Source organism: Mesoplodon bidens, assembly GCF_964165515.1.
Source record: "Mesoplodon bidens genome assembly, chromosome: 5".
NCBI lineage: Eukaryota > Metazoa > Chordata > Mammalia > Artiodactyla > Ziphiidae > Mesoplodon > Mesoplodon bidens.
Window position 1 is genome coordinate 1,248,602 of NC_138161.1, and position 56,020 is coordinate 1,304,621.

Genomic DNA, 56,020 nt, shown 5'->3' on the forward strand with positions numbered 1-56,020 from the left:
AGGGTTTTTTTTTTTTGGGTAGATATATATGCAACTTTTTTCTAATTTTACCTTGGGTGGACTTGTTAATTCATAGGGAGATGCATATATAGCTTTAGCAGAAACTGCCAGTTTTGCCAAGTAATGGACCATTTTACACTCCAGCAGTGTATGAGAGTTCCGGTTGTTTTAAAGCCTGACCAACATTTGGTATTATCAGTCTTTTTAGATTTCTGCCATTTGGTTGGGTGTACAGTAGAGCCTCATTAATTTTTAACTTGTACTTCCATGATTGTGTCCCATTCTTTTTAACGGCTGCATGATATTCTCCACTATGAATGTTCCGGAACTTATTTAGCCATTTCCTTATTGATGGACATTATCTTTAAAGTTTTAATTTTTGAAAACACTGTGGCATTACACACCCTTGACCCACACCTTAGAGCCCACATGCAAGTATTTCTGGTCTCAGGCCACTTGCACTGCAGTATAAAGCTCAAGGGAGCAAGCCTGTCATGCAAAGCTCTTACAGCTTGTCTACAAGTCACCTGTCCAGAATTACGCTGCCTTGTCTCATGGGACACAGCCACCCTGAACCCAAACATCATAGAAACACGAAGCCTTTCCCATGCTGCGCCCAGCCTTCTCAAGCTGCGTTTTCATCCTTCCTTTTCTTTTTATTTTATTCAAGCATAGTTGATTTACAATGTTGTGTTAATTTCTACTGTACAGCAAAGCGATTCAGTTATACACATATATGTATTCTTTTTCATCTTCTTTTCCATTACAATTTATCACAGGATATTGAATATATTTCCCCGTGCCATACAGTAAGACCTTGTTTATCCATTCTGTATGTAATAGTTTGCAACTTCTAATCCCAAACTCCCAATACATCCCTCTCCCACCCCCCTACCCCTTGGCAGCCACAAGTCTCTTCTCCATGTCTGTGAGTCTGTTTCTCAGATAAGTTCAGTTGTGTCATATTTTAGATTACACATATATCATCTTCTCTTCCCTGAAATGCTCTTTCCTGGGGTCCCCATTTCCTCTGATATCAGCATGAGTAGGATACATTTTCCTGAGTGCTCTTTTAAGCAAGGCATTTTAAAGAAAACAGTTTTGCTCCCTGTCACCACAGCAAAGCAGACCAGCAACAGCAGAAGCCAATCAGAGGAAGCTGTACAGCTAAGAAGTCCTCCTGTAGACGTTAGGTCTTGTAGTCAGTCCCAGTCATCCACCCACCCCACGTGATTCATGCTGCTCAGATGGAAATTAGAAACCTCCGTCATGGGGATTCCTTTTCTCTGCTCATGTCAGGGACATCTCCTACATTTAGACTTGGAGGGACACTTTCCTTTTTAAGTTCCTGATATCGAGAGAGCTTTGAGTCCATCCAAACACTGGAAGGTTAGGAAAGATTTGATTTGGTCACCAGTGAATGATACACGCAGCCCAGAAACCATTCTGAAACCCACCCTAGACTGTGGTGAAGTGCCCCGAATTCAGTCATCCTGGATTCAGATCTTGGGTCCCCAATTTTTTTTTTTTTTTTTGCGGTACACGGGCCTCTCACTGTTGTGGCCTCTCCCATCGCGGAGCACAGGCTCCGGACGCGCAGGCTCAGCGGCCATGGCTCACGGGCCCAGCCGCTCCGCGGCACGTGGGATCCTCCCGGACCGGGGCACGAACCCTTGTCCCCTGCATCGGCAGGCGGACTCCCAGCCACCGCGCCACCAGGGAAGCCCTGGGTCCCCAATTTTTTAACCATGTCAGTTTGGGTAAGTACCTTTAACCTGTCCAGGACTCGTTTTTCTCATCTGCTAAATATGGAAAGGAACGGGAGTCATTTTATAAGATGGCTGTATCAGAGCACTTAGAACAGTGTCCAGCAATAGCCCGCAGTAATGTTGACACAATTATATGATTGTGGTTTTCATCCCTAACTGAATCTCCAGTGAGGAGCAAGGTGCAGACATGTGAGAGATGCTGACCATGTGACCGACCACAGGGCGCTATCAGTGGAGTCATCAACACCACAGGCTTGGGATCAGGCAGCCTGGGCTTCAAATCTGGGCTCTGCCCTCAGTTTTCTCATCTGTCCAACGAGCACGTTCAAGCCTGTCACACGGGGTGCTGTGAGGGTCACACCACCTAGTGGACAGTAAACTGCTAGGGCTGCGTCCGTCCCGCACATTGTGAGGCCTCAAATAAAGGTTATCGGTGCTGGACCAACCACCAGGAAATGCAAGCGCTTCAAGGCCACAGGCTTGGGGTCCGAGGCCGAGGGTTTCCTGTTCCTTCTGAGAGTCCCACCTTGTCCAGGCAGTGACCCCTGTGGCCGCAGGCCTAGGCTCAGGACAATTCACCTCAGGCTGGGCTCTCAACTCCAGCACAACCTCAACTTCGCGCGAGAAGCTTCAGCGCGCATCAGCCAGGGTCCCTGAGGCGGGGAGTCCCCAGCAGAGCCGGGGCTGATTGGCTTAGACACACACACACACACACACACACACACGATGCCTCTCTGGCCAGTGAGATGTGAGGACGAGGCCCCTGGGGGATTCTGGGAAGGGCTCTCCTTTTGACGGAGCCGGAGGAATGGCTCCCGGGCTGCGCTGGCGCGTGTGCGTGCTGTGGTCCCGAGTGGGGTCCCGTGAGTGGTCTCTGGAGGGGACCCCGTGAGGTGGGGTCGCGTGAGCTGCGCTGTCCGGTCAGGACTCGGTGACACGGGCGGGGTCCTGCGGGACCCGTCAGCGTCTGCGGGGCAGCCGGAGCCTCACTCCTGCGGCTCCTGTTCGGCACGCTCCGGCCCCACGGTGTCCGAGGGATTTTCGTCTGGGAAGCTGGTTCCAGCAGCGTTGCCAGCCTGAGTTCCCCAGAAAGCCGGTGGGGAGCTCATCCCCCATGGCAGGAATGCTGGGGCAGCGGGAGCGGCTCTCATCTTCCTCCAAGTGGCGTTCGGACAAAGTGTTTTGTTTGGTTTCCGTAGCTTCCAGAGCATGTGAGGAATGCTAAGGCCTCTTCCAAGTCAGAGGCTGCTAGTTAAAGTCACCTGTGCTCCTTCCAAGGCTCCAGCCCAAGGACAGGGCGGAGCCTGGCATCGCAGATTTTAAGGGACCCCTCCCCACGCGGCCACTCTGCCTTGAAGCCAGCGGAAAACCTCTGCTCTGAGGGCTTGGAAGACAGGGCAGCCCGTGGAGTCCACGTGCTGCTCCAGTTCTCTGCAAACTTCTGCTCTGGGTCTACGTGGTTACCCCGTCGGTGGGGTGTGGCCCGACACATGGAGAGTCAGTCATATGTCTTGCCCTCGGTCTCCTGGAGCAGTTCAAGCCTTGCCATCCTCAGCGCAGACATCCCGCGTGTGCTCTGCCAGGGAGGGAAGTCTGAATAACACTATCACAGCCACGCCCACGGCCTCTCCTGCCACATCTGGGGACCATATGGGAGAAGCGGAGATCAAACGCAAGCCTGAGAGGAAACCTCTTTAGAGCCAACTGGCAAAAGATGAACAAATATGCACAGCACAGGGACAGAACCCACAGAAAAGCAACACTAAGGCAAAAGTAGTGGGGATCTGACCTAGGAATGGCCTTGCAAAAGGCAAGATGGTAGACGGTGGTGGCTTGTATGTTCTGAGTGCTTCTGGAGGGTAATGTGCGGTTACAATCCCCTTGTCCCTTCATCTCACAGCCATGGGATAGACACTTTAATTGGATTTGCATATTTAAATGCTTTCCGTTACACTTACCATGCCCAGGTACTGCCTAGCTGCTTTACAGAGATCACAGTAACCTTCAGGACGGCAGTCCACCATGGCTGCTATTATTGCTCCCACTTCAGAGATGAGCAAATGGAGGCACCAACGACCAAGATCTGAATCCAAGGGGTCAGCTCTTGATCCCGTGCTCTCAAGTGTAAAGCTTAGTGCCTCTGGCACAACAGTCAAGGGCTAAAGTCTGGAAGCTAGCAAGTTTGAGTTTGAATTCTGCAAGGATCCAGATACAATTGGCTTGACCTCAGCTAGGTGAAAACCCAAAGCTCTCTGCTGGGCATTCCTGCTAATTCATGGGCACTTTCATTTCCTGACCTCTGTGCCACAGCACACAGGTCTGTGCACTGTCCCCAGCCCTACTCTACATCCACCAGGTCCACCAGGAGCAGGAGTCCTTACATCTTGGTGCCCATCAGAAGTTCTCAGTGGACGTTGTGGACCATACCAAGTGCTACATGGGTGCTGGGGGAGGGGATTCATGTAAAACACTGAGACGTGCCTGACCTTCTGAAGTCCACTCTGCTCTCCCCCACGCTCACTCCCTCCACAGCCCCTGCATTTTTCCTTCCCTCCCATATTTCCCCAGTGACTTTAAACTCCTCTCTACTGTGGTGTACTTCCACATCACCTCCTTTCTTTTCTGAAGCCTTGTTGCCCTCCTTGGTCACAGCGGGAGGAGAGGGGACCAACCCCTTTGCCCTTCTACCCTAGTGCTTGTCAAGGAAGGAGTTCTTTACAAGAAAGTGAGTGTGCTTTCTGCCGAGACATCTCCTACTGAATATATCACTCTACATTTTTGGTCAGAAAATGTTGGTTCTGTCCCTCCCATATTGAAGAAATAAAAGTATAAGATGTGAGTGAGAAGGCTCCATGCATAGCCCTGTCACTCACTGCCTGTGGCTCTGGAGGAAGTCCCCAGTTTCCTCATCCATAAGCTAGGGATCAAAGCAACTACTCTACATCTTTGAAGAGTTGTCAGCCACATCTGGCTTAGGAGGATTGATGAAGCCAGTTTTTTTTTTTTTTTTTTTTTTTTTTTGCAGTACGCGGGCCTCTCACTGTTGTGGCCTCTCCCGTTACGGAGCACAGGCTCCGGACGCGCAGGCTCAGTGGCCATGGCTCACGGGCCCAGCTGCTCCACAGCATGTGGGATCTTCCCAGACCAGGGCACGAACCCGTGTCCCCTGCATCGGCAGGCGGACTCTCAACCACTGTGCCACCAGAGAAGCCCCAAGCCAGTTCTTTTTCTTGCTACCCTCAAACCCAAAGAATATGAAGAACAAGGGGGTTTGAACAAGTGAAGCAAATAACAGCAAAAGCCTTCACTATTGAAAGGGAAGGAGAGATCAGCTCCCTATGACAAAGCAGCACCAGCTTCCACCCTGACTGGAAGCTGTGGAGAGAGAGGACAGAAGTCAGAGTATTGGGGAAATGCCCACTGATCCTGCCGGCAGTAGGGGCTGAAGGAGATGGGAGTCAGCAGCCCTGGGAAAGGTGGTGAGAGTTCAGAGAGGATAGAGCTTTTCTCGCCCTTTCCCTCCTGCCCCGACCCCAGTGGGGGCAATGCCTCCTGGGGCGGAATGGGGTGGCCAGCAGAGGGGAAGACTGAGAGACAGAACACCTAGAGTGGCTTATCACCCACAACAGACAGAAATGAGACCAAAGATAAAGGAGAAGACAAATGGGAGAAGACCTGAGACAGCAGGATGGGGGCGCTGGCATACTTCATTGACCAGCAGTAATGAGGTATGTCTCCCCGTCCTCACTAGAGTGGTGTCATAGGAGCCTGTTGAGGAGTTAGGACTTCCACATGGCTCAGCAGCAATGAGGCCACCTCCAGTGTGGTATCAGTGGAGACCACAAGGAGAGCTGGAACTCCCCGTCACCAAGAAGTAACAAGGAGCTCCCCTCCCTTTGGGTATCAATGGAAGTCTTCGTGGGGAACCTGGACCTCTACCTCCATGTGGCAATAACAAGGTAGTGTGTCCCTTCCCCTTGTGAGAGCACTGTCAAAGAAAGCCAACTAAAACAAGATTTAAGTGAGATCCAGAGTCTCATAACATAACACAAAAATGTCCAGATTTCAGTCAAACATCACTATTTATACCAAGAACTAGGAAGATCTCGAATGAAAAAGACAAACAATATATACCAATACTGAGATGACAGAGATGTTGTTAGAATTATCTGTGAAAGTTTAAATCAGACATGACGAAAATGCTAGAAACAAATGAAAAATAAAAGGCCTCAGCAAAGAAATTGAATGCATAGTCTCACCCAATAAACAAAAGATGTAAATAAGAACCAAATGGAAAATTTAGAACTGAAAACTACAGTAATCAAAATAAAAGCTCAGTGATGGGTTCAACAGTAGAATGGAGGGAACAGGGGAAAGGTAAAACAATAGAAATTACCCAATATGAACAACAGAGATAATATTCCAAAACAAAACCCCCAAATCACAAAAAACAGAACCTTAGGGACCTGTGAGACTGTGACAAAAGATTTGATACTTATGTCATCAGGACCCCAGAGAGAGAGAAACAAGAGGGCAGGGCTGAAAAAGTACTCAAATATTTTTTTCCAGAAAGGTGCAAAAGCAGTTCAATGGAGAAAAGCTTGCCATTTCAACAAATAGTCCTAGAGCAATTGGATGCTTGTAAGTTAAAAAATGAACCTCCACCTAAGTCTCACACTTTATACAAATAATAATTCAAAATGGATTGAAAAATAAACATAAAACATAGAAATACAAAACTTTTAGAAAAAAATAGAAAAATTTTAGGATCTAGCACTAGGCAAAGAGTTCTTATATTTGACACCAAAAGCATGATATATAATAGGAAAAATTTATAAATTGGACTTTGTAAAAATTGAGGGCTTTTTCTCTGTGAAAGCTCCTGTTAAGAGGATGAAAAGGTAAGCTATAGAGTTAAAGAAGATGTTTGCAAACCGCATATCTAACAAAGGACTGGTAGCTAGAATATATGAAGAACTCCCAAAGCTCAACAGGAAAAAAAAAAAAATCAAACAATCCCATTAGGAAATAGGCAAAAGACATGAAGAGACATTTCACTGAAGAGGTTATTGATGGCAAATAAGCATGTGAAAATATGTTCAACATCATTATCCATCAGAGAAATACTAATTAAAACCACAGTGAGATATCATTACACATCTATCAGAATGGCTAAAATGAAGGGTGGTGTCAGCACCAAATGGTTTTTGGATGAGGAGAAACTGGATTACTTATCCAATGCTGGAAGGACTGTAAATGGTATAGGAAAGCAGTTTGGCAATTAAAAACAACAACAACAACAACAACAACAACTAAATATGAAACTACTACCCAGTAATAACACTTCTGGGCATTTTCCCCAGAGAAATGAAGACTAATGCTCACACAAGAACCTGTTTACAAATATATATAGCAGCTTTGTTTGTAATAACCCCAAACTGGAAACAACCTGGATGTCCTTCAGTGGGTGAATGGTTAAACAAACTGTGGTACATATATACCATGGGATACTACTCAGTAGTTAAAAGGAATACGTATATTAATGCATATATGTGGAACCTAGAAAAATGGTACAGATGAACCAGTTTGCAGGACAGAAATAGAGACACAGATGTAGAGAACAAATGTATGGACAGCAAGGGGGGAAAGTGCTGGGGTGGTGGTGGTGGTGTGATGAATTGGGAGAGTGGGATTGACATATATACACTAACATGTATAAAATGGATAACTAATAACCTGCTATATAAAAAAATAAAATTCAAAAATTCAAAAAAAAGTAAATAAAAGGAATGAACCACTGATATATACAACACCTAGATGAATCTCTAGAGAATTATGCTGAGTGAAAAAACACCAGTCTCAAAAGATCACATGCTGGAAGTCCTAGCCACCACAATCAGATAAGAGAAAGAGAGAAAAAGAATCCAAACTGGAAAAGGGAAAATTAACTCCGTCACTGTTTGCAGATGACATGATAACTATACATAGAAAAATCCTCAAGACACCACCAAAAACTACTAGAGCTCATCAATGAATTTGATAAATTTGCAGGATACAAAATTAATATACAGAAATCTGTTGCATTTCCATATGCTAACAATGGACTATCAGAAAGACAAATTAAGAAAACAATCCCATTTACAGTCTCATCAAAAAGAATAAAATATCTAGGAATAAATCTAAGGAGGTAAAACACCTGTATTCAGAAAACTGTAAGATACTAATGAAAGAAATTGAAGACGATAGAAACAGATGGAAAAATATACTGTGTTCATGGAGTAGAAGAATTACTATTGTTAAAAAGACCATATTACCCAAGGCAATCTACAGATTCAATGCAATCCCTATCAAAATACCAATGGCATTTTTTCACAGAGCTAGAACAAATAATTCTAAAATTTGTATGGAAACAAAAAAGACCTTGAATAACCAAAAACACGTTGAGAAAGAAGAACAAAGCTGGAGGTATCTCGCCCCCAGGTTTCAAACCTTACTACAAAGCTACAGTCATCAACATTATGGTACTGCCACAAAAAAAGGCACATAGATCAATGCAAAAGAATAGAGAGCCCATAAATGTACCCATGCTTATATGAACAATTAATCTATAACAAAGGAGGCAAGAGTATATAATGGGGAAAAGACAGCCTCTTCAATAAATGGTGTTGGGAAAACTGGACAACTACATGTAAAAGAATCAAACTGGACTACTCTCTCACACCATGCACAAAAACAAATTCAAAATAGATTAGAGGCTTAAATGTAGCACCCGAAACCATAAAACTTCTAGAAGAAAACGTAAGCAGTAGTCCCTTTGCTATCAGTATCAGTAATTATATATATATATGTGTGTGCGTGTGTGTGTGTGTGTATTTGGCTATGTCTCCTCAAGCAAGGGAACCAAAAGCAAAAAGAAACAAATGGGACTACATCAAGCTAAAAAGCTTTTGCACAGTGAAGGAAGCGATCAACAAAATGAAAAAGCCACTTAATAAATGGGAGAAGACATTTGCAAATGATATATCTGATAAGGGGTTAATATCCAAAATATACAAAGAACTCATACAACACAACATCTAACAAACAAACACAAACAACCTAATAAAAAACTGGGCAGAGGATTGGAATAAAATTTTTTTCCAAAGAAGCTATTCAGATGGTCAACAGGCACATGAAAAGGTGCTCAACATCACTAATCATCATCAGGGGAATGCAAATGAAAATCACAATGAGATGTCACCTCACACCTCTCAGAATGGCTATTATCAAAAAGACAACAAATAAGAAGTGTTGGTGAGGGTGTTGAGAAAAGGGAACTCTCCTACACTGTTGGTGGGAATGTAAATAGGTGCAGCCACTATGGAAAACAGTATGGAGAGTCCTCAGAAAATTACAATAGAACTACCATAAGATCCAGCAATTTATCAAAAGAAAACAAAAGCACTAATTAGAAAAGACACATGTACCCTTATGTTCACTGCAGCATTATTCACAATAGCCAAGATATGGAAGCAACTCAAGTGCCCACCAGTAGATGAATGGATAAAGAAGATGTGGTATATATAATGGAATATTACTCAGCCATAAAAAGAAGGAACTCTTTCCACTTGTAGCAACATGGATGGACCTAGAGGGTATTATTCTAAGTAATATGTCAGACAGAGAAAGACAAATACTGTATGACTTTGCTTATATGTAGAATCTAAAAAACAAAACAAATGAAAAAACATAAATGGAAACAGAGTTACAGGCACATAGAACAAAGAGGTGGTTGCTAGAGGAGAGGAGGGTGAGGGAGGGAAGAAATAGTGAGGGAGGTTAAGAGGTACAAACTTCCAGTTGCAAAATAGATGAGTTGCAGATATGAAATGTACAGTGTGGGGATTATAGTCAATTACTAGGTAATATCTTTGTGTGGTAACATATCATAACTAGACTTATGGTGATCATTTTGAAATGTATAGGAAAAAAATACTATGTTTTGTAACAGGAACTAACATAGTGTTGTAGGTCAATTATACTTCAAAAACAAACAAACATACAAACAAACTGAAAGAAAAAGGATCAGGTTTGTGGTTACCAGAGGTGGGGAGTTGAAGGAGGGGAAATCGGTTAAAGACAGTCAAAAGGTACAAACTTCCAGTTATAAGATAAGCAAATACTAGTGATGTAATGTAAATACAATGTAATAAATATAATTAATACTGCTGCAGGTTATATATGAAAGTTGTTGAGAGAGTAACTCCTAAGAGTTCTCCTTACACACATAAAATTTTATTCTGTTTCTTTAATTTGGTATCTATATGAGATGGATGTTCACTAGACTTGTGATAATCATTTCATGATGTATGTAAGTCAAATCATTATGCTGTACACCCTAAACTTATACAATGCTGTATGTCAATCATGTCTCAGTCAAACTGAAAGGGAAAAAAAAAAACCATTAATTAAAAAAAAAATCCCTCAAACCAAAACCAAACCAAACCAAACAAACACCCAAAAGATCTCATACTCTATGATTCCATTTGTATAACATTTTTGCAGTTACAAAATTAAAGAAATGAAGACCACATTAGCGACTGCCAGTAGTTAAGGATGGGCTGGATGTTGGAGGGAGGTGGCTTTGATTATAAAAGGGACATAGGGGAAATTCTTGTGTCTATGGATCTGTTTTGTATTATGACTCTGTCAATGCCAATATCCTGGCTGCATCATTGTACTATAGTTTGCAAGATGTAACCATTGGGGAAAACTGGGTAAACGGTACACAGTATCTTTGTGTATTGTTTCTTACAACTGCATGTGAATCTACAATTATCTCAAACTAAAATGTTTTTAAAAATTTAAATACATGAAGCATTATGAGGTTGATTTTGAAAATCAATTAATGTAATTCATCACAGAAACAAACTGAAAAAGAAAAAAATGATCATCTCAAAAGATGCAGAAAAAAACATTTGATAAAATTCAACTTCTTGATTTAAAAAAACAATGAATGGAGAGATATACTATATTCATGGTATTGTTAAGATGTTAATTATCTCCAAATTAATCTATTGATTCAAACAAAATTTCAACAGCTATTTTGTAGATACTGACAAGCTGATTTTAAAATTCAGGTGAGAATGCAAAGGATCTAGAATAACCAAAACAGCTTTGAAAAAGAAGACTGGAGGACTAACTCTGATTTCAAGACTTACAAAGCCATAGTAATTGGGACTGTGTAGTACTGATGTGAAATAGACAAATAGATCATGGAACAGAATAGAGTCCAGAAATAGACCTATACAAATATTCAGGAAACTTTTACAAAAGTGCAAATGTAATTCAGTGAAGAAAGGATAGTCTTTTCAACAAATGGTACTGGAACAATTGGATACCCACATGCCAAATAAAATGAGCCTTGATCCATATCTTGCACCACATACAAATATTAACTCAAAACAGATTATTTAAAACATAAAACTATAAAACTTATTTTAAAAATATTGGGTTGAGCAGAGTTTTTACATATGATACCAAAATCATGATCCATTTTTTAAAAGATTAAATAGACTTCCTCAAAATTAAAATGTCGGGGGCTTCCCTGGTGGCGCAGTGGTTGAGAGTCCGCCTGCCGATGCAGGGGACACGGGTTCGTGCCCTGGTCTGGGAATATCCCACATGCCGCGGAGCGGCTGGGCCCGTGAGCCATGGCCGCTGAGCCTGCGCGTGCGGAGCCTGTGCTCTGCAGTGGGAGAGGCCACAACAGTGAGAGGCCCGCGTACCACAAAAAAAAAAAAAAAAAAAAAATTAAAATGTCGGCTCTTTGAAAGACATTGCTATGGGAATGAAAAGACAAGCCGCATACAAACTGGGACAAAATAATTGCAAATCATACATCTGATAAAGGTTTTTTTATCCAGCTTATATAAAGAACCCTCAAAACTCAATAATAAGAAAACTAACAACTCAGTTTAAAAAATAGGCAAATGATTTGAAGAGACACTTCACCAAAGAAGATACATGTATAACAAATAAGCATATGAAAAATCCTCAGCATCATTAGTCGTTAGGGAAATACCAGAATGAGATACCACTACACATTAGAAAGACTACGATTTAAAAGATTGATCATAACAAATGTTGATGAGTATGTGAAGCAACTGGAACTCATACACTGCTGGTGGGAGCATAAATGTTACAACCGCTTTGGAAACAGTGTGTCTGTTTCTTAAAAAGTTAACCATGTCTATTATATGAACCAGTCATTCTACTCCTAGGAATTTACCCAAAAGAAATGAAAGTGTATGTCCACACAAAGACTTATATACAAATGTTCATAGCTGATGAATGTGTGGAGAAATGGTTATGGCTGTGTACTGTCAGTAGGACTCCATTTTTGCAAACATTTTGGGGGACAGTTTAGCACCATCTACCTTTTTTTCCCCAAGAGAAATGTAGTTCTTAGCTTGTGTGAGGCTGGCTCTGTGTTCACCTCTTTCATTTGGAACATTTTGGGTTACTCTGGATATTCAGAAAACAATAGAAATTGAACTGCTACAGAAATACACACTAAAATATGTTAGTTACTTGTTTGTTGGGGTTTTCCTTTACATGCCCTCTTTTCCTTGCATGATTAAGTGGTATTAGTAAATTTATTCCAGATGGAAACTTTGTTGAAAACATTTGAATTGTGTGGCCATTAGTACATTTGCAAAAGTTGCTTATTAAAACTTCTAAACAAAAGTAAACTTCATTACTGAATATAGATGGTATTATTTTTATCCTTAAATACTTCAGTGTGTTTCCTAAGAACAAAACAACCTCTTACATATCCAGAGTGCAATGACCACAATTAGGACATTTAATATTGACAACAATGCCGTCATCTAATCCACAGACCATATGCAAACTTTGATGATTATCCCAATAATATCCTTTATAGTTTTTTTTTCCTGGCACACGATCCAATCCCAGATCACATGTTGCGTTTAGTTGTCATATCTTTAGTCTGTTTTAATATGAAGCAGTTCCTTAGCCCTCCCCAATGTTTTATGACTGCGACATCTTTGAATAATATAGGCCAGTTATTCTGTAGAACGTTCCTCAACTTGGGGTAGTTAGATGTTTCCCTTTGATTAGATTCCAGTTATGTATTTATATCATTATGTTTTGGCAAGAAGTATCACAGAAGGGATGTTGGGTCCTTTTTGCTGTATCATCACAGGAAATCCATGATGTGTATACGTTTGAGGGTTTTTTTTTTTTTTAATATATGGATGTTTGGTTTTTCCTGCACCATGAGTTGAAAAGAGTTTTCATTCCCCACCAACTTAAATCTTTGCTTTCTTTCCCTCTTTAGCTTCTGCTTTTCTTTGGGTCTTTTGCACTCTCCCCTGAACACATGAAGTTCAGTGGTCAGCAAAAGATTTGGAGTTGATATGCAGATTTGTGGATTGACACCCTGCCCCATCTGTGGCTCTCCTTTCACAGACCCTCTACACAGACACACACACATCAAACACACAAAGAGTAATTTGAGGTGGATCAGAGGCCTAAGTGTAAATGCTAAAACTGTAAATGATAGAAGAGATTATCCTCATGACTTGGGGTTAGGCAAAGATTTTTTTAGGACACAGAAAGCAATAACTATAAGATAAAATTGGATATCAGATGTTATAAAAATTGAAATTTTCTGCTTATAAAAAGACAGTATTGAGAAAATGATGAGGAGACAAGTCATGGAGTGGAAGAAAATATTTGCAAAGTATGTCTAACAAAGGACTTGTATTCAGACTATTAAAAGAACTCATGCACAACTACATAAACAGAACTACAAACCTGTACAACCCAATAAAATTGGGCAAAAGATCGCCACAGGCACTTCACAATGCAGTGACTAGTCAGTAAGTACATGAAAAGTATTCAGCTTCATTAGTCATCAGGCAAAAGGAAATGAAAATCACAACGAGATACCACTACACTCCCACAGAAATGGCTAAAGTTAATAAGGCTGACAATATTAAGGGTTGGCAAAGATGCAGCAGCTGTGACACATACACTTCTGATGGAAATGTGAAATGGTACAAACACTTTGGAGAATGGTTAATTAAAAAGTTAAACAGATACTTCCCATACAATCCAGCAAGTCTTCTCTTAGGTATTTATCCAAGAAAAATGAAAATACTGGTCTAAACCAAGGCTTGAACAGAAAAGTTTATAGCAGTTTCATTCATGAGTCCAAACCTGGAAACAATTACCATCAGTGTGTCAAGGGTAATCAGAACACCATAGAGTGGAAACTGACTATGCTCAGCAATAGAAGGAACAGACTCCTGACACACGTGACAACATGGATGGACCTCAAAAACACTCTGACGTGGAGTGAAAGAAGCCAGACACAAAAGAGTACGTACTGTATTATTCCACAATATATACCTGTAAAGAGACAAGTCTAATTTACAGTGTCAGAAAAAAATTAGTGGCTACCTGGGGTGTCGACGGTTGCCTGGGATTGGGGGTGTTTCAAATGTTCTTGATTGTGGTGGGTGCCATGCAGGAGTACTCACTTGTTAAAACTTATCTAACTTTACACTTAAAATGGGCTCATTTTACTGTGTGTAAATAGTTTCAAAAAAGGCGATTTAAGTAAAAGAATACAGGGGTCATGATTTTGATTTGTACAAGATAGATTTGGGGCCAAGAAGCATTAAATAAGAACAAGAGGACATCAGAGTGTGGTCCACTCTTCAAGATGACTGCCTTATAGCTATGCTATTTATGCTGCAAATGACAGCAACAATTGTCACAAAGCAGAAACTGCAGGAGATAATAGGAGAAACAGAAAGAAATCCTGCTATTAGGAGATTTAATACTCCTCTGTAGTCCAAGACAGATCAAGGGGACAAAAGTGAGGAAGCATGTAGAAGTACTGACTGCACGGCATGGCGAGCTTTATGGAAAGTATTGAAATCTGTGCTCTGACCAGGAAGAAACTACATTGTCTTTTCCAGGGCACATAGGATAGTCATGGAAATGGACCATAAATTAGGCAACAATAAAAATCTCAGTTCCAGATAGAAGTAGTGTAAACAACATGATAAACCTAGAAATCAAAACAGAAATATTAAATGTTCATCTTCCTGTACATTTTAAAACTTTGTTTAAAAACTCTTGTGTCAAGAGTCAAAGGGTAAATGCAAACCAATTTCAGAAATGCTAGGAAATGGTGATAATGGAAACATATCGGAATCTAAGGAGTGTAGCTCAGGCAGTGCTCAGAGACAAACTTATAGCTTTATATTTATAACAAGAAAAACAAAAGAAAGAAAAATAAATGAATTGTGTTCAACTCAAAAATCTAAATGAAGAACTACTGAGTAAACTGAAAGTAGGCATTAATAAGGCAAAGTCAGAAATTGAGTTGGAAAACAGAAAAACAGTAGAATTAACAAATAAAAACCCAGTTCTCTGAAAATTACCAACAAAATAGATAAATCACTAGCTAACCTAATCCAGAGAAAAAAGTAAAGCCATAAATACACATAACAAAAACTCTAAAAAGAGGAGGAATGACCATCAAGACGGAGAAAATTAAATCTTAAGAGATTACTTATAACTCTAGGCAAAAGCACTTGAAAACCTGGATGAAAAGATAATTTTCTATGACTTACCAACACTGAGTAAGTAATTACAGCATGTCTAAGCAGACAAATTCACATAGAATAATTATCTTTTATTAACTAACTGCTCCTCTCCACTGTCCATCCTTGAAGCACCAGGTTTCAAAGGGAGTTAAGTATTGATAGAAGATTACATGACCATCTTCATATATGCAAAAGAAGATTTATTTCATAATCTTTTATGGTCAAATAGAAAAAAGCCAGTATCTTAATGGGGTGCACTGAGGCATTCCCACCAAAGTCAGGAACGTGACCAACCACTACCACACCCTGCATCATCAAATGCAGTTGCACACACACACATAAACACACACACACACACACGCATAGGAATTGGAAAGGAAGAAGTAAAATGACCTCCGTTCTCCAGTGCAGATTGTAGTTCTAGTAAAATCAAGGCTGAGAAACTACTAAAACAATAAGAGAATTCACTAACGTAGCAGGGTATAACATTAACATAGAGAAATCAGTTGTCCTCATAGAAACAATGACCAAACAATAGTAAAAACAGATAAAATAGTCAGGAATTAACAATAAATATGCAAAACTTACGTGAAGTAAGCTTTACTTTGAAACGCCCTGAAGTAGACAAAGATGAAAATACAGGGCATGTCTTTGAGCAAGAGCACTCGTTATCATGAAGAAGTCAAGTTGTCTTAAGTTAATTTATAACTAAAAATACCAAAGGGTTCTTCCTCTCCTCCAGGCCTAGAAAAGTTGACTCTAAAGCCCCTATGAAAAAATAAACAAAAAGAGTGAGGAAAATGCTGGAAACGATTAGCAATGGAGGGAGGAATGGGGCTTTCCCTACAGATGTTTAAAATACTGTAAAGTGTCCATAATTGAAAGTGTGGTACTGGTACATAAATGGACTGATCAGTGGGACAGACTAGAAGATCCAAAAGTAGACCCACATACATATGTGGAGTTTAAGTACGATAAAGGCAGCACCTCAGGTTGGGGAAAAAATAGCCTTTTTAATAAAAGGTATTGGGTAATTTGGATAGCCATTTGGATCCTTGTCACCCTATACACTATAGAATAAGCTCCAAGTGGATCAGAGATATAAATATAAAACATGAAGCCATAGAGGCTCTAGAAGAAAACATGTGAATTGCTTTATAACTTGGGTATGGAAAAATCCTTTCTAAATATTGTTCTAAATTCAGTATCAACAGAGGAAATGATCAATAAATTCAATTATTTTACATACAAAACATTCCAGAACACACACACACACACACACACACACCACAAAACAACAACAACAAAAAAACAAAGGCAAAAGACCAGTGACAAGTTGAGAACAAGCACTTGCCAGTTGTCTCTAAGGGCTAATCTACTTAATATGAAGAGAGTTTCCAGAAATGGGGAAGGAAAAAACCAAGAGCAATGGACTAGGGGGCAAGAGCCAGGAATACTCTTTTCCTCAGAAAAAAAATGGGTGTCAAAGGACCTCAACACATAAATAAATGCTCAGCGTCATTTGTAGTGAGAGAAAAGCAAATCTGTTTTCTGAAGTACCGGTTCTCAGCCATCAGGTTGACAAAACCCCAGAGGTGTGACAGCTAATTTTACTGGCGAGGCTGTGGGGTGAGGGGTAGTGAACATGCAAAACAACACAGCTTATGGAGGCAATTGGCCAGATCTGACAAAGTGACCGGTGTGCTTCCCTTGGTCTGTCCTAGGGATGCACACACATGCAAGAGCAGGAGATGACAAACGTGGGGGGGTTTTCTTGGCAGCTGTGGGATTGGAAAGCATTCAGATGTCTGTGAGATGGCTGCTTGGAGCTGCGGCAGGTCTACAAGATGGAAAACCCAATTGCTGCAGGGGATGGAGAATGACAAGAAATAATCTCCAGCCTGTGTTGTTAAGTGAAAACTAGAGTGGAGATCTGTGAATTCAGTGCACTCTCTTTTGTATGGAAATCATGTCACAAGACGAAACACGGAAAGAACTAACTATAAACTAATCAAAATAGGAGCCCACAGGGAGTGGGGTGGAGGCACAGGCTGGGAGCATGGCCTCTCCAGGGTACACTTTGACTTTTGAACCAAGTCAATATTTCATATATTCAAGCAATTAAATTACAAAGGAAAATTTCCTGATACTGAGAACAAGCTGAGAAAAAGTAAACCTAACTGCATATCTTATTAATAATATAATCTCATGAAGGAAAAAAATCATTTCAAGTAATTTTAGAACACTGTAGCTTTAGCACCCATTCTCAGTGTGACACAGGACAGAAAGGACTGGAAAGAAGCCTTAGACTCTGTTCAGAGCTTAGGGGGCAAACAGCTTGTCAAAGACAACTTCAGACAATTGTGGAAATTTAAATATGGCCTGGGCACATGATGATGCTTAGAAGCTATTTTTAGCTTGGTGTTCTATTTTGAATATGATTCAGTAATGGTATTATGTCATGCAGAAAGCAATTCTTATTTTTTTAGAGGTGAATATTGAAGTACTTATGCATGAAACGTCATCAAGTCTGTAATTTACTCTAAAATATTTCAACCGTAAGGTTATTAAAACAAGTCTGGCAGGTGGTAACAGGTTAACATAGAAAGTGGGTACAGGGGGGCACAGTCCTCGCCGTGGCACTGTCCTCGCTGATCTTCTGCATTTGAAATGTTTCATCCATGAAAAACACAATGATTTTGTTAAACAAAATTTCCGAAAGGGAGACCTGATGGAAATAAAAAGAAAGTTATTTGGGGTTTGTGAGGACTGCAGCCTGGGACACAGGTTCAAGAAGCAACTGAACTGTGTTGCACTGAATTACAGACAAAATGGCGGAGGAGGCCTGTAAAGACAAAAACTGCAAGGTCACAGTGTTACACAAGTTTTTTTTTTTTTTTTTTTTTTTTTTTTTTTTTTTTTTGCTGTCCGCGGGCCTCCCACTGTTGTGGCCTCTCCCGTTGCGGAGCACAGGTTCCGGACACGCAGGCTCAAACGGCCATGGCTCACGGGCCCAGCCGCTCCGCGCCATGTGGGATCTTCCCGGACCGGGGCACGAACCCACGTCCCCTGCATCAACAGGCGGACTCTCAACCACTGCACCACCAGGGAAGCCCTACACAAGTTTTTTAAATAAAGAATTATAATTGGAGCTGGCAAGACATGAGGGTGCTTGTTTAGTGAGGCTTGGTTGGAGTCTGAAATGGTTGCGTAGTCACAAGGGGAGACCTTGAGGCCTCAAGTTTGCAGCTGGCAGCTGCAGTTCTGAGTACGGCTAGGGGTTCCTTGGGTCTGGTGCAGCTCAGAGAAAGCTCAAGTTCTCGGTGGGGCAGGGACATGTCTGAGACGAGATCCTCAGTGGCCACCTGACTCCATTTTTGCTTGCCTGAACTGGGATCACTCCACTGTCATTTCAACTTGTCATCAGTTTAAAAAAAGGACAAGGAGGGCTTCCCTGGTGGCGCAGTGGTTGAGAGTCCGCCTGCCAATGCAGGGGACAAGGGTTCGTGCCCCGGTCCGGGAAGATCCCACATGCCGCGGAGCGGCTGGGCCCGTGAGCCGTGGCCGCTGGGCCTGCGCGTCCGGAGCCTGTGCTCCGCAACGGGAGAGGCCACAACAGTGAGAGGCCCGCGTACCACAAAAAAAAAAAAATAAATAAATAAAATAAAATAAAATAAAAAAGGACAAGGAGGATCTGCTTTAGACAAGACACAGGCACGGCGGGGGCTGGGGGCGTGATGCTGGCATTTAAGCTGGTCCTTGAGAAGTGAGATGTGAGTGCTGGGAGTGAGGGCCTGGGTCTCGGGTGGTTGATAGTCTCTTGACCCCTTATTTTTAGCATCTTGCTTATCCCGAAAAAGCATTTTCTCAAATAACTAAAAAGCTATTGAGGGCCTTTTCTCACAAGGATCCATTCTTCTTTGCTGGCCAAGTTTGAGCTCACCTCCTACATTAAACCAGATGGTCTTGTGTTCAGCCAACAGCTTCTCTGGAAACCAGGACGGACGCCTCGGGGACGGCCCAGCTGCTCCTCTGGGCCAGAGAGGCCCACTGGTGGGGTCCCGGGAAGGGGGGTGGGGTTCCAGCTGGGGGGCAGCCTGGAAGGCTGCGGTGTCAGCCCGGAGCCTGGCCGGGCAGAGGTGGCCTGCCCTTCAGGCCTGTCCACTCTGTCACTCCTGTTCCAGGCTTTCTCAGACGCAGATCGTAAGATCCCGGGCGGATCAACATGTAACTGGCAGCTCCCTCTCTCCAAGGGAAAAGTAAACTACGCAGAGGGGTCTGGGGCCCCATGAAGCCCGAGTCAGTGAGGTGATTCACCCGGGAAGTGGGATCTCTCTGGGGGCGGGTGGGGGCTTGGAGCTCCCTCTCAGTCCATCCCTGGGGCTGAGGGCCCTCAAGCTCTTTGGCAGAGCTGTTTTCTGAAGAATCCAAAGAAGTTAGAAGCCAAAGTGATGTAACCCACGGTCAGGATTTGAAGAGTAAAATCAAGTTATAAACTTTATTTTTACAAACATATCAATTTATCATTCGTTGACCCTGGTGCCATTTTGGACCGTCCAGGAGATTCTCTCAGGCTCAACTGGAGAAGAAAGTTCAGAGCATTTGATGGGGCCGTGAGGTCGAGGCTAAAAGAGAGGCTGAGTTTCAAGGAGAAAGTGTGTGTCCTGCGGGCACTGCAACAAGCCACCACAAACTCTGTGACCCTTGTGATGATACCAGGCCCACCCAGATGACCCAGGATGACCCCCCAATTGGAGAGGATCCAAACTGTAGAGGGCGGTGGAAACCGGCAGGAGGGCACAGAAGATGGGACAGCTGTGCCGGTGCCGGCTGCCCCTTGGCAAACACCGGCAGCAGGCTGCACCCAGGGGCGCAGGTGGTCTCAGGCGCCCTGACAGGAGACCCGCAGAAGGAGGATGGGGGGAAGGAGGTGTCCCCTCCTCCTGCACCACTGTTGCCGATGGGCCTGATTCCGGGAGGGAGCAGTGGGGTGAGGGGGGCGTCTCTTAAATTATGACAAGAGTTTAGAAGGACCGGGGGTAAGAGGTGGAGACAGGGTGTACGGCCTCCTAACTAACGCAGCCGCGTAACAAAGCACCACCAGCTCAGTAGTTTTGAAGGAACACAAATGGACCTTCTCATGGGCCCTGTGGTTAGTGGTCTGGGCACAGCCCAGCTGGTCTCCCCCGGGGCTCGCAGGCCGGAAACAGCCTGTCGACCTGTGCAGTCCGACGCTGGGGGCCCTCTTCCAGACTCACTGGTTCTTGGTGGGGTTCAGATCCTGGCTGTTGTGGGGCTGGGGTCCCCTCTTGTGCCTGGCCGCCTTCCATGGGCAGTTCCTAGAAGGCCAGCAGGAGAAATCTCTCTGATGTCTTTTAGGTCTGACCCACCCAGGAGAATCTTCCATTTGATTAACCTGAAGTCAACTGCCTTGGGACCTTAGTTACCCTGCAGAGTCCCAGGGGTGGTGTCCCAGCCGATTCACACTCAGGGGAGGGGTCAGTATGAATTTTAAAAATGCCCCGTTCTGGCTGTGAGAAGGACCATGAGGCTGCAAAGGGAGGGAGGCTCCCAGCTCCCCGCCCCAGGGGGTGGACGTGTGCTGGGGAGCAGACACACAGCCACAGGGAGGGGGAGGACGGTCCAGAGCCCCCAGAGATGGTGCAGACGGGGAGCCGGTGGCAGAAATTCCAGCTTCTCTCTTTTAATCTAAAGCGTCTGAATGTGCACAATTCTAAGAACTGTGACAAACACACACCCACGTGACCCACACACCATCAAGACAGACAACGCTTCCATTATCCGGAAAGTTCCCTGTGCCCTTCCCGCCACCGATCAGCTTTCCCACCCTCGAGCTTCCGCAGACGGAACCACACAGCACGTGTGAGTTTGGCGTCTTTCACTCGGCATGATGTGTTTGGAGCTCACACGTGCTCTGTGGTGTCACGTGTGGAGTCCGTGGCGTGGAGGGGCCTTGGCTTGCCGTCCTTTCTCCTGTGCACAGGAGAACATTCTCCCCGAGTCTTTGGTGGGCACAGGGCTCAGGGTGGTGTGGCGGGCTGTGAGGGACGAGTGAGGGATTCCAGGGTCCTGCAGGGGCTCTAACGTGGGCGCGCCACCCCCCGCCGCCCCTCGCCACACGGCCCCTCCTGACCGCGGGCAGTGGTTCGTCCCAGCTCACCTTGCTCCCCAAGCGGCCATCCAGACTTCACTGGAGGAGGGCCTCTCAGTCTCCGGGGACCATAAGTGTCGTCATCCCCGCAGCCAAAAGACAGGGGAGCAGCTGAACTTAAAATCCTGACCTGGGAAGGCATCACTTCCTTTAGACCGCAGCTGCCAGGTCAGCAGTCGGGATGGTGAGCGGAGGTGCCCAGGGCAGGGCTGGCCCGCGGGTCTCGATCAGTGAGCTGCGTGGCCAGCAGCCCTCGGACCTACAGCCTCCTGCCGGCCCTCAAAAATCATGGATGGAAAAGTGTTCCTTCCTGCACATTCTTAGCATCAAAAACGCATCATAAAGACCAAATACTGGCTGTAGCAATAAATGTGAAGGTGATCGACTTTTCCATGAAAAACAAAGACCATCAGACAGGGTCAAACGAACGCACACCAGGACAGCGTGTCTGGAGTTTGAAAGTGAAAGGACGACAAAAAAAGAGTCACAAAACACAAACCAAGGCAGGTGAGGCCGAAGCCCTTCTGCCGTCCGGGCAGGACCCCTGGAGGCCGCAGCCCCGAGGTCGATTTCACAAACATCCCGGCCTCTGAACCCACACTCGGATGGATTGCAGGGCTGGGTCAGGATAAAGGGATCCCGGAGATGGGCTGCGTGTGCGCTGTCCGCCCTGTGCCTGCCGCTGGATCCCGGGCAGCTTCCAGGTGGGGCTGGCAGGGGGCCTCCGAGCGCCCCTGGGATCCCACTGCAAGGACCAGGCTTCCTGGGAGGAGCAGCCAGGAGAGAGGCCGGGTGCTGCCCCTGGCAGTGTGGGTCAGGACACATAGGGGGGCGGCCGGCCCCCTGAGGAGGTTCTGCACCCCCCGCCAACCCGGTGCCCTGTAGCTCCAACTGTGCAGAGAAGGGAGCCACAGGGCCTGGGAAAGAGCGGGATCCTGACCCACCGACAGGAACGGGGGAACTGGCTTTGCGCTCGTTTGCGGGACTTCACATGATGTTCTAGAACATTTCCTTTACAAACTTGGAAGGGATGTGGGCATGCTGGGCTGGAGGTTTCCCTTACAGTAGTTTTAAAAGAATGAAGGCGGATCCTTGTCCTTATCTGGCTGAGGCGCTTGAGGCCGGGTCCCAGCCAGGGACTCCAGTTAGAGAGGTGATTCACGGATTAAATGCGAGGTCCTCTTAAAGGGGAAGTTTCTGATTTCTCACTGTCCTTCAGGAAGAGGTCCCTGGGGTGACCACCTCCAGGCGGGGTGGGGAGGCCTGCGAGTGGGGGGAGCCCCCAGACCCATGCCTCGGCCCCCCGACCTGGGTGCAGATCCGGGGTCCCCAGGAGGGAGCCTGAGGCTGGTGGGGGCTGCGGGGGTCCTGCAGAGGCTCCTGGAGCCCCGGCGCCCCCTCCCTGACCAGGCTTGCTCCCCTAAAGCTGCCCTTTCCTGCCAGCCCTCAGCCTCCCCTCCATGGCCACGTCCGGGGGCTCGAGCTGCCTTGGCCCCAAATGGAGAAGTGTGTGAGGTGAGGGGGTGAGGCCTCGGGTGGGTGCGACCCTGTTACAAGCCCAATTTGTGGCTGAGGTCACTGAGGTGAAGGTGACTGGCTCAAGGTCGGACCGCTGAGGGGAATCACCCCTCAGGCCGGGCTCCTTCTGGTGACAGCGGGGCAGTGGACACACCGCCAGCAGCTGTCGGGTTCCCATGGAGCTGAGTGTGACATCAGGCAGGGGCTGAGCCCCTAGGGAGACTCCTGACCCCTCCTCTACACGGGTGCTGTCCCCCCCAGAGTCACGCGGGCCCCGCGGCCCGGCGCCCAGCTCTCATGGCCCCATTGCGTGAGGGGTTGGGGTGGGGTGCCATCGCTCCGTGGGCAGCCCCACCCAAGGACACTAGCCAGGTCCCCCCGACTAGGCCCGCGCGGAGGCCCCACCCGCCTCTCCTGACCCCAATGCCAAAGGGCTTCGGACTCCTGCCCTCCTTCTTCAGCTGCAGCCCCTCCCACACACCCCCAGCCCCCCACCCTTCCTGGGGGAGGCCCTCTTACTGCTGTGAATCTAGGCCCAAATCTGCCAACCCCTCCAGAAGGCCAGAGCTGGGTTGTTTTGGTTTTTTTTTGCGGTATGCGGGCCTCTCAGGGTTGTGGCCTCTCCCGTTGCGGAGCACAGGCTCCGGACGTGCAGGCTCAGCGGCCATGGCTCATGGGCCCAGCCGCTCCGCGGCACGTGGGATCTTCCCCGACTGGGGCACGAACCAGTGTCCCCTGCATCGGCAGGTGGACTCTCAACCACTGCGCCACCAGGGAAGCCCCAGAGCTGGTTTTTGATGCCGGGATGCTGGCCCTTTTGGGGATTTATCTTGTTGGATCTGACTGGCTCTTCCAGCTGCCCTCCCCCACTGAATCCACTTCTGATTCTGCAGCCCAGGGTGTCAGGGCCCCTCCCAGCTCCTGCCCCAGACGTGGAAGAGGGGGGAGGCACCTCTACTGGCTCTGAGTGGGGCGCTCCAAGCACCTCTGAGTCCTCCTGTTGGTGCAAAGTGCAAACGCCGAGTGGGTTTAACTCCTCGGACAGATGACCGCGGAAAGGAGAGTGACAGCCTTTATTTAGAAAAGTCGCCGACATGGACACCGTTGAGAAAAAACACAGGAAGGAGTAAAAGTAAAACTAAAGTACCAGGAAGGCCTTCAGTAAAATGTAGAACCAATCACTTCCTTGAGGAGAAAGAACTTTGGCTTGTTTTTGATGAAACGCATTACTTTGCCCCTGGTGGCGGGGCGAGGCCTCTGCATCCTGGGCTGGGGATGGGGGGAGGATAGCACCTTTGCTCTGGGGTTTTTGGGACACAGGGTCGAGGAGTCGCGGTTTCTGCTGGTCGGGGGTGAGTGACAGGAGCCTCGGGAGGAGGTGTCGGCTCACCAGGGCTCAGGCTCATCAGCGCGTGCGAGCTCCCTGGGAGACCTGACTTTAGGTGTGAGTGTTTCGTGAAGGATGCTGTAGGATCCGTGGCGCGGAAGTCAAGCTACGAGGGAGTGGGGGAGGGGAGGCGGTGACAGCTGACCCCAGGAAGGAAAGAGAAACCAGGCTTACGGGTTCTGACTCGGGATTAGGGGAGCCTGACAGGCAGCGCAAGGCAGGGCGGTTCAGGTGCAGGTTCAGGTGGGCGGCGGGAGGGGGCCGGCAGAGCCCAGGGTCAGGGGCGGCAACACCCCGCTCAGAGGGGCCGGCAAAACACAGAGCACTGAAATCATGGCCTTTCAAGCTTTTCCTTAAAAAAAACCTAGCTAGTCGGGTGGGTCAGGAACCTTCGGGTCCCCTTCTCACTTTCCGTCTCAGTGGCAGTGGCCCGGCTGCTAGCCCAACGCCACCTTCCTGGACACCGTCTGGTAGAAGACGCCACGCAGCAGTGCCTGGTAGCTGGGCACGCGGAACAGGTGGCGCTCACCGAAGGCCACGTCGTACTCGGCCGCCTTGCCGGTGACCAGGACGCGCACGTGGGGCTCGTTCACCTGGGGGCCCACCACCACCATGAAGATCTCGATGCCTGCCCGCTGGGCCTCCTGCACAGCCTTCTCGATGGTGGCCGCCGTGGCGCCCTGCGAGTTGCCGTCGGAGAAGAGCAGCAGCCTCTTCTTGGCGGCGCCGGACGAGGCCTCGCGGTAGAAGCGGGTCACGTAGCCCAGGGCGTCGGTGACGTCGGTGGCATCATTGAAGAAGTCCATGGCGTCCAGGGCGCTGGCCAGCACGGTGTAGTTCTGCAGGAACTGCAGCGCCGCGCGCTCCGGCCGCTGCTGCCCGGTGCCGCTGTACTGCACCACCGCCACGCGCACCTCCTGGCCCGGGTCCATCTGGCCCGCCGTCAGGAAGCGCTCAGCCAGCCGCTTGGCGAAGCGCTTGGAGGTGTCGAAGTTGTGGCTGCCCACGCTGGCCGAGCCGTCCAGCAGGATGGTGATGTCGGTCGGGGAGGAGAAGGTGACTGGGGGCAAGGGCGGCCGTGAGCACACACCGAGGCCCTGGAGAGCCTGGCCCCACCCGCCCTGTGGCCTCCGGACCCTCCTCACCTGGTGCCCCACCCCGAGAGCCCCTCCCCCTCCCCCGGTACTCACTTGGGCAGGTATAATCTGGACATTTCTTGTCTGTAAAAGAGAAAACCCCACAGCATGGACCCAGCGATCTCAGAGACCGCTGTTCCACCTGTAACTCCCCAACAAGAGGACACCTGGCATCTCCATGGAAGCACAGCTGACGCTCCTGGACAGCTGGCCCCCCTACACCCACCAGGAGGGGTGTCCTTTATTCAAGAGGAGGCCTTTGAGGGATGGAACGGTCCCCCAGGCACCAGCCCAGTGAGGCACCCCCCCTTCCCAGAATGGGGAAACCAAGGCTCAGAGAGGAGGAAGGGTGGTCTGCAGCTCAGACCCCGGGCCATGCTGTCCCTGGATGAGGCTGAGTACGTGCCCACCGGGAGGGCTAGGGCCCCGAGTCTGACCCTGCAGCTCTCTCTGGCTGCCGACCAGCTGTCTGCACCATGGACTCAGCTCTGACCCTGGGCCAGGCCCGGATAGACATGGCAAGCATGTTCTTAGGTGGGCACCTCTGAGGGCCTCAGGCTCCAAGGCCAAGCACGGCTCGCACCTGGGGGTGCACCGAGCCTCAGACCCCAGTGCACACGTGTGCTCATGGCTCCAGGACAATGGGCGGGAGAGGTGGTGCAGCCCACACTCTGGGGGGCACGAGGGAGCCAGGCCACGGCCTCCTCGGGGAAGAGCGGGAAGCGGCTGGGGGGCCGCAGGCCTGATGCTGGCTGTGGGTGTGTGGCTCCCGTGGCCGGAGGTCACCGTGAGAGCAGAGCAGGACCACGTCTGGGCCGAGGGGGCCCTGCCCGCGCCCACCTATGCAGATCTGGGCGGTGACGTTCTTCAGGAAGCCGTCGTCCAGCAGCTCCGCGTAATTCTCCTTGACCAGTGAGATGCCCGGCCGCCCCTGGGGCACCAGGCCTTGGCAGGAGATGACGTTGAGCTGGTCGGAGCCCGCGGATAAGCCGAACACATCCTTGATGCCCACGGAGACCACCTGGGGGGAGGGGCAGTGTTGGCGTGGCCCCCCGGTGGGGACAGTCCCCCGAGCCCCAGGGCGCAAGGGTGGCAGCACAGACATGGAGGCCGCCCCACCTGGATGTCAGGGCCGCAGAGCACGCTGAGGGGGATGGTGTCCCTTTGGGTGTCTGAGCGGCCGTCCGTGATGACCAGGGCGACGCGGTTGTTCTGGGTGGGTGGCAACAGCCGGCTCCGGGTGTACTGCAGAGCCTCGCCTGTGAAGGTGCCTCCGCCCATCCACCGCAGCTTCTTGATGGCTCTGTGGGGCAACGGCGCCGCCCTCAGTGGGGGTCAGGGGGCCAGGGGGCTGGGGGCAGGGCACAGGTCAGGGGGCCGGGGCAGGGCTGGGGGGCCGCTGGGGACCGTGTGTGGCCGGCTCCGAGCAGCGCACTCACTCCTTGAGGTCCTGGGCGTTTCTGATGTTGGGGTCCCTCAGGTCCACGTGCTCCTGCATCTGGTTGTGGCTGTACTGCACCACGCCCGCGTGCGACTGCCCAGGCTCAAACTGCACAGGGACAGAAGCCGCGGTCGGGAGCGGCCCCCACCAGGGGCCCCCGAGGCACCCATGCCCCTCCTGGGCCACCCTTCCACCCACCACCTGTCCCAGGCTGGACCAGCTCCTGGGCCCCCGGGCCCCCGGGGTGACCCTCACGCTCTGGTGGGCTGGGGGCTTTGGCTTTCGAGAAACAAAGCATCTGTCCCATGGCCCCCAGCACCCGGCCCTTCCACTCTGGTGTCAGGACAGACCCCTCCTGGGAAGCGCCATCCTCGAGCGAGGCCAGGGTGGGCACCTCACCTTGACCAGCTCGTCCCTGCTCAGCCGGTCGATGACCTTGACGATGAAGTCCTTGGAGATCTCGAAGTTCTGCAGGCCGATGCTCTCAGAGCTGTCCAGCACGAAGAGGATGTCGATGGGGCCGCACTTGCACTCTGTGGGCGGGGGCGGGCTCAGCCTCGGGGCCCCTCCCAGGACCCCTTCCAGAGCAGGGCAGCCCCAAGGGGCAGGGCCTCGAGGACCCGGGGGCACTGGGGAGAACTCCCATCCCCCCGTGCCTGCTTGTGTGAGTGACCGGGGAGAGGACGAGGTGGGCCAGCACCCCAGGGCTGTGGGAGTGTGGGCGAGGGGCTCCACCACCCACGGGGTCAGTCCACTCAAAAGCTAAAAACACCAGGGGAAGAGTAACACTCACCACAGCAAGCTGGGAAGAGGAGAAAGAGGAAATTACATGGTCGTTTAGACTAAACCCTCCAGCCAGCCCTCCCCGGTCCGTCAGGACTTTCTTGTGGGTGGGCACACGCCTGCCCCCCTGCCTGCCTCACCCCGGCCAGCACTGTGGCAGGACATTCCTTCTAATTAGGACAGTTACTCGAAGGTGGAGATACTCACAGCACATTTTCATGATGATGTCCAAAATCTCGCATTCCTGGGGAGGGGGTGAGACACTCCCATGAGACAGAACAGGCCCTTCTGTGACCCCTCCAGGGCTGCCCCAGGCTCTGGGGGTGAGGCCAGCCTTCCAGGTCCCCATCCCCTGGGACCACAGCTGGGACCACAGAGGGGCTGGGCTGGGCAGGGTGTCTCCCTTCCCATGGTGTGCCCTGCTCTGCCTGTGAGGCCCCTGCCTGCAGGGCATGAGCACCTGATGTGGTCCCTGACATGTGGCCACGCGTCCCCCCCCGTGGCCATCACATGTTCCTGTGGGGGCAAATACGTGTCTCCCCGTGGCCATAAGATGTCCACCCTGTGGCCATAATGTGCCCCCCCCGGCTTCATATGTTCCCCTGTGGCCACCACGTGTCCCCCCAGTGGCTATCGCGTGCTCCCCCATGGCCATCATGTGCCCCTATGGCGATCACATGTCTCCTGCGGCCATCACACCCCCACGGCCACCATGTGCCCCCCTGTGGCCATCACGTGTCCCCCCGCCGTCGCCATCACGGCTCCCTGCTGCTGTCACGGCTCCCCACCCTCACAGGATCCTGGGCCAGAGCAGTTGGCCCCCAAGGATGTTCACAGACACCCCACTTACGTCTGGCCCTGGTGGTCCCATGTGTCCTGGTGGTCCCTGTCAGAGAAAGGACAGGAGAGGGTGGACGCTGGGGCCCCGCCCGATTCCTGGGCTGCAGGCCTGACGGGAGCCCTCGGCTGACCCCACCTCCATTTGGGGCCCCCGAACACTAGGGGCAGCTGAGGCTTCTGCACATTAAGGGCTGGGGGACCTGCCACCTCCGTCCGCGGGGCGACAGCTGTCTAATGTGCCCTTTCCCGGTGGTCTGTGGGTGCTCACCGCCCGGGGCAGTGTCCCTGTGGGTCTAATGGCGCCACCTCGAGGGGCAGGGTGCCCAGCCTCACCCAGGCACTACCCTGGGCCCTGCCGTGCCCATCACGCCTCACCTGGAGACCCACCCTCCCCTTCTCTGCCCACCCCTGCCTGCTCAGCCCCCCACCCCGAAACTGCCTGTTCCCCCTCATCCTGCCTGCTGAAGTCCCGCCTCCCGAGCCCTTCCCCAGAGCCTGGCTCCCAGGTTCCCGCCCCCACCCCCCAGCCTCTGGGTGGGGCACCTGCCCGCACCCGCCGACGCACCTGGGGGCCTTCGGGGCCTCGGTAGCCCTTTGCTCCTTTGGCGCCTCGGGGAGAAATGTCGTTGTTCTGGAAGGACAGCACGGTGTTGCAGGCACCGCCACGCGTGGCCGGAGCCCCTGGACGGCCGCGAGCCTGCCCACCGCACCCTCGGCCCCGGACGCCCAGCCGCCCTCGGAGCCACCACAGCCCTTGGGTCCGGGCCCTGCAGGCCGAGGCCGACCCCGGATGTCACAGCGTGCGGCAGGCTCTGCACTCACATCCTCTCCGGGGTCCCCCGCTTCTCCCTCGTCTCCCTTGAGGCCAGGGTAGCCTTTGGTGCCCTGCAGGGGAGCACGTGGTTAGGGGGAGCCGGGCCCAGGGTCTGGGGTGGGTGCTGCGGGCCTGGGCTCCTGGGGAGGGCAGGGCTCTGGGGGGTGCGGTGGAGCCCTCGGCTCCTGAGGGGAGTGTCAGCAGGGGCACCCCACCCGGGGCCAGGCGGGGCTTCCAGAGACGGAGACGCAGGTGGGGGCGCCTTGGCGATAGCTGGGCTGCGGGGGGCAGTGCGTCTGCACGTGTGTGAATGTTTGCACGTGTGTGTGCCTCTGCACTCGTGTGTGTTTGCTCAGGTGTGGGAGCGATGTGCTTGAACGTGCATGTGTGCTCTAGGGGCCGACAGAGCAGACGGGCGTGTACTCACATTTATCCCGGGAGGACCCCTGCTGCCCGGATAGCCCTGCAGGGAAGGCAGGACAGTCACGCCAGGCTCTGACATGGCGGGGGGCCACGAGGGGCAATCCCAGCCACGGAGCCCCTGTGTGCCCGACTGGCCAAAGGGGGTGTTGGGGGGCACTCACAGGGAAGCCGGGGAAGCCCTCGGTGCCGTTTCCGGGGGGGCCGTCTTCACCCTGGGAGAGCAGATCACGTCCAGTCACTGTGGGACTCGCCCAGGCCGGCCACTTCTGGACTCTGGGGTCCCAGGCAGCCCCCCTACCAGGGCTGTGCCCTGTGCCCTGCGTCACTCACCCTTTCGCCCATCAGCCCAGGGTCTCCGGGGGGTCCTGGAGGCCCCGAGGCTCCTCCGGGGCCCTAAGGAGGAGAAAATGAAGTGGACACCAGGCAGTGAGCCACACAGGCTCAGAGGCACAAGGCCTCTTGGAGGAAAGAGGGACAATTAAATAAAATAACACGTCTTCACGCAGCACAGAAACAACTAAAAGAAGGGTTTTTAAACCGGTGACCCTGGGGGGCCGTGTAACCTTCGGGCCTTAGAGGCCACACCTGCCCAGTGGTCCACCCAGGGAGTGACCCGAGGAGGAAGTGACCAGAACAGGGACAGAAACCCACGGGGTCACTGCAGGAAATTCAAACCCGAGAGCCCATCCGGTGGGGGTGGAGGAACCAGCAGATAGAGCTACAGGCGTGGCCAACGGGAGCACGCCAACAACGTGTTGAAAAACCGTTAAGGTTTGAGCTCATGATGAGAAAACCAACAAAAAAACCTTACCAAGTCAAATTTATAAGGCATAATATGCAAAGAAAGAAAAAACACATTTGGAAAGAAATAAGCCAAACTGTTCATGTTGTTTATCTCTGGGTGGGTGTTTTAGATTTCTTTTTGTAGTTTTCTTCATTTTCTAAATGTCCTAAGAGTCACATATACTGTGAGGTGAAATGAAACAGTTTTAACAGGTAAGGAGCCTGGGGGGATCTCCTAAGGAAGCGCTGGGTACGGGATGGGGTCTGGGTCCAGGGCTGGCCCCTCCTAGGATGGGGGGCGGGGAGGGCTCCTCACCTCAGTCCCTGGGGGCCCCTCGTCGCCACGGTATCCTTTCGGTCCAATGGGGCCAGCCTCACCCTGCAGAGAGAGGACACAGTCATCAGTCCCCCTCTGCCCCAGAGCAGCCCCTCAGGCCCCAGACCCCGCGCTTGCTGGCTGCTCCATCCCCGTTCCTCTCTGGAGGTGACCCCTGCATTCCCAGGTCCAGGCTCTCAGTCCCCTGAGCACTGTGCAGACGCCCCCAGCCAGGCCCCAGCGAGGAGGGCAAGCGTGTGTCACTCAGGGGGCTGCTGGCCTGCCTGCCCCCCTGGGCCCCACCAACAGGACCCTGGACTCAGAGGCCCGTCCCCTGGGCCCCGTCATGAGGCGGCACTTCTCGTGAGTTCTCTGCTGGCTGCCCTCCCGTCACAAATGTGCACGACGCCCGTTATCCGGCCAGGAGGCTGCTGCAGCGCTGCCGCCCCACACCGGGCAGGGGTCCGGCCGTGGCCACGGCTCGGGAGCTGGCGCGGTTGTGAGCCTCGGCCAGCGCCAGCATCACACTGGCCACGGGGCCACGGAGGCTCAGGGGGTCAGCCTGGGGCCCCGAGACCTGCCTCGGGGCAAGAGAAGCGGCACGTCCTGGTCCCCGGTAGTACCTCCTGGGAAACTGGGACTCAAGGACCTGCCTAAGACACGGAAAGACCAAACTCGGGCGGAGCTCCTGTGGGCAGCCGGCACCCTCGCGGGTGGAAGGGGGCGCCCACCGCAGTGGGACGTGGGATGGGCAAGGCCTGACGGCTGGGCCCGCCACGGGACGACGGGACCCTGTCCTCTGTTTCTCCACTGCCTTTTCCTGGGATTTGGGAAAACACATTTCCCAGAACTCCCTGCATGGACCCTGGGGTCGGAGCCAGCCTCCTGCTGGGCCTGGAGTCGGTTGTGGTCCGTGGTGGGGTCGGGAGGGCGGGGCACAGAAGCCAGAGCCTGGAGGCCTGGAAGTCGAATGTCCAGGTGACCAAGCGCCTCCTTGGCCGGGAGCCACGGGTCGGGAGGGGGCCGTCTCCGGTCGCTCACAGGCTGGGGGGACACAGGGCCCCCTCCCAAAGGGGGCAGCCACCCCCAGCAGCGCCCGGGGTCCCCACCGCCTGGGGTGGGGCCTCCCTCTCTCCCCACACTCTTGGTCGTTTCCTTTTCTTTGCAGTGACTATTATGACTGAAAACTAGTGCTGCTGGGATGCTCCCACGAACCCCAGCGTCGGTTCCTGCTTTTAGAGTTTCGTGCCTTTAGAGTCTTGAATGACTTCCTGAAGGTGCCACAGGAAAGACCTGGGTCATCCGGGCAGCTTGTCCCGGCAGCACCGGCCAGGAGCAGTTACTGCTCCTTGGTTCCTGTCCAGGAAAGTCAGGGGCCCAGGCAGGGGCCCAGGAAGCCGCCCAGGCAGCAGGCCCAGCCCGGCCTGAGGCCACATGAGTTACAGTCATGGGAACTGGGTGGGAATAGAAAGAGGAGGGGTGACCAGACCAGAAAGAGGTGCACGTGGGTGAGGGGGTTTCAACACGACGGAAGTGCATTTCAATCAGCGGGAAAGACTGCAGTCACGTGCGCTGTGACAACAGGCTGGCCGTTCCCCGAAAAAGCCAAGCAGGCCAAGCTCACCCCTCTTCCAGCCCCACAGTCTATACTCCAGACAAATCAAAGACGTAAGGAAAAAATACACCAAAAGGGGTGAGCGCATTTGTAAATCTTTGTAAACGAGCAGAACATCCTCAACCACAAGGTACCATAGACAAGGTCAGGACGCAGATGACAACTGACAAAATGTCTGCACCATGGATGGAGCCCCACGCCATCAACGTGGGAAACACAGATACCGGTGGGAGATGAACAGCTGCCTCAACAGCCCAGCAGAGACCGCGCTTGGCCCGTAAACCCACGAACAGTCAGAGCAAGAGGGGAGAAAAAGCTCACATCAGGAGTCTGATCATAGCTCATCTTGGCAAAGGTGTGGGAGCCATCCTATTTTACACTCTCGGGGGAGTGTGAGTGGGGGCCAGATAGAGAAGTAGGTAGGATTATTTGGCAAATATCAACTCACACATACACCACTGGGGCTAAGAAAGTTTGCTAAGAACTTACATTCTGGACATAGCCTTGGAAGTTCTTCAGGATGGATGGATGGATGAATGGCTGGGTGGGTAGATGGATGGATGGACGGATGGATACACACATCCAGATATGTGATAGATGAATAGACAGATGACAGATGGGTGGATGGACAGATAGATGCATGCATGTACATAGATGATGGATGGATGGATGGACAGATGGACAGATGAGCTGACTGAACGGCAGATGGATGTTGATATTTATTACAGTATTTTTCTTTATTTTTGGACATGCCATGCAGCTTGCGGGGTCTTATTTCCCCTACCAGGGATTGAACCTGGACCACAGCAGTGAAAGCCTGGCATCCTAACCACTAGGCCACCAGGGGACTCCCTACAGTATTTTTCTGTAAAGCAAAATACTGCAGACAATCTCGTTACAGTCAACGGGGACGAGGAGGGGCAGGAAGTAGACCCTTCCGAGGGCGCCGAGGAAGACCCGCCGCATCGCAGGTCAAGCGGCAGAGCCGGCCGATGCCCAGCCCGGCAGCACCCCGAATCGCAGGGGCCCTCAGGGGCTCGTGGACCCTGGGGCAGCCCTCACCCCACGGGAAGCGGCCGGCGGGGTCGAGGGCCTTGTGGGACCTACCTCTGCAGCCAGGCGTCCTCACCACGCATATAGGTCAGCTTGCTACGTCCTCACTATGTGTGGTCTGTCTCCCCACTGGATGGCCAGCACCCCCATAACAAGGGCGGCACCAGGCTGTGTGTCCCCCCTTCCTGTGCTACCCCAGGGCCGGCTGGAGCTCGAGCAGGCCCTGCTGACCTCTGCCAGGATGCACTGGCCACCAGCGGTGTCCCTCTGGCTGAGGCCTGCCCAGTGTGGACTGCATCCCAAACTGCCTCGCCTCTGCGTGCATCCTGTCCCCACCCTCCACTCGTGGACACTTGTGGCTGGCCCCGGGCCGGGGTCCGGAGAAGATGGGCTGAGAGCAGCGGTGGGCGTCATGCTCCCTGGGGAGGGTCCTCTCACCGGTGCCCCGCCCCCAGCCGCTCACAGCCTCCTGCCTGTCCCCCGCCCCCTCCTTCCACCCAGCCCGCTGCTTTCTCAGGTCTCCACTGTCCTCCTCATCCCCAGCATGGCCTCTAGAAGGTCACATCCAGGAATTCTAGAACCTTCTGTGCACCAACACTCCCAAATCAGTTTCCAGCCAGATCTCACCTCTGGGCTCCAAACACTGAGAGAGGCTCACACACCCTGTCTCCAATGTGGGATGTCTCTGTCTGGGCTCAGTCCCCCGTGACCCCGCTCCACCAGGCCAGGGGGTCCCCAGGGTCCCCCGACTCCAGCACGCCCCTGCTGCTGCCCGCCCTGCCCCCGCATGCCCCAGCCCGGCCTCCAAGCCCACTGCACTCCCCCAGCACCAGCTGAGCCAGGGTACCCCTCCTCACTCTGAGGGCAGAGCTGGGGGCAGCATGGGGCTCTGTGCACTCAGGGCTGCATCCTGGCAGGCGCCCACCCTGAGACAGGGCTCCCCTGGGAGCACTGGGCCCAGCTCACCAATCTGCACCAGCCACCCTGGCCCCCCACCCGACCCCAGACATCCCAAGGTCTCCAGGCTATGCCACTGCAGGAAGCACCCCAGGTCAGAGGAGAAAAGAGACCTCCCCCTAAATCTGTGAGCTGATCCAAACTGGCAGCAGCTCCCCCCGACCCCCGGCAGCCGGGCTTCCTACCGGGTCTCCGGGGACGCCAACGGGGCCTTCTCGTCCCTGGTCACCTTGGGGTCCAGCTTCGCCCTGGAGAGGAAAAGCCACTGAGGTGGAGATGGAAGAGGGCAGCTGCCCCGGGTGGCCACCAGGCGAGGCCAGGGCCCGGCAGCTCCCCCACAGCCAGGAAGGGCCGCTGTCTGCTGTGGGCCGGCCTCGGCCTTCCTTTTCACGCTTGTCCACGTGTTTCCCACAACGTGGCCACGTGCCTGGCCATCAGGTGACTTGTGCTTTCAAGGGGCCACGACAAGGGGCCAGCAGCCCCCCCGAGGCCGGGAGGCATCTCATCGTCCACCTGGCCTCGGGGCCCAGAGCTGTGTGGGGCTGACCATACCTCCCCTCCCGTTTGTCCAGGGCACCTCCTGGAGGCACAGCCTGGCCTTCAGTCCTGTTTCCTGACCTGAAGCACTGGGCTCGGAAAGGGGGTCAAAGCTCCATCGTCCCTGCTTTGCTGTCCTTCCCCACCCCTGCCTGGGGCGGGGCGTGGGGTTCTGGGGGGCCCGGGTCAGAAAGACAAACCTCTCTCCCCCGACCCTGGCCTTGGCTAAACTCATTCTCCCCATCGGGACGCCTTGGACACGCAGCTGGAGGAAAAGCATTTGCCCCTACGTCCGAGTGTCACCCCAGGGGGAGAGCACAGCCTGGAGAGGTGTCCCGTGCTTGCGGACGGGGAGCGGCGTCGCCGCAGCTGAGGCTTGTGCTCAGCGTCCTTGCCTCCTAACCCCGGAGCCACAGGGTGAGGCCCGCTCTCCCCTCCAGCTGGGCAGAGTCTGACTCGGTGCCCATGCTCTGGGTCCCGCCAGCCTTTCCCGCTTAACCGCGTGGCACAGGAAGCCCAGCGTGGCCCCTGATGGTAAAGCTGCTGGGCCTTGGAGGTGAGCTGAGCAGCAGCCACTGAGCCGTTTCCAACATTCCTGCTCTTGAAGATTTAAAGGGAAACTGTCCCCGGAAGAATGCAGGCTGCGTCTGCAAAACGTTTACGGAGCCCTGGGGGCGGGAGGGGCTCGCTGAGTCGGCTGCTAAATAAAGGCCAAGCTAAAGAATAATCGCAGCTCGGGGAAACCCTGTGGAGCCAGACACAGGGCCAGCCGGAGTGAAGGTGGTAGCCACGCTGCAGAGAACGTGCTTACACGGCGGCGTGTCTGGTGGCTGCTCCCTGGTCATCCGTCGTGAGTGGAGAAGCCGCACCCAGCTCACCTTGCCTCCCAGGCCCTGGAGGTGACCCGGGGCCATGCAGCTTGGAGGTCTGGGCGGGGCCCGGGGGCAGGAGCTGCGGCATTTCCCACACAAGAAGTGTGTGTCGGGAGGTATATTTGGGAAACAGGCGGCGAGGGCGTGGGTCGCCCACATCTAGGGGCCAGAGGGCCTTGGTGGCGTGTCCTGTGATTCTGATGGCCTGACCCTGGCCTGGCCCCGGTCTCTGCCCCCAGGGGATGGGGTCCCAGCTTTAGGAACAGTGACTTACCGGGTCTCCTCTCGGGCCCCGCGCACCTGCAGTCCCCCGTGGTCCTCTCTCCCCAGGGCCGCCCTGTGTGGAGGCAGCGGAGGGCGGTGAGGCTACAGCCCTGACGGTGCAGGCTTGGGGCTCGGGGCCTGGGCACGGGGCCTGGTGCCCCAGCAGATGCCAGGACTGGCCGTCCCTCCATCTCACACCCCGTCCTTCAGAGACTGGGGTCCCACTGGCTCCAGCATGCTCTCCGGGGTCTGTCCACCTGAGACCACAGGGCTGGCCACACCGTCCACGTCTGCCACTAAGTGGTGAGGCCCAGGGCACCTCCACTCACCCTCTCTCCGGGGGGTCCGTCTGGTCCCGCGTTTCCCTGGAATTAAGAGGAATGAACACGAGTGTTGGTTTGCGTCGGGAACTCTGCTTGAGGCTCGGGCATCAGGAGGAGGAGGGCTCCTACCTCGTCGCCGGCTTCTCCCTTCTCTCCCAGGGGACCAGGCTCTCCGGGCTCACCCTGGGGACAACAGTGCAGACTGTTTGTCCTTGACCCTGAGGGCCCTCCCAGGGCCGGGGCCCACCCTGCTGTATGGGGGGGCTGCGTGCATGCTCACCTCGTCTCCGGGGGGCCCCGTGTTCCCTGGCCTCCCAGGTTCCCCATCTGCTCCAGGCTCACCCTGGAAAGATCCAAGGGTCAGCCTTCAGGAGGCCATGCCCAGCCGTCCTGGGGGCCAGTGACCCCACGCTGGCCCTGCTCACCCAGGCTTCAGGCCGCCGTCCCTGACTGACTGTAGGAGCCTCAGACGCAGAGGACCCTCCCCAGACACCCACATCGCTGCACAAAACCCGCCTCCTGGGTTCAAATGCCGCCCACCACAGGGGCCAGCCCGGCTCTCATGAGTGGAGGCCCACTGTTGCCAGGCTGGGGACCTCGGCCCACACTCCAGGACATGTGCGTTGCTAGGACGCATCTGGGGCAGAGTTCGTGTTACTGCTCCAACTTTCCCAGCACTTCCTGTTGCTGAAAAAAATACCAGCAACAGATTTGAATTAGACTCAAAACGTGAAGTCCTCATGCCTCACTGCTCCGCCCACTGCAGCATCAGCATCACCCTGTTTATTCTTGAGTTTAGATTTCCCGTGAGCAGATCGATTCTGGGCTGACCCACAGGCTGCGGGCTACGTGGACGTTCCTGAGGTGACCAGAGAGGCCGAAGATGGACGAGCAGGGGTGGGTGGTGTGTTGGGGACAGGACGTGTCCGAGGCTGAGTGACCAGCACTCCCCGGGGCAGAGGGTCCCACTCCCAGCCCTGACGGCCCCAGGAAGGGCAGTGGCGAGGCCTCATCCCCCATGGGCGGTGGTGCCTGGCCCCCAGACTAGGGGTGAGAACCTGCTTCCAGGAGGAATTTCTGCTCAATGCTCGGTGGGTCGTAAAGCCCCAGCCTGGCCCGCCGCGGGCTCGAGTCACTGACCTTCTCTCCTTTCAGTCCGAAGGCACCTGCGTCGCCCTTGGGCCCAAGGGGTCCTTGGAGGCCCTGGGGAGAGGACGCAGAGTCAGACCACATTCTGAAACCGCAGCCACTGGGCTGCACACACGTGAGTGACAAGCCAGAAGGGCAGGTCTGCACGTGGTATGGCCCGTGTGACTTCTTAGTGTGTCAGCAGGAGGGCTGAGGCAGCTTTCACTCTTGAGGACAGTCTTAAAATGTCGGTGAGAGAAAGCGACTTACATCGAATCCGGGCGAGCCCTTGCAGCCTGGCAGGCCAGGGTACCCCGTCTCCCCCTGCAAGGAGGAAGGCAGGTTTGGTGGTCAAGCCTTTCAGCTCTGGCTCACCCACCCCCTTCCCAAGAAAGCCCCACCCGGCAGAAGGAGCTCTGAGCTTGGCCAGGTGGCTTGGGGTCCACTGGGTCCTGGGGCTTGGCAGGAAACGTCTCCTGCCTTTCATGCTGCCTCAGAGTTGCCCAGGGGTGGCCACACCTGAGACCCCTACCCACCCACCTTCCCTGGGGTGGCCAGCCTTGCCCACCATCCCTTCCTGAAACACGGGCCCCGCTTCCAGCCCTCCCCCAGCGGAGGGTGACCTTCATGCCGTCCACGCCGTCCACGCCACGCTTCCCCTTCTCGCCCTGCAAAGTGCAAAAACCAAAGAAGGTCAGACCAAGGTCAGACCGCACCCCACAGGGAAGTGTCCCCACCGGCCGTGCCCCTCCGGCCACACTCACCTTGTAGCCCTTGGGTCCCCTGGAGCCCTGAGGAGACAGGAAGGAAGGGTGAGGGGCTTGGTCTCCTCATCGTGGGGCGAGGTCCCCAGGGAGGGCGCCTCCCCACCACCCAGCTCATCGCAGCCCAGCCACGCCGGGAACAGGCAGCATCGTCCCTGTCCAGAGTAGGGGGCCACTCTGTGCCCCGAGGGACACCCCCCAAAGTCTCATGTCACTCACCTTCTCCCCTCGGCTCCCTTTTTCTCCCTAGACAGCAAACAGAGGAGGGAAAGGGGCTGTGAGGGGCGCCCCAGGCCCGATGCCGAGGCCCCAGGAAAGGCTGTGGTAGAGGAGGGGGAGACGCACCTTCATGCCCTGGTAGCCGACGGGTCCGAGGTCCCCAGGCCTTCCCTGCAACAGAGGAAGGGGTGCGTTAGACACCCCTGGGGTCAGGGGCAGCCCCCATCCAACCCGCTTACTCTCCACCCTACTCAGGCCCGGTCAGCTGGAGAGACCTGGCTGGCTGACCACTGACCTGTGTCTGAGAAGCGCCCTGCTATGAAGGCCTCACCGCCCCCCTCCTGGGGACTCTCAGCGGAGCTCCAGGAAGGCGGAGGTCCAGAGCGCCCCCGGGGCCACGGGGAGAGGGGAAACTGGCCGTGGCTGAGCAGAGGCCCTGGGACTTTGCTGGCTGCCCCCTGCCCCTGTCTTTTGAGAGCAGGTGGGCCTGTGGGGGCACCTGAGGGGCATGGGGAGTCTTCCTGGGCAGGGGGTGCTGGAAGGATGGCTATGCCGTGTGCGCCCTGGTCCTCGCCACCCACGGGGGCCGTGTCCTCTGAGGGTCAGGCCACATGGCGATGGTGCTCAGAAACCAGCCATCCTTCTGGAAGTTTCCCCAGCCTGGTTCCCTGGCCTCTGGCTTCTCAGCGCCCCCATCCCCCTTGGTCAGGGGCTCAGCACTCACGGGGTCTCCAGCGTCTCCTTTCTCTCCCGGGAGCCCTGGCTTCCCTCTTTCTCCCTGGAATACAGAGCAGATCAAGGTTAGAGGACAAATTTCATTTATTTCTAAAAAGCTGGTGAGAAGGACCCTCTACTTGCTAACAAAAGAGGTCTAAAAAGCTATTCCATCTGGTCCCTAGTGTTAACGTGGTTTTTCAGGCACCTTTCTCGTGGCCCATCCTGGGATCTGCGCGGTCAGGTCCACAGTCCCCTCCCACACACCCCACTGGGCCCAGGGGCTGCCCCGGCGCCGGCTGGAGTGACCCCTGAATCTTTTCTCTCCGCCTGTTCTTGCTGCTGTGCTGGGCTCCCAGGGGCGGGCGGGGTGGGTGGGGTGCAGAAGCCCCCCAGGGGAGGTAGCCATGTGGCTCCACGGCCACCGCACCTGACACTTTCTAGGAAAAGCCAGAAATCTGGACTTTCACGAGCAAGCTCCCTGGTTGTGAACACTGGGAACTAATGTTGTTCTCCAAAACCTCCGCACAAAGCAGTCCTGGCCTTGGGCCCATGTTTGCCCATCCCACGGGGGGCCCACCTCCAGGAGCGAAGCCACAGGGGTGGTCACTCCAGAAAGGCCGCTCCCTCCCCCATGGGGAAGAGGCCGGAGCGGCGGGCCCCACCCCACAGCAGCCCGTGGCCGCCGCATCGGCATGGGGTCACAGCGCCTGGACTCTCTCCCGCGGCTGGGGCACCTGCTCAGCACAACAGGCAGGCGGTGAGCGCTCAGGACGGCTGCTTGGGGTCCAGCGCATCCCTAACGCCTGGGTGCCAGGCTGCAGGGACATTTCTCCCAGGCTTCCCCCCAACCCCAAGGAGGAAAGCACGGACAGGACGCGGCCACTCACCTCATACCCGGGGTCGCCCCGCAGCCCGGGAGGTCCTCTGGCGGGCTGCAAGACACAAGAGAACGGTGAGCGCGAGGCGGCAGAGTCGGGGTGGCCCGGGGCAGGGTGGGGGGCCCACTCACCTGGCACTCGAAGGAGCAGCACTGCGGAGGAAGGGACAGGGGACACGTCAGAGAGCCCAGGCACAGCCGCACCGGCCGCCCGTGCTCAGCCTGCTGGTGGAGAAACGGGCGCCGGGGATGCTATGGTGCGGGGCGGGGGGTAGGGGGGCCTTACCACTTGCTCCACGTTATTTTTCTGAAAAGTGAAAGAGAAAAGTCAAATTAATCTTCATTCCCAGGCACAGGAGCTCCTGCATCTTGGTCACGGCGGGGAGGGCGGGGCGGCGCTCACGATCATGTCCGTGACGGTGTCGATGGTCTGGCTGATGACTTCCTCCGCGTCACGGCTCTGCCCCCAGTCGGCCGCCGTGAAGTTGCGCCGGTACGTGTGGTCCGTGGCGATGATGCTCAGACGTGGCTCCTGGCGTGGATACGACCAGAGCAAGGGCGAACGTTGGTGACAGTGGGAGCGCCGGGCCCCTCCCCACCTCTGCTCCCCTGGAGCCCCCCGTCCCTCAGGCTGTGCCTGTACCCGCGCCCCCCACCCCGCCTAACGTAGGCCCGGCAGGGATCCTACCAGGTGGTCGGGCGTGATGGCCACAGAGAAGACTCTGATGCCCAGGTGCTTGGCCTCATTCACAGCGTCTTCCAGGCCCCCGCAGGGCTCCTTGTAGCCCTCCAGGGGGTGCCCGTCAGTCACCACGATCAGATACTTGTTCTCCTTCAGGTGGGAGCCCCTGCAGGAGGTGGGAGAGGTGAGGCCACCCAGCCTGGCCCCCTCAGGCCAGCACTGACCCTGACAGCTCAGGGCCCCATTGGAACCGCAGAGCTGAGATCCCTAGACTGGAGGTAAGGGGCGGGGGCTAGAAACCCTGGAGGGAGACCCAGACCCAAGGCAGTGTTTCCTGTTTCTCTGTGTTGATCCGGCCATAAGTGGGATTATAGGAAAGGACATTAAAACAGAAAATAAAGTTCTGTGGGATCACATTTCAGGTCCCCTCTGCCTTCAGTAGTTGAGACGACAGTGGGCCACTGGAAGGAAGGACAGGGGGGTGGAGAGCGACCTTGGCAGCACAGGGCAGGCTGGGCGGCGGTCGGCAGCACGACCCCCTTGGCCACTGGGACTGGTCCTGGGGACCTTGGGCACCAGAGCCTGGCCTGCCAGTGGGCAGCCCTGGAGTTTGGCCGACCAGGCTGCGATCAGGGAGGTGCAGCAGCCTCTGAGGGCCACGGGGCCGCAGACGGGAGCTGGGTGGGCACGGGCGCTCACCCCACGAGCAGCTCCTCCAGCCCCTTCTTGATGGCACAGTCCGTGTAGGTGCCTTTGCCGAAGTACTTGACCGCGTCCACGCTGCTCTTGAGCACGTCACGGCCGCTGGGCATGCGCGTGAGCCCGCGGATGATCTCTACCTCGTCGCTGTAGTGCAGCGCGCCCGCGTTCCACACCAGGTTGCGGTCACAGCGGTAGTACCTGCGGGCCCCGCGGAGGTAAGCGGCCCTCCCCAGACCCAGGCCTGCTCCCCTACTGTGTCCATCCGAAGGCAGGATGGCCACCACGTCACAGGTGGACAGACGGCCGGTTCCGTCTCGCCCCAAGAGGGAGGAGCCTGCGGGCCCCGGCCTGGGCTTCCCGAGCGGCCCTAAGACCCTGGGTCCCGGCGCCAGGGGCCACACAGGGCAGGGGTGGCCAGCTAGTGACCACCATGTCCCCGGCTCTCCAGGGCCTCAGACGAGGAGCTGTGTGCCAAGACCCTGCTCTAGGGCCACAGGGTGGGGGGCAGACCCTCCATGGACAGCAGTGGGGCCGCTGACGGTGGGCAGGGGAGGGACACTGGTGGGGACCCCTGGATCTGAGTGGCCTCCTCTCTCTGCCCTGGGCACCTCAGTCGATGGTCTCCGGGGGTGGCCAGGCCCCCAGCCCATCAGCAGACGGGTGACGGAGGCCCCTGTGGAGAACCAACGCCGACAGCGGGAAGAACCCCCCAGTTCACAGGCGGGAGAACTGAGGCGCAGGGCTAGAGCCCCCTGGAGCGGGACAATCGGCTGCAGGGCTGCCGTGGCGCCCCCTCCCCGAGGCACATCCGCACCGGGGCCCTCCCTGGGCCTCATAAACCCGGGCATTTCGGGAGGCCTGGGGCTTCAGTCCCACAGTCCCTGCACTGGTCAGACCTGTCCTCTGTCCCTGCGGCCCCTTCTGGTGGGTGGGAGGCTTGGCGCCTACGTCAGCTGCTCAGTGGGTGAGTGGGTCAGCAGGGACAGGGTGGGAGGAGGGGTGGGGCCTGTGCAGGTGAGGGAGGGGGAGGAGCCTGGTCTGAGCTGAGCCCCACCCCCACCCCCACCCCCCGGGGCCCTGACCCGCCCCTCTGCAGGCGTGTCCTGTGCTCGGCCACACCCACTGCCTGGGGCTCCCCCGTGAGTGAGTGGATGCACGGATGGATGGAGCGTGATGCCCCCAAACTCAGGACTGGGCTGGTGGCCCTTCCGACCAGGACACTGGACACGGGGGACACTGGGACCTCGGGTCCGGGGTGTGGGCTCTGACCGTCCCCTTGGGCAGTGGTCGGTGCCCAGGTGGCTGGCGGGGAGCACCCCCTCCAGACACGGGGCGGACCCACAGGGCCTCGGTCAGCTCCCCACGCCCGCTCAGTTGTAGAGGTGGGGAGCTGTTTCCTCCTCGGGGTTTGGGGCCCAGAGCCCAGGCAGCAGCACTGCCCCCTCCGCCCTCCCGGCCGACCGGCCTGCTCCATCTCAAACTCAGCTTTTTCCTGGCCCATCTGAACCACTCAGACTCGGGGAGGGGACTCGAGTGGCCCGGCCGACACCACCCTTCTCAGATGCGGACTCAGCCGAGCAGGTTGAGGCTCAGCTCTGCCTGCCGGGCCACGGCAGGGGCGACACCAGGCCGGCCGTCCCCAAGAGGACAGAGGTCCTACCTGTCCTTCAGGTTGTCGATGAAGCGCTTGGTGAAGGCCTTGACTTTGTCCACCAGAGCCCCGTAGGGCTTCAGCCTCAAGGCCACACTCTCAGAGGTGTCCAGCACGAAGAACAGGTCCACGGGGCAGTCTGGGCCGGGAACGGGAGGAGGGGGCCTGCAGTTCACGCCCTGTGCCCACCTTCCCCAGGTGAGTCCTCCACCAGCCGCCTCCCGGCCAGCGCCCCTGCAGCACCTCAGACGCCCACCCTCCTGGAAGGGCGGCGAGTCCACCCTTCACCACAGCAGAGGCCGTTTTCTTACCGCGTTTCCAAGTTGAATTTAAAACTACCAGGGGCATGACCTTCAGAAGAGGGGGGTGGGGACAGGTGACCGTGTTTCTTGACAGACCACCAGCAAGGAATCAAACGGAGCTGAGAGGGGGCAGCACCGGCCGAGGACAGGCGCTCAGGGAGCTTGCGGGCTGAGCCCCGGGTGAGGCTCAGCCTCCTCCTGTCGGGGTCCTTCGCCAGCCTCGCGCGGCATCTGACCGCTCGGGCAGCAAGGGAGGGGGCTGGGGTCCCACTGGGGCATCACAGCTGATACGTCTGGTCCAGGCCGGCCTCGCCCGGCAGCCGAGGCCAGAGTCCCAGACGCGGCAAGTCCACTCACCTTGGAAGGCGATGGCCCTCGAGGCTGCCACATCGTCCTGCGCGGTGGCCCAGCAGGCCTGCAGCAGCAGGGCGAGCAGAACACGGGGCAGACTCATGTCACCGGCCTGCGGGTCACCATGGAGCAGGGGCAGGGGGCAGGGTGCAGGCGACGGTGGCCAGAGAGAGAGAGAGAGAGCTGTCTCTGCTCTCCTTCGGCCAGTTTCAGCCCAGGAGGGAGGGAGGGTGGAGGGAGGAGCGGGGGGGAGGGGCTGGGGCGGGGGCCCAGCGGCCGGGGAGGGCGGGGTCTCTCCCAGCCCCGGGCGAGTCACTCACGCTCCCCTCCCAGAGCTGGAGCCCGAGAGGCTCTGAACCCCGGACGCCACTAGCGAAAGGATTTACCTCCCTGGTTTGCGGGAACTTTTTTATTTGCTTACAGTTCTCCTACTAAGTCAGCCTGAAGAAGTCTGAAAAGGATGCGAGCCCTGAGACGAATTTCCCTGAGGCGTTTTGTTTCCAACCTTCATGTGGGATTGATTGGCCTGTTTGCCTGTCCACTCGCTCACCAATTTCTACAAATCACGGTGCTGTTTGTGTAAACATTTCAAATCCATTGATCTGACTTCTGAGGCTTCGTAGAAATATCTCTTCACAGTTTAGTCAAGTACATATTGACGAAAGATGATTTCGTTTTTTTGCTCTGGAAAAACACAGAACAGTAACTATACGTGCATTTGTTTCATATAAATACATATATAGATAGAGAAACAGAGACACAGAAAGAGGAGGGTGAGACCCTGCTTCTGAGGACAGGTGTGAAGAGCCCCGACCCCGGGGCCTTGCAGGGGTGGGCTCCGGATGTGGCCAGGCCCACCCCTGCCCCAGAGAACATTCTAGAAGATCTTTCCCAGAGCTGGAGCTGTTACCACTTGTCTAACATCAGCCAAATTGTTTTATAGTTTAAAGGCATGCTGAAGTCATATAACCACAGTAAAGGAGTTTTGAGAAACCCTTCGGGAATTATACCTCTCAGTGATAGCTGTGGGATTTCTTCCAGTGTTTTCCCCGTACGTTCGTTCGGAATCTTCTGTGAGCTAACCGTGGGGGTAGTTTTACTTGCCACTGGTCTCACCCAGGCCATGCTGTGGGCGCTTCTCTCTGTGCTTCGGGGTTGGGTGCGGGGCACCCAGCTTCCGGGTCAGACAAGGGGGCTCGGCCCCTCTTGCAAGGCTGTTACCTGCTCACGTGGTCTCTCCAGGTCTGAGCTGTTTTACCTGCAAAGGCGGCAGCACTGATGTTCTCGCAGGTTTTGGAGATGAAATCAGAATTTGTTGTGTGAAACCCTGAGCCGTGACTCCCCACAGCAGGGGCCCAGCTGCCGAGCGGTTCTGGACTCACCCTGTCTGTGAAATGGGGAGAAACAGGGACAGTTGTGCTCGGGCCTCTGGCTGATTGTGGGACAGGAGGGTCCATTTGCAGATACCGCTGGGCAGTGAGGATGCGGGTGTGAGGGGCGCACAGGGACACCCACACTTCCCAGCCGGCAGCGCTGGGCGAGGTGGTCCCGAGGGGTGGGCCGGCCTCAGCATAGTCAACATCCCCACAGCCCCCAGGCCCAGGCCAGGCCTCAGACCCACCCCTGCAGGGCTCCCGGGAGCCGGGCAGACAGCACAGCTGCCCTACGGGGCCGTCGGCCAGGGTGCAAGGGAGGAAGTTCGGGTGCCTGGCTCTGCAGCACCCCCTCTGCTTGTCGAGAAGAGACAGGATGGGCAGCCAGGGGCCCCTTTCTCTTCCTCTCCCTCCCACCGTGGGCCTTGCTGGCCCCTCCCCGGGGGCGAGGGTGTCACTCATCCGACGTCCCAGATCGGCGTTCGGGGAGCGAGCCTTTCCCCACAGCACTGCAGGGACCATGAGGGCGCCTGCCTGGCGTGGAGCCCTGGTGCCCTCTGGGGGAAGAGCATGAGAGGGGAGGGGCCCCAGGGAGATACTTGGCCCGAGGCTGCAAGCCCTGCCGCCCTGCCCCTCGCATGGTATCCAGCATCCGTGAGGGGTGAGAGGTGGGCCGAGGTCCTCGGGGACCAGGCTGGGAGCGTGTGGGTGTCTGGGGGGACGGTGGGTAGCAGGGCTGCTGCAGGTTTGAACGGACCCCCAGGTGACAGTGTCCAGGCAGCAGAGGTCTCCAGGTGGGAAGAGTCAAGGCCCTGGAGAGGTGGGGGAGAACATGGGCTGGGGTTCCAGGAGGCTTGGGGGACAGGGCTGTCCCCAGGCCCTGCGGGAAGGGCGGGGTGGTGATGGGGAGAAGCCCCCCATCTCTGGGCCTCTCGCCCATGCTAGGAGGCTGTTTCAGGGAAGCACGGGTCACCTGCTCCCCGGGGTGCAGCCTACAGTGCCCGGAGGCCCCGGAGGTCACTCCCTGGGTTTCGGCCTCCTAGGGGCTGGGGCTCCGGGCCCCTGGGCCCCTGACAGGAGCCCTCCAGGGGCGCCTCCGAAGGGACTCCTGCACCTTCCAGGCCCCAGTGATACCAGGTGCCTCCAAAAGTAAGCGCAGGGAAAGGGGAAGTTATCCGCCAGGATTGTCCTTGGGTTAAAAACCACGGCGTGGGTGGAAGCTGGGAGAGAAGCGTCTCCTCCGGAAACGCCTCGCCTGGTCCCAGGGAGCAGCGGGAGGGGCCTGCCGCCGGCAGCGCTGATGGGGGCGGGGCCGAGCCCTCCCCGTGCAGCAACAGCGCCCCCTCTGCCCTGCAGACGCCGCAACCACCGCCAGCAGGGCCTCCCTCCTCCTGAGCATCCCTCCCTCCTCCTCCCCCTCCCCACTCCGCCCACCCTTTTCAGGCAGCAAGTGTGAGGCCCTAAGAGGGGAGGGGGGAGCGGGGAGGGGGGAGCCCTCCTGCAGACCCTCCAGCCCCCCCGGGGCACGTCTCCCCCACCCTGCCCCTAGCCTGTAGACCCTCTCCAGGGGCTTGTGGGGTTGCTGCCAGCCTGCCCCTGCCAGGGGCCAGGGCCCCTCAGACACACGGCGCACTCCAGGAAGGACAGCAGGGCTATGGCCCAGGACCCTTATGGAGGGGGGATGAGGGCAGTCGCAGGGGCAAAGGAGGTGAGAGCAGAGCCCGCCCGCTCTGGTCTCCAGGCCAGGCGCCTGGATGGTGATGCCCCCCGTGGGCGATTCTGCCGATGGGTGATGCCCCCCAGATGGGTGATGCCCCCCGAGGGTGATGCCCCCCAGATGGGTGATGCCCCCCGAGGGTGATGCCCCCCGATGGGTGATGCCCCCCGTGGGTGATGCCCCCCAGATGGGTGATGCCCCCCGTGGGTGATGCCCCCCGTGGGTGATGCCCCCCAGATGGGTGATGCCCCCCGTGGGTGATGCCCCCCAGATGGGTGATGCCCCCCGTGGGTGATGCCCCCCGTGGGTGATGCCCCCCGATGGGTGATGCCCCCCAGATGGGTGATGCCCCCCGATGGGTGATGCCCCCAGATGGGTGATGCCCCCCGTGGGTGATGCCCCCGTGGGTGATGCCCCCCAGATGGGTGATGCCCCCCGATGGGTGATGCCCCCTGTGGGTGATGCCCCCCAGATGGGTGATGCCCCCCGTGGGTGATGCCCCCCGTGGGTGATGCCCCCCGTGGGTGATGCACCATCTGGTGTGGGCACGTGGGGAACATGGACATGCCCTGAGGACAGTGAGGACACCTGCCAGGCCCCAGGATCTTTGCCCCCGGCCCTTAGCGCAAGTGCACCCCTGCAGAGGACGAGGGGGAGGGTGCGCCTTGCCGTGGGCAGTGTATCCCTCGTCATCTCCTCTCCACTTGCTCACAGCACTGTGTCCGCACAGTGAAGGTGGCCAGCGGGTGACCCCACACTGCACCCCATGCCGCCAACCAGGTGGCAGCGCCCCAGGCAGCCCACTGGTGCAACGTCCAGAACACACAGAGCCCACCATTCCAGGCCTGGCACTGCACCCATGGTCCCCAGGGCTGTCGGGGGAGCTGGTCCTCCCTGGCCGGCTCCGGGCAGCTCCAGGGCCCCCGCCTGACCGCACGCGTCGTCCCCCTCTGACAGTCCACCTGCCGGCCGTGCAGGCCCAGGGCCCAAGCGCGGCCCCCTCTTTTGGCGAGGCCACGCTGCAAGGAGGCCTTCTGGTCTGAAGTGACTGCATGGATGGCATCCCAGAGGGCCGCCCTGTGGTGAGCAACCCCGCGGCTGTGGTCGGCAGCCCGGTTGGACGGCTCTGCCCTTCGGAGCAAAGTCCACTTTGCCGAGTGCTGATGCTGGGGTCTGAAACGGCACTTTCTGGGAAAAACTGTACATTTATAATTGCAAACATGGATTTTCAGGGCACAAAGGGCTTTTCCCTGTGTTTTCTGGTTTGATGCTTCCTCCGATTCAGGGGTAGGTGGGCAGAGCTTACCCCCATCGTCCAGGCGGGGAAACCAAGGTAGGTTATCTTGCCCAGAGCCACATGGTGGGTGAGAGACCCATGGAGACAGACCCAGGCCGCTGCCCACGGCTGAGCCCTTGCCTCTGAATGGACACCTCCCGGCCCCACCAGGGTCACTCGGACCCACGGCAGGGTGAGCTGTCCTCCACAGGCTCTGAAAACTCAGATTCCTCTTGATAGAACTTCCTAGACCAGAAGGGCCCAGAGGATGGGGTGACATGGTGGCCCCAAGGACAGGGGGACATGGGGAGTGGCCCAGGAAACTGGCCTCCCAAGCGATGGCGGCGGGTGTTTCCGGAACGTCCTGCTTCTACCCGGCTGTTGGTGACAGAAAGCCGCCTTCACTTTTAAACACCAAACACCCAAACCCTCTTAGCATCTGTTGAACAAAACCCTTTTGATTTCTTTTTAATGCCTCAACTATTGAGTGAATTTTCCTCCCAACTTAGAGCATGATTCATCAAGGAAAATGTTTTCCACGGTTACACATGTGGTTTCCATGGCAGTGCGACCATGAGGACGTCGGAGCTGACGGGGTGCCAGACTGGCCAGGCTCCTGTCCCTGCCCTCAGAGTGGACCAGCCTCTCCCTCCTGTCCTCTCTCCTGGCCAGCTTGACTGTCGGGTCCAGCGGTCTGGCCCCAGGCACCGAGCACAGGGTGGTCCTGTCTCCCAGCTCTGACTGCAAAGTGAGTCAGCTGGATGGGAAGCAGCCAGTGGTCAGAGAAGGTGCTGGGGTCGGGGGGAGCCGGGATGCTCCCCCAGGGGCCGAGAGGTGTGGACCGGTCACGGCCAGGCTGGCCGCCCAGGTGGACGCGCTGGCCTGTGGGGCATCTGAGTCACAGTGACCTGCAGGCGGGACCCCTCAGGTGGTGACTCATGCCCTAAGTGACAGGGAGCTTGCACCAGCTGGCAGCAGGAAGGCAAAGACCCAACAGAAAAAGAGGCCAGGATGGGAAAGGCAGTGCCCACAGACGTCCACGCGTGGGCACCCGGGCTCCCGCCTGAGGAGTAGCTGGGGCGCACCCACCAGGGAGTGTGGTGGGTCCCCACCCCTCCGCATCCCAGCAGCCCTGAGAAACTCGATGAGGCTGTCTGGCCCGCGTCCCGGGGCCACGCGCTTTGGCCTGATTTACTCTGTCCTGCTGCTGAAGAGCTGAGAGTCATATTCCCTGGTCGGTTGGAATCAGACGTAGAGGCTGCATGCGGTTGTTGTTTGAAAGAAACACTGAAAAAGGAAGGAAGGGGGGGGAGGGGGAGGGGAAAGGGGGGAGGGGGAGGGGGAGGGGGAGGGGAAAGGGGGAGAGAGGAAGGGTGGGGGAAGGACCCTCTGGACAGACCATCTGTGATGGATGTCGTGCGGGGGCCGTCCCAGTGTCCGGGGTGGTGGAGGTGTGGCCACTGCCCATCTAATAGCTGGTGAGATGTGAGGCCCGAGAGTCGTCCCCCCAGGTCCCACTGTGACAGCGTAGGAGCAGGGCTGGAGGGGTGGCAGGGCTGCCCACACCCTGCCCGAGGCTGGCCAGGCCCCCGGAACTCTTTGTTTCACCAAGTTCCCAGGGACCTCAGCAGGGGACGCATCTTGTCTTTAGGGAGGTGCCCCCCCAAGCTTTGTAAAGAGAAGGCATTTCTTTGCCCTGAGTGGGCTAGGGAGGGATGGGCACAGGGCCCCTGGAGGACAGGCCGAGACAACGATGACCCGGCTGTGGGTCTGCAGGGGTTAATGTTTTCCCAGCTACCTCATGCTGGCCTCCGGTTCTGTGGAAAAAGCAAAACATCTGGCAGTAAAATGTCTTTAATGGCATCTGAGGCTGTGGGAGAAGCTTGGCCTTCCTCGGAAACAGAGACGATTTAAATGAAATTGGGGAGCCCGGGGGAGGGGCTTCTCAGGCCACGACAGCCCCAGGCGCCCACCGCTGCCCACCCAGCAGGGGCCCTGCCGTCAGAGCATTCCTGCAAACAAAAGTCAAGTCCGGCTCTGCTGAATTTTGGGACAGGGGTCCCAGGGGCAGGGGTCCCAGGGGGCAGGGGCCCCATGGGCACGGCCAGCCCTGTCCTGGCCCCTCTGAGGTGCAGTGAGGCTCCAAAAGGGCGAGGGTCTTGTGTGGGACCCCTGGTCTGGGGGCCGCAGCACCGGCCTACCCCCCGCCAGACTCCCTGCACCCACTTCCCCCAGCCTCAGGGTGGGACTCCCTCTCTTACAGCGGGGGCTGGGACTCCCACCCACAGGGCTGCCCTCGGCAGTGGGCTGGGGGCCAGGCAGTCCCTGCAGGGCCTCTTCCCCTCCCCGCTGCTTCCTCGAGGGGGGAGCACTGGGGCCTGATGCGGACACTGGTGTCTGGCTGTGGGGCCGGGCTGGTCCCTGATGACATGAGTTAACCCCACACTAGTGGGCACAGGACTAAGGGTCCTGGCCACGGGCCTGTGCCCCTACACCCCAAGTCACACAGCGGGTTAGTGAGGCCTGTCAGAGGGCAGAGGGAGAGGGTGGGCCCTGCCCCGCCGCTGACAGCCCACCAGACCGCTGGACCCCAGAGAAAGAGGGAGTGCTCCCCGCAATTGGCCAGGCGCAGGGTGACCTCAGTCCCGGGTCACTGAGGGCCTGGCCTGGCAAGCCCCGACCCTCACTTCCTCCCCTGAGACCCAGGACCACGGCATCTGCGGGGGCCACTGAGCCCCTCTGACCCTCGGCCTGACTGTACCAAGGCTCTGGGAAGCTGCTGGCATCCAGCCGGTGTACCCTGAGACCCAGGACCCCAGGAGAGCAGGGGTGGTCAGACTGGGAGGGGCCCAGCTCTGTCCCCTGCTGGTCGAGTGGCCTTGGGCAAGGCACTCCAGCTCCGAAAACTGTGCAGAGAAACCCCGACATGCTCAGCGTTGGCAGCTGGAGGAGGGTAACGACAGCAGTGCTGAGGACGTGAGGCCGAGGGTGCCATGGACACGGGTCCAGGTGGACCCGCCCTCCTGAGCACGATTCCACATTTGGCTTCCACTTGCTCCACGTTTGCTTCACATCATGAGAGGCGTGGAGTGCTCGGAGAGAACATCTGAGTTCTCAGAAACACGCCGAGGCTGCTGGGCCCTGAGCCACCCAGTCAAACCCCAGAGTGTGTGTGAGAACAGACACTGATGTTCCAGGGAAAAGGGCCTCCAGGGGCCTGCAGTTTAAAATCATTCTAAAGAAGCACCGTTAAAGCCTTCCCTCGCCACTACGTGTCCGTGGGCCTGGGCCAGGTTGGGGGGACGTGGTCCAGCCAGTCCTGGGCCACGGGGGGGCAGGGTCCGGGGCCCCACCGTCGGGGAGCCCCAGAGGGAAGCCCCTCCCAAAGGTGAGGGAAGGTAAGGCCCCCAGCCCCGGCCTCGGACCCCACCCCCGCCAGGGGGTGGAGACCCCGGGCTTCGGCACTGGGACCGAGGGGTCTCTGTGGGCCCTGGGCTGGGCCAGTGTCCTCCCCACGCACAGAGCCAGGCGCCTAGTGGGGCCGCTGGCCCAGAGCAGCGGGGCGCTCTCTGTGGGTCCCTAACCCCGCCAGGCTCAGGCCCTGTCCCAGGGCCCCCACTCTGTTCCACCCAGAGGGGTCAGCCCAGCCCCCACCCTCCAACCAAACCCCCGGACATCCCAGGACGGGAAATGACGGGAAATGACTGCAGAAACAGTAGGTGGTCGCTTGGAACGCGTGAGCGCGCAGGGCCTGGGGCGCCCTCTGCTGCCCGTCGGGGCCTCATGCAGGACAGTCCGGCTCGGGAGGGACAGCCCTGGAGGAAGCATGTTGCCTGGTCTACTCAGGCCCCGGAGATCTGGAAGCAGGTCAAGGGTTCCTCTGGGGACAGGGGACTTGTGTGGCTGACCCCTGACCATCCCCAGGTCCCAGTCCTGCCAGAGAGGCAGCATGGCCAGGTCCTGGCCCCAGAGGCCCACCCAGGCCTCAGGCAGTGGGGCCTTCTGACGCCACCCACTCCCGGGCTCATCACCGGCCTCACGTGAGTGCGCGTGTCCTCAGAGCCATGTCACGGTTGCCCAAGGGGAGCCCTTCTCTCCCCTTCCCACCTGGGATCCGAGGAGCTCGAGACACCTCCGGGCCGAGGTGGGCGCCCCGGGGGCCAATCCCCCGTCTCCTCCCCTGGGCTCCCAGCTCCAGGAGGGCAGGTCAGCAGGTGGAGCCAGACCGGCCCCTCTGGCCCCGGGAGGCCTGAAGGGCAGTGACCCCGGGCTTGTCATGGGGCAGCCCGCACCGCCCACCACGAGGAGGCGCGGAGGAGGGCGGGAGAGCGGCTGCGAGGGCTGGGCCGACCTGCCCCACCCCCCGCCCGGGCCAGTCACACGCGTCACAGCGCAGACCCCGGCCCGTGAGCTCGCCCGTCTGCACAGGGGCCCGGGGACTCGGCACCACTGCGTCACCTCTCCTTTCAGACAAGGAACTTGGGCACAGAGGCCTCGAGACCACCCCCAGACACCAGAGCCGGGTCACGCCCCCACGGGAGGAGGAGAGGGCCCAGCAGCCAGGAACGGCAGGGGTGAGGGGCCCCTCAGGAGCGTTTCACGGTTTTCCTCACGTGTCTGGGCAGGTCTTGTGAAGCCTGTGCCGCTGCGTCTTAGTATTTTACTTTATTCTACTCTGTCTTATCGTACTACTGCAAATGGGATTATCCCTTCCACACGCCCTAGTAGTTTCTGTATGCTGATTTCACAGCGTGACACTTGATGAAACTGTCCTGAATTCTTCTCGGTTTTACAGATGCGTGTTCCCGTTGTTTGCCGTGCCTTCTTCCCCAGGTCTTGTGTCTCTGTGGCTTTTCCTATCGGTTGCATTGGTCACCCGCACATGCTACGTCGTGGACATGGTAGCTGTAGCAGGCCTGCTGGTGTCCGGCTCGGACCCCTTCATGGGCCAGCACAGCGTCCCCAGCGCTGGAGGCTCACGTTTGCACCTGTTTTGGAGAACTGCCCTGACTAGTGGACGTGGCCTCCACGCATGCCTGGGAGGCGAGGCCCGCGCGTGGGGCAGCTGCAGCCACCACGGAGGACTCGTGGGGGGTCACAAAGACAGACGCTTTCATTTCCAAGGGACATTCAGAGCCCAGAGCTCTGGGGGACCAGGGTCAGGCTTCACTGTGTATTTCTGGTAATCAAGGGCCTGCTTCTACTTAACCAAGTATCATAATTAACATCAGAAAATTAACACTGACTGGACAACGCTGTCTAATCTACAGAACATATTCAAACGTCATCAATTGTCCCAATAATATCCTTTATAGCAAAAAAAAAAAAATATATATATATATACATATACACACACACACACGTATGGCTCAGGATTCAGCTCAGGATCACGTCTTGGTTTTTATGCCTTTTTAACCTATTTCTTGCCTTTCCTGACTTGACAATTTTGAGGAGTACAGGCCACTTCGTTTGTAAAATGCATCTCAGTTTGGGTTTGTCCAGTGTTTCCCCCGATCAGATTCCAGTTCTGCATTCCTGGCAGGAATTCCACGCCCTTGTTTCTGAGCCCTTCTTAAGCTGTGGAGTCAGGAGTTTCCTGAGGCCCGTTTGTCCCACCTCTGGGAACGTCACGGTTGTTCAGCACCCAGCAAACGTGACGTCTACCAAGTTTTCCACTGAGAGGTTGCCATCTTCTGGGGATATTCTTGGGGACTATGCTAAGTTTCCTCTTTCTCATTAAACTTCAACCCACGAGTTTTCACATTATACGATGATCCTTGACTAAAACAGTTACTAATCTGACTTCTGTTACGGTGATTCTGTAATTTCCTCATTCCTTCTATAGTTATTTGCTTTGCTCCAAGGAAGAGCTTTCTCCCGTACCCCTTGATTTTTTCAGGTGTTTATTTCAGTGGGAACCTGTGAATTCTCATCTTATTCTGGAGCTTGTGGCCTGTAACTGTTGTGACTGTTCATTTATATGCTCATGTGGGCCCACGGCTGGCCGGAAGGGCCGGTGTGGAGCCAGCTCCTGTCCTTCTCTGAGCACCAGGTTCCCGCTTACCCTCTCTCTGTTCCACCCAAGACCAGCCATGTCTCCAAGGAGCCCGATTCCTTCTGAAACCAGCAGAGATGGTTTTCAGAAACCAAGGCCTGGGCGGACGTGTGTCCTGCTCGCTCAGGTGCCCGCGCCCGGCCAGGGCCAGCAGCCGTGTCCCCAGGTCCCCAGCGATGCCACCCGGGTGTCCTTCTACCTCGGCTGGATGGCGGCAGCTCCTTCACTGGGCGGGGGGTGGGGCGGGTGGGGGCCTGGTGTGAGTCCATCAGGGCTTCTGGCTGTAAACTCCGCTCCGTTCTTTCCTGTTTGATTACATTTCCTAGGGCTGCTATAATGCGTTACACGGACGGGGCAGCTCAAAGCCGTAGAAAGTATTTTCTCACAGTCTGGAGGCTGCACGCCCTCTGGGGCTCCGGGGGAGGGTTTCCCGGCCTCACCGTCTCCTGGGGGCCGTGGCCGCAGCGCACCGACCGCTCCTCCGTCTCCACCCGCCTGTCTTCTCTGTATCTCTGTGTCTAAATTTCCCTCTTCTTACGAGGGCCACCAGGGCCAGCATGACTCATCTTGACTTGATCGCATCTGCAAAGACCCTGCTTCCAAACGAGGCCAAGTTCTCAGGTTCTGGGACGAGGATGTGGCTGCATCTTCTGGGGACACAGTTGAAACCACAACACCTGGTATAGGTTTTCCTATCCTTTTATTTTTTACTTTTCTGTGCTGTTTTATTTTCAATGTCACTTGGAAACAGCACATGGCTGGAATCTGTATATTTACCCAATATGAGAGTTTCTATCTCTTTGAGAATTAATGGATTAATACATTTCATAAGTGTCATGAGTTAATGCATTTCACCTGCCTTCCTTCTGAGTGACTGTGATATGTTTGAAGGAATTTCTTCCATGGTACAGCATAATTTAAAACAACCGTGTTTTTCTTTTTTTGCCTTTCCTACCTTTTATTAGATTCAGCAAATTTAGTTTATTTTCTTCTTTTTCTCAACCAGTTTGTAATTTACACATTCTATTTCTTTCTTTTAGTATTAACTTTTAAAATGTTTAACATGCATACTTAACTTTGTATTTTCTAAGATTTTGAACTTATTTTGTATGTCTTTACTTCCTTGCAACAAGAGAAGAATCTAGTGTGTTTTAACTTACACTAGAGACCCCGTCCAGACTTTCCACATTATTTTGTCAAGAATTTTGGCTCCAAGTGGAATTTTTAAATAAGTATTATTTACAATTTACAAATGAGCATTCCTCTTATTATTAGTTTTGTTTTTATTTATAGTCATTTTTTCTCATCCACCAACATTTGCTTCATAACCTCCTGTTCTTGTTTCATGGATATAATTCCCCCATTTGTCTTTCTGAGGATTTAAACAATTCTGTGGTCATTATTCTGCTTTTTGCTGGGTGACAAAGGGCAGCAGAACACGCCCCCGGAACAAGCCCTCTGGCGTAAGGATTATTTTGAGTCAAAGTCTCTTAAATAGCAGCAGGTACGAGAAGGGCCTGCTGACCCCCCTTTCTCTGAGGGCAGGAGGGGAAGCCGTGGGAAAGACACCCTCCT

The 56,020-nt window shown here is 55.2% G+C and overlaps 1 protein-coding gene and 1 long non-coding RNA gene across 3 annotated transcripts; both read right to left on the reverse strand.

Annotated features, from left to right (window-relative positions):
- Positions 1-19,926: 19,926 nt before the first annotated feature.
- LOC308617592 lies at positions 19,927-23,461 on the reverse strand. Of its 2 annotated transcripts, none has more exons than XR_014015889.1 (3): positions 23,242-23,461; positions 21,579-21,699; positions 19,927-21,456 (listed from the first exon to the last, which is right to left on the reverse strand). It is a non-coding gene; the product is annotated as an uncharacterized lncRNA (long non-coding RNA). The 2 variants fall into 2 exon arrangements; XR_014015890.1 differs by lacking the exon at positions 23,242-23,461 and having other exon boundaries at positions 19,927-20,070; positions 20,656-21,456; positions 21,579-21,992.
- A 685-nt stretch (positions 23,462-24,146) lies between these two features.
- COL6A1 (collagen type VI alpha 1 chain) lies at positions 24,147-44,252 on the reverse strand. Its single transcript, XM_081235224.1, has 35 exons — positions 44,031-44,252; positions 43,381-43,510; positions 41,718-41,918; positions 41,025-41,184; positions 40,740-40,868; positions 40,623-40,643; positions 40,469-40,489; positions 40,347-40,391; positions 39,467-39,520; positions 38,869-38,913; positions 38,743-38,769; positions 38,524-38,550; positions 38,383-38,427; positions 38,030-38,083; positions 37,772-37,834; positions 36,912-36,974; positions 36,761-36,814; positions 36,638-36,673; positions 36,319-36,381; positions 34,821-34,883; positions 31,011-31,073; positions 30,242-30,304; positions 30,073-30,123; positions 29,916-29,951; positions 29,497-29,559; positions 29,240-29,305; positions 28,685-28,720; positions 28,042-28,078; positions 27,845-27,853; positions 27,451-27,584; positions 27,050-27,159; positions 26,730-26,913; positions 26,451-26,631; positions 25,665-25,694; positions 24,147-25,534 (listed from the first exon to the last, which is right to left on the reverse strand). Exons 1-35 carry the CDS (start codon positions 44,125-44,127, stop codon positions 24,912-24,914), a joined length of 3,084 nt encoding a protein of 1,027 aa, XP_081091350.1. The 5' UTR covers positions 44,128-44,252; the 3' UTR covers positions 24,147-24,911.
- Between the last annotated feature and the right edge of the window lie 11,768 nt (positions 44,253-56,020).

What these genes read in the sequence shown, in the direction of transcription:
- COL6A1 (XM_081235224.1), bottom strand. Translation starts at nt 44,127, where the DNA reads ATGAGTCTGCCCCGTGTTCTGCTCGCCCTGCTGCTGCAGGCCTGCTGG. An exon ending in AGGGAGAAGCCGGCGACGAG is followed by an intron (nt 36,674 to 36,760) that starts GTAGGAGCCCTC and finishes TCTTAATTCCAG; the next exon opens with GGAAACGCGGGACCAGACGG. An exon ending in TGGGACCACCAGGGCCAGAC is followed by an intron (nt 28,079 to 28,684) that starts GTAAGTGGGGTG and finishes CCCCCTCCCCAG; the next exon opens with GAATGCGAGATTTTGGACAT.